The 72,089-nt window shown below is 39.3% G+C and overlaps 1 protein-coding gene and 1 pseudogene across 2 annotated transcripts; one reads left to right on the plus strand and one right to left on the minus strand.

Annotated features, from left to right (window-relative positions):
- Positions 1–2,282: 2,282 nt before the first annotated feature.
- TM4SF18 (transmembrane 4 L six family member 18) lies at positions 2,283–27,357 on the minus strand. 2 transcript variants are annotated; one of them, XM_047099781.1, is made up of 6 exons: positions 27,174–27,357; positions 26,881–27,074; positions 23,775–23,864; positions 7,953–8,095; positions 3,744–3,924; positions 2,283–2,981 (listed from the first exon to the last, which is right to left on the minus strand). In XM_047099781.1, exons 2-6 carry the CDS (start codon positions 27,055–27,057, stop codon positions 2,967–2,969), a joined length of 606 nt encoding a protein of 201 aa, XP_046955737.1. In that variant the 5' UTR covers positions 27,058–27,074; positions 27,174–27,357; the 3' UTR covers positions 2,283–2,966. The 2 variants fall into 2 exon arrangements, with proteins under 2 accessions (XP_046955737.1, XP_046955738.1); XM_047099782.1 differs by lacking the exon at positions 23,775–23,864.
- Positions 27,358–34,303: 6,946 nt separating this feature from the next.
- Positions 34,304–45,085, plus strand: LOC124527147 (SREBP regulating gene protein-like; annotated as a pseudogene).
- Positions 45,086–72,089: the final 27,004 nt, after the last annotated feature.

A 72,089-nucleotide genomic window follows, 5' to 3' on the forward strand; every position in this document is an offset into this window, starting at 1 on the left:
TTTTTTTTTTTCCAACATTTATTTCTTTTTGGGACAGAGAGAGACAGAGCATGAACGGGGGAGGGGCAGAGAGAGAGGGAGACACAGAATCGGAAACAGGCTCCAGGCTCTGAGCCATCAGCCCAGAGCCTGACGCTAGATGCTTATTTTAAGAAGAGAAAAAGAAAGATTGAAAATTGATAAGCTAGGTATTGAATTTAAGAAGTTAGAAAAATTACATTGAGATTGAAGCAAAGGAAATAAGAGAGAAATTGCAAATATAAAAGCATAAATGTATAAAGCAGAATTCATTCCTAATTAAAATTAGCTAGCAATAGTCAGTCTCTCAGAGAATTAGAAAATGAAAAGAGTAAAAAAAAAAAAAAAAAAGGCTATCACACACATGCCTTCATGTTTAGGGTTTCTCTATTCTCAGCTCCTTAAACAGATTTTACAGATAGGATGAGAGGATACTTTCTTTTCAAATGAGATTTTTTTTCTCATTATTTAAGAAATACATTTTCAAATGAAAATTTCAAATAAAAAAAAACATAAGTCATGATCCCATCATTAGGGGATAATTCTTAACTGTTAACATTTAGGTATTGTTCCTGTCTTTTTTGGTCTGTATCTGAAATTTTATACATGTCTGCATGTAATCAGATGGTTATTTAAAAATTTGAGCTCAAACTTCCCACATAGATTTGTATCCAGCTTTTGTCTTTGAAAGTACATCATTAGCAAATGCTCTTTAAAAACAAAATTGGGGGAGGCACCTGGGTGGCTCAGTTGGTTGAGCATCCGACTTTGTCTCAGGCCAAGATCTCACAGTTCGTGAGTTCAAGCCCCACATCGCCTCATTGCTGTCAGAGCAGAGCCTGCTTCAGATCCTCTGTCCCCCTCTCTCTGCCCCTCCCCTGCTTGTGCTCTCTCAAATATAAATAAAACATTAAAAAAATAAAAACAAAATTTTGAATGGTTGTGTTAATAATTTAATAATACATACACTGTACTGCATTTGGCTGTACCCCTGTTCTTAGACAATGTTTCCAGTTCTGTGGGGGAGTCGTTCAGCTGACGTCTGTCTGCTCATGGTCCACTCAAGGTATGATGCTGTATTGAATCTGAATAAGACTGAGACAGTCTGAACGTGTCTGACAAACTGGTGGGGTTGACCTTCCAGAAGTCTGTTTACAAGAGGACTGAGGAGTCATTGGGAGACCTAAGAAAAGAGCGTGCTGGATATGACAAGTTTATGGGCTTGGTGGAGTAATCAGATACTCTCAGTATTTTGGCATCCTTTCTCATCCTTTAATTATTTTCCTGAAAGCAGTGACTGGGTTGCTTCATTCTTGGCTTCCTAGTTGAGATTCTCAAGCAAGAATGACCACCAATCTCATTTGGATAGTGTTTCACTCGTGGCTCAGTCAAAGCTAGTACGGTAACAACAGGCTGCCCACGGCTTGGGTGCCCATCCCAATTCCTTCTGCTGGGTCCAGGGCATGGAGGTCATCTGATATACAACATGGCTTGCTTTCAGGAGGCTTACTTACATCAGCAAAGGCTGTGGACAGGGTGGCTGCCCTCAAAGGAGGATGTAGGCAGAGCAGGCACCAAAGAGAGAAGCATTTTCCCCTTTGCTCCAGGCTACTGCCCAGCTTTGGCACAGAGCAAGTGTTGACAGAGTATTGTTGACAGTGTTCATGGAGGAGAGCAATGGGCAAGTGGCAGAAGTGTTATGGCCTGGTGGGCCTATGTTGGAGACAGGTGTTCAGCAGAGCAACGATGAAGGGCAGAAGGGCCTGACATGAATATCCAACACTGAGTGTCTACTATGCCCACTTTATGCTATGTCCTATGGATGATGGGAAATATAAAACATGGCTGCTGTTCTCCAAGAAGTCATGGTAAGTATAGGTAGAAAGTTTCTAAATGTTTTACTTAATTTTTTTTCTATAAATGCAAGTAGTGGTAACTGCTCATAATATAGGTGTCAACTGATCAATGGTCACTTTCTTTAACCAATGAGCATATCCTCAACTGATCATTTATTTCAAGGCTACCTCTTGTAGCCCACCACACTCATCATCAGGAATGAGAAAATTAGGCTAATAGCTCAGTAAGATTATATAGGCTTATATAAAACTTTTTTTGTCTTTTCTACCTCACTACTTTCCTTACTGAACATTAAGTACTACTTTATGATATATTGTAGATACTCAAGGTAGGAAAACATGAAAAACGCAGTATCTTTAAACAGAAAAAAGCAAAAAATCTTAATAGTAAAAATATGAGTTTTAAAAATGTATTTTAATGATAAAACATAATAAAGAAAATTTGGAAAATATAGAAAAGTAGGAAGGGTCACCTATGATCCAAGTCAATGACAGCTGACATTTTTCTGAAAATCCTTCTAGATTTAGTTTTTATTGTAAATTTTGATTATTTGGTGTTTACTTTAGGTGGTTATACGTATATTATAAACATGAATTTATAATCTGTTTTGTAAATTAACATATTCATAATCTTAAAAATGTAATTTGTAATGATTGTGTGACATATTTTGTAATGACTTTATAATATTACAATGAATATACTACTCTTTATTTAATTCTTCCCCTAAAGTTAGACTGTTGGATATTTCTAATTTTCCAGAATATTAAATAATGTTGTATTATTTATATTTGCATAAAGTTTTATCTTCTATTCTTATTTATTTCCATAGTATGGATTATTGGAAATGGATTTGTTTGACCAAAGGGTATAAACATTTCTGAAGATCCTGACACATATTGCTTAGAAAAATATTCTAAATGGAAAGGTAGCATAGTTGGCACATTCAGTGAGGAATGTAAATTTCATAAGCAGGCACAACAAACACCAAATGGAGAAAACATCATCACTGGAATATTGCCCTTAAGTCTATACAGTAGATATGAGAAAAACAGATGGCATATCTTGATAATGGAAAACATTCTTGTCCTTATTCAAATAATTCCAGGCTATGAAAAAAGAAAAACAAAGTGAGTAAAGTAGTAAATTTGGCTTGATTAATGATCCATAATCCAGGTAGCAACTTAAAATTATAGTTCATATTCAAAACATGATGAATTTGGAAAATATCTATTTGAAACTACCAGGAAGGGTGTACGTTATTTTTAAATATGACGCAAGATTACTCACTCATGATTTCTGTTCACTTGGGACTTGCCGGGTAGTTTTAGTAGTTTCAACCAAACTAAATTAACATCAATATTTTAGTAGATGAAGCAGAAGCAGTTTTGAAGGGATAAAAACAGATTTCTCTCCTTTAAAATCAATTGCTAATGATTCAGTATAAAGAATAGTTATTAGGTTAATGTAGCAGCATTCAGAAGAGAAATTATTTCAATGGGATAATGTTATGAGCCTTCAGTTATCTTATGAACAGGGAAATTCTCAATAAACAGTAAGACTTCTCTGTGCTTTGGGTTATTTCTACACAGAACACTGAAATGTTGCTCATGCAAAACACTTCTGCTGTTTTCACCACTAAACACTGAGTGCAGATTTTATAACTATTCCATTGATTCATTTCATATAGGCAAGCCAAGAGACACATTGGAATATAAAAAAAAATGAAATATTAAAGTTTGAGTAAAGATGAGGGCAGTAGGAAGGGAAAGAAAATGATGGGAGTCTAAAAACCATTTAACAAGAGTCACTGAATCTTGGACAGTGGGGGTAAAATGGAAGACATATAGGTGCCACTAATGATCTATTACCTGGATGATGACTGAATAGTTTCCACACAGTATCTTGGATAACTGAGTGACTACTCTGATGAGGCAAACAATCACCTGAAGCCCACTGAGTGCTATGAGAATGGAAAATAAAATGATATTCCACTCCACTACATGTGCAGGTTCCAGGCACTGAATCCAGATGCTGGAATCTGTAAGGAAACTGACAGAGAGGAGGGATATGGTCAGCAAGATTGGTCCAAGCAAGAAGGCCACAGATGTTTGGTCTGTTTGGGAAATTAATATATATGATTGAAATACATAATATTATTAAATGTGAATTAATACATTTAAAAAATCATTCATATATATATATATATATATATATATATATTGAATATATAGTATGCATAGCATTGGGCTATGCTTATTTAAACATGATGCCTGCCTCAGAGACCATTTCAGTTCAGTTAGAAGGCAAGCACATATGGATAAGTTCACTAGTAACAAAAGGCAGCATGTGTCAATACCAAGAAAGTTGAAGATCGTTCATTTCCCTAAAAGTCCAGAAGTTAGCCTGGGCTGCCAGAGACAAAGCTGAGCTTGTGCTAGATACAAAAATCACACATGTGGCAAAATAGCAAAGGTAAATGCTGCTATAAATTCCTAGACTCTGTCCCAAAGACCTTTCAAACTGGTTTTCAAACTTGAGCATAGATCAGGATTATCTGGAGGGCTTCTGAAAATGCAGGTTACAGAGATACACCCCAGAATTTCTGATTCGGAAGGTCTGGATGGGGCTTAAGATTTTTCATTTCTTTTTCTTTTTTCTTTTTTCTTTTTTTAATTGGTTTTTATTTATTTTGAGAGAGAGCGTGCACGTGTGAAAGGCAGCGAGTGGGGGAGGGGCAATGAGAAGTAGAGAGTTCCACACTGTCCCAGCAGAGCCCAACAAAGCATTCGATCTCACAAACCATGAAATCATGCCCTGAGCCGAAATCAAGAGTCAGACACCTAACTGACTGAGCCATCCAGGCGCCCCAAGATTTTTCAAGTTCCCAGTGATACTACTGTTCCTGGTTTGGAGTCCACAGGGTGACTTTAGAACATTGCTGCTTGACTGCTGCTAAGATTTAGATTCTGAGGTGGGAATGCAAAAGATTGAAAGGTTCAATTAGTTTAGTTTTGCACTAGATTGTGAGAATTAAACCACTATGAAGATAATCTTAAAACCATGCTGAATCTACCCTGCTGACTTATGCTCACTTCCAGATATGCTATGGCTATCAGCACTTGTCCTAAGGGTGACACTGTTCAACTGAATCAAAGTGGAAAACTGGCCTCCTCAGAAAATTCCCCAAACAAAAATAATCGAACCTATTTATATGGCAGAGTTGTTTATAAATGTCTTGTCAACAGCAATATGCTTTTCCTTAAGACAGCAAGTAAGGCAACCTGGGTACTGGACAAGTGGCCTTGAGCATTAGCATCTATGGTAGAAAGAGATGAATTCTGCATTTTGAGGAACACTACCACCATGACTTCTCTCTTCTCTTAGTTTTTCCTTCTCCCCCCTCCATTTCTCTCCTATTTCTTTCGTTCTCTGTTTCCTCTCTTTATTTCCTACTCTCTATGCTCCAGGACACTCAGAAGCACTCTGAGAATTTCCTGATGTTGCTAATGGCCCTTAGGTCTCAAGTGGCAAAGAGTATTCAATATGGAACTCCTGAATCTGTAGGATCTTGAGCAAGAGACTTTACCTCTCTGACCTCTAGAGGCTTATTTGGACAATGGGCTTAATATATCTAACCCTAGGGTTATTATGAATATTTGTTGAAAAGTGTGTAAAAAATGCTTTGGAGCCTGTAAAGCATGGTACAGATGTAATTTTCTGTTACTATTACCCTAGACCCATTTCATACACCCTCATACTCTTAACTCAGTCTCAGCCACTAGGGAAGCTAATCCCTTCAAGATCCTTACTCTAGACTGTTCCCAGTATATGCTATGCACAGATCACCCAACACTTTTAAGCAAGGTGATTTGCAGGGCTTTGATTTTTCTCCCAGACTATGGTGCTATTTATTCTTTGTGTAAACCACAGGCTCGTAAGTGCATTAGCAGGGTCTGGAAGGAATAGAGACACTTTTTCTGATAGTCCTTTCCTCCACAACCTCCATATACGACTCTATCACAACTTTTACTTTATTATATTGTAATTTTATCTTATCTGTATCTATATCTATTCCCTCACTAACCTGTGTACTCTGAGAGCCTCATTGTGATTTATGCACCCCTGAATAGCCAGGTCTAAGACCTAAAGCAGTGCCTGGTACATGGCAAAGATCAACAAATACCTGTTGAATGAAACTGATTCAGGATCCTTACCAGTCACCATGTCAGTGGCTGTATCTACTGCCCCCCACCCCACCCCACCTGGGCAGGTGGAGGACCTCATGTAGCATAAAAGATTACACAGGGTAATGATGTTAGTAATAAAAGCTGGCATGTCTTAAGCATTTATGAAATCTAATTTGTGCTTTCCTTCCATTTAATTGTGAGTTCTATGAGATAGAAATGATCATGATCTCCCATTTACAGAGGCTTAGGGATATTTGTTTAAGTCATAGATTTTGTAAGTAGCATACAGAAGACTTGAACCCAGATGTATAAGCATTGAAGACCGTCTGCTACAAAAAAGCTCCCATCTTAGCATTCTATTCGGTAAGGTCTGTCTGAGCTCCTAGAGGGAAGTAAACCTATGTAATTTATCTTTGACTCTCTAGCACCTAATTCAAGACCTGAACATAGTAGGTGCTCAATAAATATTTGTTGCATAAATGTGCAAATCAATAACTGATTTGTAGAATTTCAACATTAACACTTGTTTCACCCAGAATTTGCCAAGCCTTGGAAATTTCTTTAGGAGACCAGAGACTTAACTTCCCTTCATGGCTGCCGATGTTTTACCTCCAAATATTTGTATATAGTTGGGATTGGATGAATATGACTATCAAGGGCAACTTTAAAGAGTAATGGAGAGGCATGTGAGAAGTCTGAGGTTCTTGCTTTGAAAGGGAAGTCTTCGTTGGTTTGGGTGTGGAGGAAAGTTCAGGGGATGATGGCACAAAAAATGATTTTTTGCACCCAGTGGGACTTTCTACATTAGGTCCCCTTTCCTAAGCCCCTTGTGTCCTACAAGAGTGCTCAGAGTTATTTTCTAGTTCCCCTGACCTGAAAGAGAGCTCTGCTCAAGCACGTGGCACTAGAAGCTTCAGAATGAATGAAGGCGACTATGGGCACAGAAGTAGCTTTGCAATGCAGGCCTAGGTGAGCATGTAAGCCTTCAAATGAATGTGGGCCTTGAACAATAGACCCAGTCATATGGTGTTGAGAAGAAACTGTAACTTCCCTATGGAGTGATACTGACACTCCCTCAATTTATACCATTAGAATTCTGAGCACAAGATGAGACAGGGAGAGATTCAATGAACCTCTCCTATATCTTCGACTGGGGCCTGCTTCCTCTGGAGCTGTTTCTACAGGTGCTGGCAGGTCAATAAACCAGGTGCTGGTAGGCTCAATGTCAGTGTGAGGTGTTCTTCGATCTAGGATTGGGTTCCTCAACACCTGACTGCACCACCAGCCCTCTAAGTAAGGCTACCGCCCTAGACTCTTCTTCAATACATGCTAGATAATCTCCTGGCTCCTCCATAAACCCCTACACCTGGTCGTGTCCCTGGATCTCATTGCACTTTGCTGCTCACCCTGCCCAGTTCTATCTCTGTGTTGTCCTTGATGGCATAGCATGGGTAACACCATCCATGGGTACTGTGATTCTTTCCCAGCCAAGCCCCTTCCCATCTGTAACAGACCACACATCCAAATTGGCCACAAAACAAGATTGAGTTGCTAGAACCACTCAAGTCCCAGGCTCCAACAGTTGCCAGACCACAATAACCACAAAGCTTTGTTCTGAAGTATAGGAAAAACACACCTTTCATTTGGATATCTCCACATCAGCCTCAAAATAGTGAATGCATAGGACATTAAAAGACTGGCAAAAAAACCCTCCATCTAACCAGAGATCTGTGTAGGAAGAAATTGGTCTGTGTGTTATTAAACTAATAGGAAAATTCTGCACTAATGTACCCACATGGAACCCCAAAGTTATCATGGAAAGTGAGCAGGAGCATGAAGCCAGGTGTTTCTGGTTTTCTGAGCCTCTTGATTTGGAGAATTATTCCTTACCGTCCAGCAGTGCCTTCAAAGGCGTACTCCCAGCCATCAAGAGTGCGGCAGTATGGACCCTGAACAAGGCCCAGAGCAGATATGACCAGGCAGTATCCAGAGAAAGCAATTCCAAGGGAAGAAAAAATCATTGACAGCAGTGTCTAAATTAAACATAGAAGAAGACGGTTAATGCTATAGGATGAGACAAGGAGATATTGTGGATAAATGATCAGATAGGTACCTTCCCCTACTCATCCATGCCTACTGCAGACTGTGTAGTACCAAATGTCCACATAAAAATGGAAACACTTAATTCAAAAGCACCTAATGTTTAAAATAAGTTTTTAAAATGACTTTTTGCTCAGCATTCCACAGAGGAAACTAGTTAATTTAGTAAATTTGTTCCTTTCTTATGGAATTTCGATATCAAAATAATGATCGTACATTAATGCAGTGAAGGTGTGTGATCAATCAACCTATATTTCTTTATTGAAGACGTTATTTTCTAGGTAGCGTGGGTTCTCTAAGAATCAAGCTATGACCATTGCTTTTCTCATGTGAGGATGATATGTGAATATCTTCACTTATATAAATATGAGGGGGAAACAGCAGGTGTCAGCCTAGGTGACCATATTTATGTTCAGGTGAGGATGGTATTGATGAGGAGGAGAACGTTTTCATTTGAGTAGAGAGAATGAGCAGTATTCATAGGCGGATGGGTACAAGCAGAGTTGTAAGCGTAAGTAGACTGGTCTGACCTAAGAGAGGGGTCCTATCAAGCATCAGAGGGGAGAAGTTTATGAAGACCAGATTGACATGGGGTGCTAATGCTGGGGAAATGAGGTTATTGGACATGACTCAGCCCTTGAGTTGCTTACAAAATGAGTGCAACTTGTTATATCCAGTGGCATTTCATTAATTTTTTTTAATCTACCAAAAGGCTGAATGCATAGTCAATATACCTCTGTATACTCTTTATCTAGACTCACCTTCTGTGAATATGTTACCATTTTTGCTTGCTCTCCCTTTTTCTGTATGTATATGCACATATACATGCACATATATTTATTTATTTACACATTTTTGTTGCTTTACCCCTTGAAAATAGGTTGTGGATATTGTGATATCTCACACCTAAACACATCAGTACATATCTCCCCAAAATAAAGATATTCTACTATTCTGCAACTGTTTTTTACTTTTTTGTACAGGACCCAATGAAAATTCACACACAGGTTACATCTCTTTAGTTTCCTTTAATCTACATTAGTCTTGCTGCCTTTTAGTTTTTTAGAATATTAAACTGTTTTTGAAGAATACCAGCAAGTTGCCTTATAGAATGTCCCACAACCTGGGGTTTTCTGATTGCTTCCTCACAACCAAACTTAGGTTCAACATTTTGTCAAGAACACCTAATGGGTGTGCATACATTATGGGCCTCTCACTACAATTGGTGATGCTTTTGATCTTTTGGTTAAGGTGATGTTTTTCAGATCTATAAACATATGCCACCTTGCAACTAGTAATTTGTGCAGTAATACTTTGAGACTGTGTCATATGCTATTCCCTAAGGACATTTCAACTAATGGATTTACCATCCACTGATGATCCTCATATCCACTGATTACCAGTTATCACAGTGATTGATTGCAGGGTGCTGCTTCTCTAATTCTATCGTTTCTTCTGCATTTTTAACTTCCTATTATTGTGGACTCATGGATTTTCTAATTCAATGTGTTTAATTCATAACTGTTATTATTCTTTTAGATGCTCATTTGGTCCAAGTATGGCAGTGGGAACATCTTATTAAGTCAATTCCTGTACCCTTTGAGATACCCCTATCATTCCTTGAGCACCTCCTTGCTTCCTGAAACAAAATGTACCAAGTTCATTTTGAATTGATAAAGACCCAGAATAGCTCTTTTTCCAACAAGCCATGTACTTGGTTTTTGAGCAAGGAAGTGATGTGAGCAAATACATAATTTTGAAAGATGGCTCTGGCAGTGACAGCATGCTAGCTGGAAGGGACAGAGCCCAAGATAAGGATTCCATGTGGAGACAACTTTAAATTGAGGTGACAAAGAGATGAGCTAAAGAAAAGACATTGGGATGGAAATAGGTAGCTGGAGATGGACTGAAAAAAAAAAATTCCAGAGTTTGGAACTTGAACAAAAAGGACAGAAATAGGGATGCCAAGAAGGGTAGTTTGGTTTGGGAGACAATTTAATCTAGTTTTAGAAATGTTGCTTTCAAGTGAGAGTAGAACAGCCAAGCTAGTTAACAATAAACTCAAAAACTGAAACCAGGAAAACTGAGCAAAACAACCCTGTGATTTTTTTTGGAACAAAAGTAATCTCAAATCATCTATATTTCAAGTAAGTTAGCATTACTTTACTGATTAATAACATTAATACATGCTCATTATGGAAAATCAGAAAAATATACTTTAAAAACATAAGAAAAGAACAATTCTGCTTTTTACCTATTTGGTATTATTTCACTGATGTCTTCACATATGATTAAAATATCTTTCAAATTATATTTTTCATATTGACTTTAATAGAATGTTGCCCCATCATGGGATGCGATAAACACACTTACCCTTTTTTTTAACAGTAGAGTAGTTTGTTACACTTTATAAAGAAAATTTACCTATTCACTGATGCAGTCTTCCAAAAAGGAAGAAGGATGTTTTCAAAAGATTGAGCTCCTTGTTTACCAAATGTGCTCTTAAGACATTCACTGGAAAGATCAGTGAAGAATTTTTTCATTTGGGGAAACTGGCAACCATAGAATAATACGTATGTGTGTGTACATATATAAGTTACAGTCTAATGAGTGCATACCATTACACAACCCAGATAAGCCTCAAAATAAATCCAGAATTAGAATCTCTCTGAGTTACAGTTTCATCTTCTATAAAATGTAAATGATATAGATGATTATAGTAACTCCGTAACAGGACTGTTTCAAAATTAAAGGACAGAGTGGATATAAAAATTATTTGAAAAGTGTAAATGTAATTAAAATATTATCTATTATTCCAAGTACCTTGATTTAGCTGACAGTTGCTTCCAGGGATAACAACCTACAGCATTTTGATAGAAAATGAGGCTCCACAGAAGAATGAAGAGCAAGCAATAAGTTAATAGGGCTCAGATCACCCCCAAAACATGGCACCTTAGCATAGTGAATACCTTAAACTGAAGGAGTTCAAGAAAATGGCGGAAGCAGGATGGTCACTCTGACCGCTCCCAACCTCTTTGCCCTTCTTCGCTGAAACAGGTCATAAAACTGCCATGTTTTATTACCCTCTCTGTACCAGGAGGAAGGAAGACATTCTTATCAGCAGAGACAGGGAATTTGGGGCCAAGAAACCTGTATAAACAAACCTTGATAAACTAACCCTTATCTTCCAAGTTACTTCTTCACCACTTACTACCCCTAGCCCAAACCCCCCACTCTTGCCAATTCTTTAAAAAAAAATTTTTTTTAAACATTTATTTATTTTTGAGAGACAGAGAGAGACAAAGAACGAGCAGGGGAGGAAGAGAGAGAGGGAGACACAGAATCTGAAGCAGGCTCCAGGCTCTGAGCTGTCAGCACAGAGCCCTACACGGGGCTCAAACCCACAAACCGTGAGATCATGACCTGAGCCGAAGTCAGTTGCCCAACCGACTGAGCCACCCAGGTGCCCCTACCAATTCTTCACAAATTCATTGCTGTTTCTTTATGTAAAAGGCATAGAAACTTGCTACTCTGACTTCTTCAGGTCTTCATTCTCTTGTGAAGGCTCCCATGTACACGTAAAATCTTAATAAAATGTGTATGCCTTTCTCTGGTTAATCTGTCAGTTTTAATTTTCAGACTGAGCCGGGAACCGTAAGAGAGCTGAGTAAAACTTTTCTCCCCCACAGTTTCTGGCACCCAACACAGGGCACACTGGCCAGGGACACCTTGCTCAATTCAGGAGCTACAGTTAGAGATCCTGGATCTCTGACAAAATCCACAGAATTCTTGCCATGTCAGTTGTTTGGATCTCTGCCTGTGGGGGACTGGTCGAGCAAAGGTGGTAGGAGTCTTTTCCTTTTCAGACTCAGATTGGCAGGAGAAAAACATAGTCAGAATTGGTTCTTTGGATTGTAACTCTGGTTAAAATCTGGTTTCAAGTCATCCATTAGTTATTGATCCTTCCCCTCCCAGGAACAGCTATCACTTTCCTGTTTGTCTCTTATTTGAGTTCTGAGAACTTGGCTTGGCTTTCTGCCTGTCAGGCAGGCAAGTGTCAGTTCTTGGAGATGACAAACTGTCAGATCGGGCCCCCAAGAATACGCCATACAGAAATTGGGTTGCACCCCCCTTGTGGCTAGCATTCTACCAACTGTCCACCAGCTCTCAGGAGGAGGTGTCTATGTCTTTGCTATTGCTGCCTTTGGGAGTGGTTCTGGATCTTGCGAGGACTGTATCTTTTGCATCCTCTTTGGGGACATCTTTTATATTCATGGTTAAGTATTGGTTTTGGTTTTGAGTCACTTGATAGACTTACTTTTGGTTTTGAGTTATGTGATGGACTTACTTTTGGTTTAAATATTTGAAACAATTTTTTTTAAGGGGCTCTATGGTCAGAAGTTGGCCAAACTGAAAATTCATATTCAGATCCTGATAGACACTTAAAATCAAGGCCGTCTCTCCTAAGCTGAAATGGGGCCCTCAGAGGGAAAGAAAGGATGCTGAAGGCTTTGTGAAATAATTTTGAAAATATTAGAAAGATACACCACTGTAAATCTAGAACACAGAAATTTTTTTACTTCCATCTTAGTTGAAATTCGTCTTCCTGTTATAAAGAAGCAAATTGAAGATAATGTAGTTGGATGGGTGGGCCAGTCCCTTGATAACATTCAGGCTGTGACCCAATTCCTTCAGTAATTAAAAACCAATTCTCCTTGCCCTACAAATCTAGTCTTTATGGAACTAGAAGCTAAAAGCAATTCAAAGTTCCACCTATCTATCCTTACCAATTCCCAAACCTATTCATCTCGAAATGCCTGTAGATGTTGTAAAAGATCAGGACATTGGAAACAGAATTGCCCCAAGCTTCAGTAAAAGAGGAAAAAATCTAAATAGTAATTATTCTAGACCTCTTAATAATAGACAAATATGCCCCCAAACTCCTTCTGAAAGGGAATCTATATTCTCTATCCCTGGGAGCTATAACTCTTACCATGTCTTTGAAATGTAAACATCCCAGGAGATAATTAAAACACTGCTCACAATTGCCTGGGACTGAAGGGGTGGGGGAGGGAGGGCCTGGAGGTAGGGGAGGAGTTTAAAAAAAAAACTGCTATAGAAATTCCTTCACCCCAAATCTAGTCCGCAGACTTCATAAAATGATTTGTCAAGGGCAGATAAAAATCTTAACAGTCTTCTCCACAAATGTTAGTAAAAAGCTACAGCTAACTGAGCTGGTAGCCATGATTTCTTCTACCAGAAACACAATATGGACTCTTTTATAAACTAGTGAGTTTTGTATCAAAACAAAGGCTGTACAATCTCTGTGTCTGTCTATATGTTTCTTTATGTCTATATGTGTAAGTTACAGATGTGTGATATTTTCCTACCTTCAGATGATATTACCAAAACAATTTATAAAATCTCTCAAAAGGGTTCTATTCTAATTGGAGTAGAGATAAATGAGTTCTCATATAACTTAAGTATTCTTAAAACTCTCAGAAACACAGAGACTAATCTAAAAAAAATTTAAGTTCACAAGATCTGGGATAATCCTTGGTAAATAAAGCTAGTTTAAAAATTGTTGGGGACAGGGGTGCCTGGGTGGCGCAGTCGGTTAAGCGTCCGACTTCAGCCAGGTCACGATCTCGCGGTCCGTGAGTTCGAGCCCCGCGTCGGGCTCTGGGCTGATGGCTCAGAGCCTGGAGCCTGTTTCCAATTCTGTGTCTCCCTCTCTCTCTGCCCCTCCCCGGTTCATGCTCTGTCTCTCTCTGTCCCAAAAATAAATAAACGTTGAAAAAAAAATTAAAAAAAAAATTGTTGGGGACAAAACCTAACAAGCATATCTTTAGAGTTGTCATCATTAAACATAACACAGTCATATAATTTTTTTCTATCTAGGATTACTAGTCAAAGAAACTTATGTTATCTCTACCGTGTGTTTAAGAATATAGAACCATAAATTCAACCTAAAACAAAAGCCTACAGTAAAAATAAATTGCTGAATGTATGTCAAGCACAGCAGTTGAGAGAAAGAGAGAAAATGCATGTTCAACTTTTTAGGTGTTTCATTTCTGTGGTGTTTGAAGCTTGCCTAATATACATATAATTCACAAAATTTGTCAACCAGAAAATAACTTAAAATGATAGCTAACTTTGTCTATTGTGTCAGGAAATCTTCATGAGTAATCTAAGTGACCTAAGTGTTCAGAGCAAGTTAAATACATATGTGATAAAAGTTTAATACTGAATTTTTCAATAATGATTAGGTTTTATAAAATACATCGGTTTTAAATTAGCTTCCAAAATCTTTTTGCTAACTTAAAACCTTAAAGTTACACTAAGTCAAGTTAAATGATGGTAATTCATTGAATAGGTACATCACTTGCAAACAAAATAAGTTACTGAAACATTGCTTACTGAACATAAGTTTACTTACTTTTCTCTTTCTATTAGGGAGGAACTAAAGATATTTGGGTCTGTTAGTAAATGTCTTGTGCCACACTGAAAAATCACACTATGAGGAAACATATGCTTTAGATATTATAAAATAGCAGAGGAGGAGCCAAGATGGGGGAACAGCATGGAAGTTTTTTTTTGCATCTTGCATCCATGAAATACAGATCAATACTAAACCACCCTGCACATCTAGAAAACTGATTTGAGGTTTAACACAACAACTGCACAACCCAAACCACAGAACTCAGCAGGTACACTGCATGGAGAGGTGAACTGGGGGAGATAGAAGCCGTGGAGGGCAGGGAGCTGTTTTTGCTTCCAGAGGGAGGGGGAGAGAGTATGGGAAAAGCACCACCCGTGAAAAGCAGCAGGAGAAAAAGTGGAAACAGCTGCAGGGACTGAACTAAAAAGGGAGAAAGGAGAAAGGAGAGGGTTTAAATTCCACTAAGACTCTATAAACAAGGGGAGCACAGAGTTTGAAACTCCGCAGTGGATGCCAGGTGGTGCTCTGGTGGGAAGGACGAATCCCCAGGAGCAGAGAGCAAGGTCCTCAGGCCACAGAAAAGAGGCGGTTCCCCTGCTAGGAGGACATATGGTGGAGGCTGTGTGCCCTCCCCCACAGCCTCACAGGCAAAGGTGTCCGGAGACCTTGGAGAGCAACTACATTCGCTGGTGCTGGCACAAGGTCGTTAACAGTGAAGCCTGGTGCCAGCCATGTGTTGAGATTTTCCATAATCCCTGAAACGCTGCTGCTACACGGTTGCATGAACATTTTCTAGGGTGGGCTGGCACCCAGCTGCAGTCTCTGGGCATTGGCAGAAGCATGGTCCATGAACATTCCTGGGTGGGGTCGTCACCTGGCCATTGCTCTGTGAACGCTCCCCCAGAAGGTCTGAACACGTCAAAGCCGCAGTCCCTCAGAAGTGAGGTGTCGAGAGACACAGCTGCATCTGAGATAAAATTCAGGAGGGAGGTGCCTCCTGGCAACCTGACCGCGCTTGGTTACGGACAGTGTAAAAGCGGGGAGTGAATGGAAGCTGGAGACAAAGGACAGGTGCGCGATTGCTGATCAGGGAGAACAGACTTCTCCCCAAAGTCTGGGTAGCTGGGTGATGACATTTTCACCTCTCCCATGCATAGGCATATACATCTACAAGCGCCACCACAACAATCCACCCCAGTAAGCTAAGCAGCGCCATCTAGTGGAGGATGGAGCCATTATACTAAGCCCCACACAACTGGGCAAACCTCGCTCTTCAGGAACACAAATCTCTCTGCCTGCTTAGTTCATGGACTATAAATTGCTTCATAGTTTGACTTCTAGGGGAAAACGATGCAATGTTAATCACATTTCAGTATGTTCACTGGTCCATCTATTTGATTTTTTTTCTCTTTTTCATTTCTTTTCTTTTTCTTGAATACAGAAAGAGAAAAAAATTTTTTATTTTTAATTTTCATTAAAGATATTTTTCTTTATTTTTTTTCTACTGTATTCTTTACTTTTTTGTGAATTTTTCAAATTCTATTTTACGTCCATCATTTCATTTTATTTCAGTGTATTCATTTTTTCAAATTTTCAAACGTTTTCCTCCCCCCCCTTTTTTCTCTAATCAATAAAACTCCTTTTAACAACCAGACCAAAACACACCTAGGATCTAATATTGTTTATTTGATTCTTTTGTGTGTGGGGGGGGGGAGGTGTTTTTAATTTTTTAATTTTATTTTTTTACCTTATTAATTCCTTTTCTTCCTTCAAAATGATGAAGTGAAGGAATTCACCCCAAAAGAAAGAGCAGGAAGAAATGGCAGCCAGGCACTTAACCAACACAGATACAAGCAAGATGTCTGAACCAGAATTTAGAATCACAACAATAAGAATACTAGCTGGGGTCAAAAATAGATTAAAATCCCTGTCTACAATGACAAAAGTAGTAAACTCTAGTCAGTATGAAATTAAAAAATGCTATAACTGAGCTGTAATCTCGAATGGATGCCACAGCAGCAGGATGCATGAGGCAGAACAGTGAAACAGTGATACAGAGGACAAACTTACGGAGAACAACGAAGTGGAAAAAAGAGGGAGACTAAGGCAAAAGAGCACGATCTGACAATTAGAGAAATCAGTGACTCATTAGAAAGGAACATCATCAGAATCACAGGGGTAACAGAAGATGAAGAGAAAAAGGGGTAGAAAGGTTGTGCAAGCAAATCATAGCAGAAAACTTTCCTAACCTGGGGAAAGACAGACATCAAAATCCAGGAAGCACAGAGGACTCCCATAAGATTCAACAAAAATAGACCATCAGCAAGGCATATCATAGTCAAATTTACAAAAGACTCGGGCAAGGAAAGAATCATGAAAGCAGCAAAGGGAAAAAAGTCCTTAATCTACAAGGGAAGACAGATCAGGTTTGCAGAAGACCTATCCACAGAAACTTGGCAAGCCAGAAAGGAGTGGCAGGATATATTCAATGTGCTGAATCGGAAAAATATGCAGCCAAGAATTCTTTCTCCAGCAAGGATATCATTCCAAATAGAAGGAGAGATTAAAAGTTTCCCAGACAAATGAAAATTAAAGGAGTTCATGGCCACTAAACCAGCCCTGAAAGAAAATTTAAGGGTGAATCTCTGAGGGGAGAGAAGACAGGAAAGAAAGAAAGAAAGAAAGAAAGTAAGAAAGAAAGAAAGAAAGAAAGAAAGAAAGAAAGAAAGAAAGAAAAAGAAAGAAAAGGAAAGAAAGAAAAGAAAAGAAAAGAAAAGAAAAGAAAAGAAAAGAAAAGAAAGGATAGGAAAAGAAAAAAAGACCAAAGCAACAAAGACTAGAAAGGACCAGAGAACACCACCAGAAACTCCAACTCTACAAGCATCATAATGGCAATAAATTCATATCTTTCAGTACTCACTCTAAACATCAATGGACTAAATGCTCCAGTTAAAAGACATAGGGTAACAGAATGGATAAGAAAACAAGATCCAGTTATATGCTGTTTACAAGAGACCCAGTTGAGACTTAAAGACACCTTCAGATTGAAAGTAAGGGGATGGAGAACCATCTATAGTACTAATGGTCGACAAAAGAAAGCCGGAGTACCATACTTATATCAGACAATCTAGACTTTAAAATAAAGAGTGTAACAAAAGATGAAGAAGGATATTATATCATAGTTAAGGGGTCTAGCCACCAAGAAAACCTAAAAATTGTAAACATTTATGCTCCAAATGTGGCACACCCAAATATATACATCAATTAATCACAAACATGAAGAAACTCATTGATAATAATACAATAATAGTAGGGGACTTCAACACCCCACTTATAGCAATGGGCAGATCATCTAAACAGGAAATCAACAAGGAAACAATGGCTTTGAATGACACACTGGACCAGATGGACTGAACAGAAATATTCAGAACATTTCATCCTAAAGCAGTGGAATATACATTTTTCTCCAGTGCACATGGAACGTTCTCTGGAATAGATCACATACTGGACACAAATCATCCCTCAACAAGTACAAAAAGAACGAGATTGTGCCATGCATATTTTCAGACCACAATGCTGTGAAACTTGAAATCAACTACAAGAAAAAATTTGGAAAGATAACAAATACTTGGAGACTAAAGAACATCCTATTAAAGAAAGAATGGGCTAAACAAGAAATTAAAGAGGAAATTGAAAAGTACATGGAAACCAATGGAAATGATAACACCACATCCCAAAACCTATGCGACACAAAAAAGGCAGTCATAAGAGGGAAGTATATAGCAATCCAGGTCTTCCTAAAGAAGGAAGAAAGGTCTCACATACACAACGTAACCTTACACCATTAGGAGATGAGAAAAGAACAGCATATAAAACCCAAAACCAGCAGAAGTCAGGAAATAATAAAGATTACAGCAGAAATCAATGCTATCAAAACAAAAACAAACAAACAAACAAACAAACCCAGAAGAGATCAATGAAACCAGGAGCTTGTTCTTTGAAAGAATTAACAAAACTGATAAACCACTAGCCAGTTTGATCAAAAAGAGAAAGAAAAGGACCCAAACAAATAAAATCAAGAATGAAAGAGGAAAGATCACAATCAACACAGCAGAAATAAAAACAATAAGAAGAGAATACTATGAGCAGTTATATGCCAATAAGTAGGCAATCTGGAAGAAATGGACAAATTCCTAGAAACATATACACTACCAAAAATGAAACAGGATGAAATAGAAAATTTGACCAGACCCATAACCAGTAAAGAAATCGATTAGTAATCAAAAATCTCCCATAAAACAAGAGTCCAGGGCCAGCTGGCTTTCCAGGGGAATTTTACCAAATATTTAAGGATGACTTAACACCTATTCTCTTGAAGCTGTTCCAAAAATAGAAATGGAAGGAAAATTTCCAAACTCTTTCTATGAAGCCAGCATTACCTTGATTCCAAAACCAGACACAGACCCCACTAAAAAGGAGAACTACAGACCAATTTCCCTTATGAACATGGATGCAAAAATCCTCAATAAGATATTAGCCAACTGGCTCCAACAATACATTAAAAAAATCCCACAACCAAGTGGAATTTATACCTGGGATGCAGGGCTGGTTCAATATCTGCAAAACAATCAATGTGATTCATCACATCAATAAAAGAAAGGACAAGAAACACATGATCCTCTCAAAAGATGCAGAGAAAGCATTTAACAAAATACAGCATCTTTCTTGATAAAAAACTTTTAAGAAAGAAGGGGTAGAAGGATCATACCTCAAAATCATAAAAGCCATGCATGAAAGACCCAATGCTAATATCATCCTCAATGGGGAAAAACTGAGAGTTTCCCCCTAATGTCAGGAACAAGACAGGGATATTCGCTCTCACCATTGTTATTCAACATAGTATTGGAAGTCTTACCTCAGCAATCAGAAAACACAAAGAGATAAAAGGCATCTAAATCAGCCAGGAGGAGGTCAAACTTTCACCCTTCCCAGATGACATGATACTCTAATATAGAAAATCCAAAAAATACCACCAAAAAACTACTAGACCTGATCCTTGAATTCAGCAAAGTTTTCAGGATATAAAATCAATGTACAGAAATTGGTTGCATTCTTATGCACCAATAATGAAGCTACAGAAAGAGAAATCAAGGAATCGATCCCATTTACAGTTGCACCAAAAACCATAAAATACCTAGGAATAAATCTAACCAAAGAGGTGGAAAATCTATACACTGAATAACTATAGAAAGCTTATGAAAGAAATTGAAGAAGACACAAAAAAATGGAAAAAGATTCCATGCTCCTGAGGGAAAAACAAATATTGTTAAAATGTCAATACTACCCAAAGCAATCTACATATTCAATGCAATCCCTATCAAAATAACACCAGCATTCTTCACAGAGCTAGAACAAACAATCCTAAAATTTGTATGGAACCAGAAAAGACCCAAATAGCCAAAGCAATCTTGAAAAAGAAAACCAAAGCAGGAGGCATCACAGTCCCGGACTTCAAGATGTATTACAAAGCTGTAATCATCAAGACAGTATGGTATAGGCACAAAAACAGACACTCATATCAATGGAACAGAATAGAGAACCCAGAAACAGACCCACAAATGTATGGCCAACTAATCTTTGACAAAGCAGGAAAGAATATCCAATGGAATAAAGACAGTCTCTTCAGCAAGTGGGACTGGGAAAACTGGACAGCGACATGCAGAAGAATGAACCTGGACCACTTTCTTACACCATACACAAAAGTAAACTCAAAATTGGTGAAAGACCTAAATGTAAGACAGGAAGCCATCAGAACCCTCAAGGAGAAAGCAGGCAAAAACCTCTTTTTGGCTGTAGGAACTTCTTACTCAACACATCTCCAGAGGCAAGGGAAACAAAAGCAAAAGTGAACTATTGGGACCTCATCAAAATAAAAACCTTCTGCACAGCGAAGGAAACGATCAGCATAACTAGAAGGCAACCGACGGAATGAGAGAAGATATTTGCAAACAACATATCAGATAAAGGGTTAGTATCTGAAATCTATAAAGAACTTCTTGAACTCAACACCCAAAAATCAAATAATCCAGTGAGGAAATGGGCAAAAGACATAAATAGACACTTCTCCAAAGAAGACATCCAGATGGCCAACTGACACATGAAAAAATGCTCCACATCATTCATCATCAGGGAAATACAAATCAACACCACAATGAGATACCACCTCACACCTGTCAGAATGGCTAACATTAACAACCCAGGCAACCACAGATGTTGGCAAGGATGCGGAGAAAGAGGATTTCTTTTGCTCTGTTGGTGGGAATGCAAATTGGTCCAGCCACTCTGGAAAATAGTATGGAGTTTCCTCAAAAAATTAAAAATAGAACAACCCTATGACCCAGCAATTGCACTACTAGGTATTTATCCAAAGGATACAGGTGTGCTGTTTTGAAGGGACACATGCACCCCCATGTTTATAGCAGCACTATCAACAATAGCCAAAGTATGGAAAGAGCCCAAATGTCCATCGAATGGATGAATGGATGAAGAAGAGGTAGTATATATACACAATGGAGTATTTCTTGGCAATCAAAAAGAATACAATCTTGCCATTTGCAACTATGCTGTTGGAACTAGGGGGTATTATGCTAAGTGAAATTAGTCAGAGAAAGACAAGTATCATATGACTTCACTTATACAAGGACTTTAAGATACATAACAGATGAACATAAGGGAAAAGAAGCAAAAATAATATAAAGACAGGGAGGGGGACAAAACAGAAGAGACTCTTAAATATGGAGAACAAACAGAGGGTTACTGGAGGGGTTGTGGGAGGGGGGATGGGTTAAACGGGTAAGGGGCATTAAGGAATCTACCCTGAAATCTTTATTGCACTATATGCTAACTAACTTCGATATAAATTTTAAAAAATTAATTAAATTTAAAAAAATAATGCTAATCAAATCACGACCACAAGTTTATCCCAGCCCTTTGCCAAAGATAGAATAAAATAAAAATCAAAGCATATGTTTTATTAATGGCAAACTAAAGGAATTATGAAATAGCATATTCATGAATTTGCCAATCAACTGAATGTTGATATACAACACTTCACAATTGCTTACTTCCTGGTTTTCCCTTGCAATTAAGGTTTCTAAGAGTTAAGAATTCTAGTGAATATATGTAATTAAAACCACACACAAAAAAAAACTACTATAAGTAGTAGTATACAATTCTGTATACAAAAAAGGATGTGTTTTATTTTGTTTTTAAAAAAAGGCATGTGTTTTGGTTAATAAATAAAGAGTAATGGAGGTAGGTTTTTGTTAAGGAGGAACGAAACTTGAGGAAAACTTTTTCTCCACTGTAAAGTGAATCAATTTCCATCACAGAACTTCAGCAGTTGCAAACTGGTGCAGACTCACATTTAGCCTGCAAGATGTGCTTTATTTAATTTAAATGACAATTAATTACCAACATAACTGAGAAGTTTTACATAAAACTCTGTATTTCTACTTTCTATTGACAAGGGAGAAACGTTGCCCAGTGTTGTCGTGATAACTTTGGCTGGACTTCAGTAGCAGCTTCCTCTCTTCCTTAAATAGAAATCTTGCTCTAATGGCTACCAGGCTAACTTCTCTCTTTTCCATCAGGTATTGACTCCCGGGGGCATATAAACTGGGACCCTATTCGAGAGCCTACCTTGAAAGAGCCAAGCAGAGAATCCAGGGAATGCTTCCTCCCTTCCCCCTGCTCTTCCCTTTGAGATGCCAGTCATCTCATTCAATTTCATTTTAAGACCTTGTCCAGACTCCACACTGTTTATAGCATCCATTTGTGCCGGAGATGCTAAAAGTGAGTCAAGGCAAAATGGACACATTTATTTTTATTACAAACTTAATGGCACATGGTTTGTTTTCTAGAGATTCCCTGAGTATCATAGGTTAATGTTTACCTGAATCTACTGCTTCACCTAAGCCATTTTGCAAGCGTTTCCATAAGCATAATACCAGCAGCTACAGGGGGATGCCGAGTCAGTTGGTTAAGAAAACACATACACACAGCGCATATGTGCATGCACATGCACAGAGTGCATTTCAAGTTTTCAGTTCTTCTCCACCAGGAGCACCGTTCTAAATTTAGCAGCTACTTTAGTCATCCAAAGGCATCTGTCAAAGAAAGCTGGCCATGCCATCTTGGCTGCACATTAAAATCTGATTGTACCTTGGACCAACTAGGTCAGTGTGTCTGGAGGTGGGATTCCAACTCCAAGCCCTCAGATGATTGCAATGTTCAGCCAAGGTGGGCAACTGCCATTGCAAGATATGCCTGCCAGGCCTCTAGTAAGTTCTTTTTAGTTAATACATCACATGTTCCCTTTGAGCCACAGATAACTCATAGAAAGTATGGATAACAATCATCTAATTCACTGGATAAGTGTGAAAAAACTATAAAGTGCTGTGCAAATAAGATTCAAAGCTAACCTTGAGGAGGAGAAGGACAATGATGGAAATGTAGGAGCCTAGCACCTGCCTGTTGAACACAGGCTTAGAAAATTTGGTTGTATTATTCTCTCTTGATTTTATTTAAATTATTTTTAAAGACCCAGTTCAAAAAACATACATCACATATACCTAACACGTGGATAAATCTAATCATTATGCTGAAAGAAGCCAGATACAAGAGACAGATACTGCATGATTCTATTTACATTGAGTGCAAGCTAATTATGATATAAAGCAGATCAAAGGTGAGTCTCTTGGGGCTGATGCGAAGTGTTCTGTGTCTTGATGGTGATGGTGGTTTCATGAGTGTATTTGGCTGTCAAAACTCATAGTAATGTACAATTTTAATGGATGCTATTTATTTTATGCAAATTTGTCCTCAATGAAGTAGAAAAGGGAAAAAAAATAAACTCACAGAAACCCAGTTAGGAAAAGGTAGTATTATTTTCTAATTTTGTGTATCTTTAAATCATGAACTTCTGGAAGAACATCAGCAGGGCAAAGGTGGAGGAAAGACTGTAAACAAAATGAAAGATAATTTTTTTGAGGAAACTCTTGGGCTCTGAATTGAAAGGAGCATGGAGAGGGTATAATAGTGTCAATATTTTCATGTGTCTGAGTGAGCCTGGGCTCCCTCAACCATCCTCAAAGTACTATTGCTCTTACCATGTATTTTTTGCTGCAGTTTTCACTCTGGCAACATTTACAGTTATTATCATTCTCCAGTACAAGAAGAACTGCTGCTACTATAAGCATCTGTAGTAGGAAAGAGAGGAGATATCAGAAATGGAATACTAGTCATAATCAGAGCACAGTGATTTAGAGTAGGGACTCTGGGGCCAAGGGGACCCAGGTTTGAATCCCAGGTCTGCCATTTTCTAGCGGTGCAAATTTGAGAGTCCTTCCCTATAAAATGGTTTTGGAGACTCACTTCTTTGGGTTGTTATGAGGTAATGTATGTAAAATTTTGAACATAGTGCTTGATTTATAGTAAGTGATTGATAAATGATAGCTATTATTATCCTGATTATCAGTCATCAAAAGTTAATGATTAAGCAGTAAATGGTATGGACATAGGAATACCACCCTGGGCAGCAAACCCACATTTCTCACTGACTCGGTTGTGGAGGTCAAAGGAAAATCATTCACCAGACTTTGCTGTTTGCCAGACTCTCTCCATTTACTGCCCTCTGGGAATGCAGGTAAGAAGCATAGTTAATCTGAAACTACAGGTCTTGGGATGCCTGGGTGATCTGTTAAGCGTCAGACTTCTGCTCAGGTCATGATCTCACTCACAGTTTGTAAGTTTAAGCCCCACATTGGGCTCTGTGCTGACAGCTCAGAGCCTGGAGCCTGCTTTGGATTCTGTCTCCCTCTCTGTTTCTGCCCCTCCCCCTGCTCATGCTCTCTGTCTCTCCCTCTCTCTCTCTCTCTCAAAAATAAACAAACATGAAAAAAATTTAAAAAAAAAAGAAAATAAATTGAAACTACATGTCTTAGTTCAAAGTAAAGTCGGTTTAATTTCCCTAAGCATTCAAACCATCTAAGGTTCAAATTTTCGAGTGTGCTTTGTCTTTAGTCTGGGAGAGTTCAATGTATTCTACTTCCCTTTCTTGGTATCTTAGGCAAAGGGCTCAAGTTCTGGAAAGAACATAGATTTCTTTATTGTTACAGTTCCTGATTTGGGCAGGTATGGACCGTGAATTGCTTCTGGAAAATTCTCTACCTATCCTTCACTCTCAATGTTCAGGACTGAATCTTGAAGCTGAGTTCATTGTTATTTTACTATGTGTACTCAACATTTCCAGTTTCCAAATTCCTTCAGCTTTCATTTGTCTGTTTATTTATTTATCTATATTCCTCTTCTTTCTCCAAAAAGGATTCAATGCAGGAAGAATAATGTTTTTCAAGAATTCCTTGACCATGGAAAATAGAGAACAAGTTCTTTTTCCAAGTTTTAAATTTTATACGGAATATAAACAAAAGAGTCCTATATTCTCCTCCTTTCAACACCATTAGGTATCACAGATATTAGCAGATTCTGGTTTAATCTTAGTGATGCCATACAACTGGTCCATTTATTACAATTACATATCGAGGGAAACAATGGTGAGAGAAGGCACGGTTCATCAGGTTTGGTAACAGGCTTCATTCCAATATTATTAGAAATCATTAGACCTGGACCCAGGAACCCTGTGTCAAAAGAGAAACACAGGCATTGCCCGTGTTGAAAGAGAAACTCCTTTCTTTTTTTCATTGTAAAAAAACTGAATAACTAAATAACTGAAACACAGGGCTCAAGCATACTAAAGGAAAATTACCCCAAATCCCACCACCCTCACATGTCTTTTATGTATTTACTCCCAGTGTTTTACCACATGTATATATTTTACTTAGATGCAATCGTAATCTATTCACATTTTTTGTATCTTTTTTTGCCTAACACCAAATAATATGTACTCTCCATGTTATTACATTTTCACAATTATAATTTTCATCACCATATGAAGTGAATGTACCACAGTTTACTTGGCCAACTCTATGCTAGGGTGCTCCTACTAATTATTTGCTGCCAGAAATATCTGTGCATCAATTTCCTTATTATGGATTATTTCCTCAGAATGAATTTTCAGACATTTTCATGTATCTTAATATAGCATATCAAGATCTTCTCCAAACGGTTTGCATCTATTTATAGTCTGATCACCAAACACTCACTATGTACCTATCACATAGCAACTTTAATAGCATTGGGTGTTAATACTTTAAAGTTGACTACCTTGCTATTCAAAATAGTAACCAAACGAAAACTGCCTTTCATCATAGCTATCTAAATACCATAATAAACACCCACAAAGATGTAGAGATAAATTATAATGCATTTTCTTTTTATGTTATTGGAAGTATGACAAGCTTACAGTGCACAATGTGCTGTTTTTAGATATGACATGTTCAGGAAAAGTGTTTTTTCCTCTAAGTTGCCAACATGATTTACTGTCAGTTTGTTTTTAAAGAGTACAAAGTCATCAGGAAAACACTCATGGATGCTTACTGTAAATAACTCAATTTAGTTTTCAAAAACATGCTCCATTATTAGGGGCAAAATATAAGATTATTTAATGGTAATGTGGCCCATCATCGAGTATTTATAATCACAATATTCACTGACTCCCTACTACATATCAGCCTCCATCCTGGGCCCTTCATTCATGAGATTTTATTGAATCCCCACAATTACCCTAAAAAGTAAATGCCATTACTCCCATTTTCCAAATAGGATACTGAGGCTCAAAGACATTGAGTAACTTGCTCAAGATCTCATGACACAAATGGCAGAACTTATATCTGAATGCAAATTTGTCTGAATCTCCAAATCTCTATTTCCACATGGTCTTCATACCTCTCCAATCTAGAGAAATTGTGAGGGCAGATAGAAACTATTCTGGAAAAGAGCAATGCCACTGGAAATTAAACAGCTTACACACAGGGTTCATGAGGACATAATATTTCTAAAGCCAGCGTCCCACAAACTTTCATTAGGACTAATTTCCTACATTGCATGAGTGACATAAATGGGCAGCTTACCGAAAACAAAGCTGCCCTCCCAAGTCCTCACGGACTACCAGCCTCTCTACCCCCACCCATCTTCCAAATCCCAAACCCAGGATTAGTAGAATGATTTTTCCATTATTCATCATTTCTGCTAGGAACAAGACAATTCTTAGTAAAAACATCCCCCTTTGCAATCCCAAGTCTCCAAAGTCACACTTACCATGACACCTGAGAAACAGATTCCTTCAAAATACCACACGTAGTTGGTGAGTTTATTGCTGGATGCATAGGAAGTTTGCCCATTTGGGAAATACAGTAATATATTCACAATTATACTCCAAAGTGCAAGCGGAATCAGCAGACCACTTAGGCAGCCTCCACATTTCCGAGACCCCATTTTACCCTGCTCAGAACCTGCAGGAGATTTCAAGAGTGTAGAATTACATAAAACCTAATTTTCTTCCTACCTGTCCTTTTTTTTTTTTTTTCTTTTTTCTCTTTGAGATTACCTACCACTTTCTGGGTCAGAGCCCTTTACTTCATATTCATGAGAAGCCCACGACTCAGCCAGAACTGCCGCTCACAGTCTCTTGGTGTGAAATAGTGGTTTACTGTTTGGAGAACAATAGACAATGATCAACGGCTGAAGAGCTGAGCTGGTCTTCATCCTGTGCCAAAGGAATGCGGTGTTTTTACTGCATTTTAAAATAAGTCATTTTCCTCCGGATTAGAAAACTGAAGACTTAACCCTGAGCATAATTTTAAGAAGGAAGTTGGGGTTGTGGAGGTTGGAACTGAATCTGGCAAATTTCATCCAACAGTGAACAAGAGAGTTTATATCATAGCATAGTATGTGGTGCGCTTGCTCAAATATCCTGACTTTATATACCAGCCTTTTATTCAATGTTCTTTATTTTGTGCTCACTATCACCAAACTTTGTTCAAACTGTAGGGACCACAAAAAGAACAAAGAAAGAGACAGGCTGGTGAGTGAGAAAAACAAGATAACACTGTTGGTGAGTTTACTGTTGTAATACCAGTAAAGCTTTCCTTCTAAGAGTTCATACCTGTTATTACTATCTCTCTGAAAAATAATAACAGAATTAAATTCATATCTTTCTTACTGTTTAGGAAAATGGGTAAAAGAATTTGGGTAATTTAAGACTTTATGAGCAATAAGTTTGAAACAAGGATTTAAGAATTCTCCATTCCAAATGATTGTCTTAAATTGAAAGAGTCACAGATCTCCTCCAATTTGGATGGCATGAGGAAAGGATTAAGGGAAGGAATTCTGACACTAATATGTTAAAAATGATGTAGACAATGGTGGTAAGGAACTCAAGGATTGCCCGGCCTCGTTGCCGCTCCTTTATTGGTAATGTCAGAACCGTGCTCAACTTAACTTTCTTAATCTCAACTTCCTCATCTATGAAATGGGAATTAAAAAAAAAAAAAGTTACCTTCCTCAGAAGAATAATGTGGAGATTAAACAAGATTATGTGTGCAAACCACAGTGTCAGGTGATATGGAAGGAATAGGCAATAAGTAGGAGCCACCAGTAATAATAAAAAGAAATGGGGCACCTGTGTGGCTCAGTTCATTGAGCATCCAACTTCAGCTCAGGTCATGATCTTATGGTTCAGGAATTTGAGCCACCATGGGGCTTGCTACTGTCAGCTCAGAGCCCACTTGGGATCCTCTCTCCCCGATTCTTTGCCCCTCCCCTACTTGTGCACACACATGCACGTGCTCTCTCTCTCTCAAAAATAAATAAACATTAAAAGAAGAAGAAGAAGAAGAAGAAGAAGAAGAAGAAGAAGAAGAAGAAGAAGAAGAAGGAGGGAAGTTAGAGGGACTTAATTGTCAAAATAGTACAGAGATCAGAAGTAAAGTCTGTTTATTTATCTTCTCTTGGTACCCAAATAATATCTGTATCATGAGCTCTTAAAATCTTGATCCCAGAGTGTTTACAGTAATTTTCTGGTGTCCTCCAGAGAGTATTAATATTCTAGCAATATATATACTTTTAACTCAAGAGAATAAAAACTTATTTTTATATAAATAAGTTTAAATTATATTATATTTAAACAGTGCTTATTTTCAAAAACTGAGATATTTGAACCACTTTTGGATTCAAATAAAACAAACCTAGAAACTAACAGTCTTATTCTATGATGGGTTCCAAAGAGATTACTTGGTACCCCCTGGTAAATGTGATTTTGTTTTGTTTTGTTTTGTTGTATTCTGTTTTGTACAGTGTTTTCCAGCAAAGTGTATCACAAAGTCTGGTCATTAAATCTTTTTTTTTCCCCAGGGACATAGAAGCAAACTAAAGTCATATTAACTCGAACTCTTAAGATGATGGGGAAAGCAACAGTTCTGGCTGAATATTTATTGAGCACCTCCTATGTGCTAGGCACTGTTCTAAGAGGTGGGGAGAGATGGATCCGTGAGCACAACAGTCCAAAATCCTTGTCCTTGTAGAGCTTATGTTCTACTGTGGGAAGACTAACAATAAAAAAAAAAAAAAAATACAGCTTGTCAGGTAATGATAAGTGTGGCTAAAATAAATCAAGAAAAGGACAAGTAGGAGTGCCAGAGAATGGGGTTGGGGATATCATTTCAAACAGAGTGGTCAGGAAAGACTTTACTGGGAAGGTGACATCTGAGTAAAGATTTGAAGGAAGCAGAGAGTGTGAGACATACAGGGAAATTGGGGGAAAGCATTCTAGGCAGAGAGAATGGCAAGTGTGCAAAAACCCCGAGGTAGAAGTTAATTCTGGCAAAGAGATCACTGTGGCTGGAGCCAAGTGCAAGAGGGGAAAAGTAGTAACATCTGAGATTAGTTTTGAGTAGGAAAATGACTTGCTATATTAAAAGGCTCACCAGGGCTGCTGTGTTGTGAATAGGTTGTAAAGGATCCAGCTGAAAGAAAGGAGATGAGTTCTGAAGTCATGTCAATAATCCAGGTAAGAGACAATAGTGGCTTAGACCATGACAGAAGTAGCAGAGATGGTAAGAAAAGGTTGGATTCTGTATGTATTTTTTTAAGGATTTTATTTTAAGTAACCTCTACACCCAATGTGGAGTTCAAACTCATTACCCTGAGATCAAGAGTCGCATGCTCTACTGACTGAGCCAGCCAGGTGCCCCTGCATGTTTTTAAGACAGAATCAACAGTATTTGGTGACAGACTGGATTGAGTATAAGAGAAAAAGAGGCATCAAAGATGACTATATGGGGGGGGGTGCCTGGGTGGCTCATTCAGTTAAGCATCTGACTTCAACTCAGGTCATGACCTGGTGGTTCACAAGTTCAAGCCCTGCGTTGGGCTCTGTGCTGACAACTCAGAACCTGGAGCCTGCTTTGGATTATGTGTCTTCCTCTCTCTCTCTGCCCCTCCCCCACTCGCTCGCTCTCTCTCTCTCTCTCTCAAAAATAAATAAAAAACATTTTAAAAAATTAAAAAAAAAAAAAGAGGACTACGTGGTTCAAGGCCCAAGCAACTGGAAAAATGAAATTGTCATTAACTGAAATGAACAAAACAACAGGTTGAGCAGGTTTGGGAGGGGGAAGATGAGGTGGTAAGTTTCAGACATTCCAAGTGCTGAGATACCTATTAAAATCCAAGTGGAGATGTCAATTAGGCAGTAAATATACAAATATGAAGTTTAGGGGAGAGATGTGGGATGGAGTATATGACAGTTGTCAGCATTTGAATGGTATTTAAAGCCATAAAACAGTACAAGAATAAGTGTAGACAGAAAAGAGGCCCAAGGACTGAGTCCTGGGTAGTCCAGTGACTTCAGTTTGAGGGAATGACAGGGAGCCAGCAAAGGAGACTGGGAAGTGGCCAGTGAGTTAGAAGAAAAACCAGAAGCTTATCCTAGAAGTTGAGTTTCTAGCTTAGGAAACAGTAATCAAGTGAGTCAAATGCTGCCTATAGAGCAAGTAATATGGGAGGACTGAGAGTTGGCTATTGGATTTAACAACGTGGAGGTCACCAATGACCTTGATAAGAGAAACTCTGGTGGTACAATAGACATGGGAGTGTAACTGGAATGGGTTCATGAGAGAATGGAAAGAGAGGAATTGGAAAGAGAGGCAAAGGGAGCTCTTTTGGAGTTTTACTCCAAGGAGAGCAGAAAAATGAGGCAATAGCTGGAGGTAAAGTGGAAGTCAAGGGAAAATTTTAATGGGAAAAATTATAGCATGTCCGTACGTTGATGGGCATGTTCTTGTTGAGAGTGGGGGAGGGGAGGTAGGGTTTGATGATGCAAGAGAGAAAGGAGAGAATTGTTGGAACGTGTCCTCGAGTAAATGAGAAGGAAGGGGTGGGAGCATACACATGGATAGAGGAGCTGGTCTTAACAGCCTGGACACTTCAGTCCTACTCACAGAAGGGAAGACTGAACAGATGGGATTGAAAGCAGTGGGAATTTCTGATTGCTTTTGTTTTCTCAGTGAAACAGGAAGCAGGTTTATCAGCCAAGAATGAGAGTGGGAGAGAGTATTAAAGGTTTGGAGAGAGAGAAAAAGGTATGAAACAGTTGCCTAGGATGGTGAATAGTCTACAGCAATGTGGCAGGATCACCAGCAGGCAGGGAGGGCCCAATGAGGTCATGAATTTATGGTGAGACTAGGCAACATAACTGAGTGTTTTTTCTAGTGAAGTTTTTAGCTCCAGAGGTGCGGGGAGAGTAGAAAGAAAGCTGGAATCACCAGGATTGGTACTCTGATAGACAAGTACCATGAGGAGAGAGGGGCAAAGGACTCAAGAATGTATGTAAGAGAGTGATTACATTGATGGACTGTGGAACTTAGTGCAAGAAAGAAGGCAAGTAAGGACATAAGAGAATGTGAAGAACAGTTCAAATAAAAAAGGTTGGATTTGGAGATTGTGTCCCAGTGTGGCTGAAGAATTACTGGTTTGGGGTAGCAGAAAGAGAAAGTGGTAGAAAGATAGAATTTAGTGATTGAGAAGTGGGATACTGGAATTTGAGATTAAGATGTTTCCAAAATTGATGAAGATAAAGTCTAACAGTGTATTATAGACTGAATTGTGTCCCCTCAAAATTCATATGTTGAAGCACTAAATCTTATAACCTCAGATTGTGACTATATTTGGGAGATAGGGCCTTTAAAGTGGTAATTAAGTTAAAACAAGGTTGGTAGGATGGGCCCTAATCCAATCTGACGTGTGTCCTTATAAAAGGAGGAAATTTGAACACACAAAGAGATACCCAGGTGCACAGAGAAAAGACCTTCATCGGACAAAAGAAGGCAGCCATCTGTAAGCCAAGGAGAGAGGTCTCAGGAGAAAGCAAACCTATCAACATCTTGATTTGGGACTTCTGTCTTCCATTACTGTGAGAAAATAAATTTCTGTCGCTTAAACCCACTAGTCTGTGGTATTTTGTTATAACAGCCCCAGCAGATTAACACAAGGTGTGGCCATGGGAGTGAGTGGTGAGGCAGGGTGGGAGGCAAGAGGATTGGAAAAAAGAAGGTTTAGTTGAGATTTTGTAAAGGTTTTTATTGTTCATATTTTTCACTTTGAAGAGGAGTAACTAGGAATACCTTTTTTTTTAAGTTTACAGAGGATAGAAATCGTTGACCAATTTCTATCTTGTTTCAATGCTATTGCTTCCAGTAAATTTTAGTGTCTGAGCTGAATGGTCACCCCTAAACAGGGTGTCCCTCAAAATAATGATGAATTGGTATCTAATGAATATCTCTTTTTTGAGCTAGAAACGGTGTTAGAAGCTCTGACATACATTAAAACAAAAAATGAGCTCAATGGCACTAAGGCAAAGGCATTATTAGTCTCATTTTGCATGTGAAAAAAAATGGATCTAAGAAAAAAAATTTAAACTTGCTCAACTATTAGACGTTAAGTCCAAGACTTTTATATTCTTTGGACTCTTCACCTACCCTTGCCTGATACACTTCTGTGCATCAATCCCCTCTTCATTGCAAATGGGTTTTGAATTTGGATATTCTGATTCATTGGTAGTGGCTGCCTACAATATTATTTTAAAGACACGCTGGTTTCAGTTAGAGAGATACACAGGCCAGATAGGTTAGTTAGATCTATTATTGATGTCTGCTGTGGAGACAGGGTCATGGAAGGGCAACACTAACATGGAAGGGCATGACTAATAGTCCCCAGTCTTAGTCAAGCCCAGAAAGATGTCTCCAGTGATGTTTTTATGTCACAGGTAGTTATGAAGACTTGAGGAAGTACAGGGCTAATTGTCATCTGGAAGATTGTTCAGTAAAAGTGACAGAAGTGAATGAAGAGAATATGACAGGCTGGAAAACTTGATAAAATTATTTAAAAGGGAGGGGCGCCCGGGTGGCTCTGTCAGTTAAGTGACCATGTAGGGCTCTGTGTTGACAGTGCGGAGCCTGCTTGGGATTCTCTCTCTCCCTGTCTCTCTGCCCCTCCCCCACTCCCGCACACGCTCTGCTCTCTCAAAGTAAATAAATAAACATTTTAAAAATTGTCAAAGGGGGAGTTGAGTAATGTCCTTATTTTGGTTATCCCATTAATACAAACATCTAATGAAGTCTCCCTGGACAACTAAAAAAAAAAAAAATGTACTTAAGTTCATTTCTAAGAACACTCTTTTATAACCTGCCTCCTGAAAAAAATGTGTACTCATAAAAAAAAAAAAAATATTCCTGAAGCCATTTGTCTCCAGTAAACTCCCAATTTTCTTGCCAAGGAATTCTTACTAAATCAGGATTTTCTTGCTGGTCCTCCAGGAACCAGGAAGAGTCTCTGGCTGCTGTGCTTATTGGCTGCTTCTGGCGTTGGCTTCCTGTTCTCCACGCAGAGCTGAGGAAATCCGCAGGATGCTTGCTACCAGGGGACAAGGTGACTCAGGAGGAAACACTCCACCTAAAATAGTCTTGGTGTGCAGCTTCTGAGTCACTTTGGAATCAAAGTTAACGTGGGATCCTGAAAGTAATCCTACAGATGATGGGAAGTGGAGAAGAAGGAAATATCTCAAACAAGTTGACTGAAAAAAGTTTGCCACAAAGATGAAAATTTAACTGCTGAAAAGGCTAATATTCAGGGAGAAACTTCATCCCTAAAGTTCAAAGTGGATGAATTGTGATTTTCTTCAGTGACCAGGGGCATAAAGTGTTAGTCATGGCCCAATCTAGGGACCCACTGGGAGTGGATGTTTCCTTAAAAATACATTAAAAGCAGCAGAACAGCTGTGTAAACAGAAATGGACCACTGGCTTGCAGTAGCCTTGATTTTTGTGTTTATAATTCTTTCTCGAGAATTATCTGGCCAAAAGTATTTATGGGACTGGTAGACTCTATGTTTATCTCTAGTTAAAGGTAAACACCTAGCGTTTCACCTACTGAGAGAGGGGAAGAAGTATACAATTCATATTCAAAGCTCTCCAAGCAGTATTCTATATTTGGAATGACCTCTAAAACCTTTATCTTACCTGCCCTTTTCCCTCTTCTTCCTGGCCCCAGGCCTCAGTGTCCATTTATTTATTGCAGCTCTTCACAGGGAGGGATTAAAGAACTGTATTCCATCGTTTAGTCTTTAAATGTGTATTGAGCAATTGTCATCTAGCAGGAAGGCAAAGAACACCCATTTTTTTGCCCTCAACATGCACTCTGCTCAGAGTCTGACTGGGGAAATAGAAAAGTTCAACAAAAGGTTTGTGATACAAAATGTCAAATCTCCAGTAGATTTAAGCATAGGCTTCATGCAAGTACAGCAAGGCAAAGGGAACTTGAATGGAACTGGGGGTTCATGGGAGATTTCTTAAAAGGGCAGGGAAAGAATTGAGTCACCAAGGTTAAGAAACGGGTAGTTGGGCAAAATGAGACTCAATCAAAGTTAAACATTCACTGGTAGATAAATGCATTGTATGATGCTTGATTGGAGCTTGGCTTGGAAAATGAGGTGAAATATATCTTGAGGATAATTACAAAACTCTGAATACAGAGAGTATTAGACAGTATTAGAAGGGGTTTTAAATTTATTTTGGGTAAAGTAATGGTGTAGTTACAAATGAGGTTGCTCTAATTTTTAGGAGATACATACCCTTGAAGTGTATTTTGCTAATGGTTTAGCAAACATCTGAAACCTGAAACGGTTTAGCAAAAGTAGGAAGAGGAGGAAAAGGAGAAAGAGGAGGAGGAGAAGCAGAAGCAGAAGCAGAAGCAGAAGCAGAAGCAGAAGAAGAAGAAGAAGAAGGAGGGAGGGGGAGGAGGGGAGCGGGGAGGGGAGGGGGAGGGAAATCAGAAGGGGAGGAGAGAGGAGGGCAGGGGGAGGAAAAATGAATGCATGGTAGATAGATAAAGGGATCAAACATAACAGAATGTGAACAACTGTTGAACTGAATCTGGATGTTCATTGTACTAGTTTTTCAACTTTCTCGAGTTTTTGAAAATTTTCATAAAAAATAGTTGGAAAAAAAAAGTACCTGGTAGACACACTCAGTTGGATAAATTTACCCAAAATTCATGGAGTGTATTCATGCTGGGAATTCAAAATAGCAAATAAATGCTCTGCCCAAACAGCTGCATTAGGCTACCCAGAAGCACCGAGTTAGGAAAGAGGAGCCAACTCTGCAACTTGGAGCCAGTGTCCAGCTGCCTGAGTGGAAATGAATGTGGCAGGGAGGGTGGGTGAGGAAGGACCTCAGCGCTTGAAGACCCTTGTGTGTGTCAGGCTGAAAAGTTTGGACTTTATCTCCAGGAAGTCAGGCCACTTAAGAGTGGAGAGCATTTTAGAGGCTCATTTGAGGGACGGATCAGAGTTTGGAAGGCATAGAACTAAGAGATCATTGCAGAGACAAGTGCAGTAATTCCATCAGAAATAAAAAAGGCCAAATGTTGGGGAGGATGCCAAGCAAGCCACTTTGGAAAAGGGTTTGGCGATTTCTTACAAAATTAAATATATACTTATGATTCAACCCAGTCATTTTCCTACTAGGTATTTACTCAAGAAAACTAAAACAGGAGTCCACACAAATGCTCTGACAGGAATGTTTAGAGCAACATTAGTCATAATCACCAAACTTGGGAGTATTGACTAGTAAACTGGTAAAGTGTACATTCATAAACAAAACACCGTGCAATAAAAAGGAATAAACCGATACTACAACACGGATGAATTTCAAAAGCCTTATGCTAAGTGAAAGAAGTCAAACTACACACTGTATGATTCATGGATAGGACATTCTGGTAAAGTCAAAGCCATTGATACAGAAATCAGACCAATAGTTTCCAGGTGCTAGGGTATGGGAAGGAGTTGCCTACAAAGGGGCACATGGAACTTTCTGGGTATGGGAAAATATTTTATATAGTATTTTTATCATGGTGGTGGTTACAGAGCTACATATATTTATCAAAACTGTGCACCTAATAGTGTGAATTTCACTGGATAGAAATTATATCTCAGTATACCTCAATTCAAAAAAAGGAAAATAATGGGGCACCTGGGTGACTCAGTTAAGTGTCCAACTTCGGCCCAGGTCATGGTCTCATGATTTGTGAGTTTGAGTCCCAAATTGGGCTGTCTGCTATAAGTACAGAGCCCACCTCAGATCCTCTGTCCCTCTCTCTCTCTCTCTCTATGCCCCTCCCCTGCTCAGTTTCTCTCTCTCTCAAAAATAAATATTTTTTAAAAAGGTAAATAAAAAAGAAAAATAGGACATGAAGATTGAATGGATAAAGAATAGGAAAAGGAAAAGTGAAAGATATTTTGGTGATCAAGAAAACAGATACACTAATACAAGAAGTGTAAATGTCAGAGACAGCACCTAATACAGCCAGTTAACTGCTACAAGAATAAAATGATCAATCAAGTTATATATAGGTGGAATTCAGAATGTACTAAAATATTTTCATCTGTTTTATGTTATTATTTTAGCAGTCAGTTTGATGCAAGTATGAGGAAAATGTTATTAACTTTAGAAAGTGCATAATGGATTCTCAAGAAGAAACTTAAATTCTGGGAAAAAGTGTGTGTGTGTGTGTGTGTGTGTGTGTAGGCATTCCTGTCTCAAATATCTGATGATAATTTTCCCTGGATTATGTTTTTCATGGATTTTACATGCAAAATGCTTTCTTAATTCTAATTAATAAAAAACACTAAATATATATATTATTATTTTTTTTAATGAAAAATACCTGTGATATGGTGGAAGAAGTCAGCATGGAGATAGTTTGGAGAGAATTTAAGAAGGTAGAATCTTTTCCAGGAAATGATTTTCCAGATAAGATATGCTTGCACGTGGGCATATGGACCTCGCAAATAAGAATACTACTGGGGGTGGGGGGAGGAGCCAAGAGAGCAGAACAGCATGGAAGTTTTTTTTGCCTCTCACATCCATGAAATATAGCCAGACCAACACTAAACCATCCTGCACACCTAGAAAACTGATCCGAAGATTAACACAACAATCTGCACAACCTGAACCACAGAACTCAGCAGGAACGCAGCACGGAAAGGTGAACTGGGGCAGAGAGAAGCTGCGGAGGGCAGAAAGTGGTTTTTGCTTGCAGAGAGAGGACGGAGACCGGGGTGGGAGGGAGAGTACGGGAAAAGCACCCCCCCCCCAAAAGCAGCTGGAGAGAAAGTGGAAAATTGGAAACAGCCACAGAGACTAAACTAAAAAGGGAGAAAGGAGAAAGGAGAGGGTTTAAATTCCATTAAGACTCTAAAAACAGGGGAGCGCAGAGTCTGAAACTCTGCAGCTCAATACCTGGTGGTGCTCTGGTGAGAAGGGCAAATCCCCGGGAGCAGAGTGAAGTCCAGGGTCTTCAGGCCACATGGGGAGAGGCGGTTCCCCTGCTGGGAGGACATCTGGTAGAGGCTGTGTAGACCGCCACAGGCAAAGGTCCCAGTGGACCCGGGAGAACAACCACATTTGCTGGTGCTGGGACAAGGTCGTTGGGGGCGAAGCCTGCTGCCAGATGTGTGTTGTGATTTGCCATAATCCCTGAAATGTGGCTGCCACACAATCGCGTGAACTTTTTCTGAGGTGGGCTGGCACCCAGACACAGTCTCTGGTCACCGGCAAGCAGCATGGTCCTGTGAACGTTCCTGGGTGCGGCCGGCACCCGGCCATTGCTCGGTGAGACCCTCCGCAGAGGGGCGGAACAGGTCAAAGCCACAGTCCCTCAGAAGTAAGAGGCCGGGGAAAACAGCCGCATCTGAGACAAAACTCGGGATAGAGGTACTACCTGGGGCTTGGTCACGGAAAGTGTAAAAGCGAGGAGTGGAGGAAAGCTGAAACAAAGGACGGGTGCGCAATTGCTGATCCAAGAGAACAGAATTCTGATACTAGAGGCTGGGTGACGCCATATTTACCACTCCTGTGCATGCGCACACACACCTACAAGCGCCACCGCAACAATCCACCTCAGTAAGCTAAGCAGAGCCATCTAGTGGAGAGTAGAGCTGTTACACTAAGCCCCGCCCAACTGGGCCGACCTCGCTCTTCAGGAACACAAATCCTTCCAGCTGCTTAGTCTCCGGACTATAAATGGCTTCATAGTTTGACTTCTAGGGGAAAACAAAGTAATTTCAATAGTATTTCAGTCTGTTCGCTGATCCATCCTTTCAATTTCCTTTTTTATTCTTAAATACAGAAACAGAAAAAATTTATTATTATTTTCAAATTTTATTAAATATTTTTCTTTAAATTTTTTCCTACTATATTTTTACTTTTGTGTAAATTTGTTCAACCTCTATTTTACTTCCATCATTTCATTTTATTCTATTCCAGTGTATGTATTTTTTCAAATTTTCAAGTGATTTCCTTTTTTTTCTTTCCCCTTTTTTCTTTAATCTATCAAGCCCCTTTCAACACCCAGACTAAAACATACCTAGGATCTAGCATCATTTATTTCACTTGTGTGTGTGTGTGTTGTTTCTAATATTTTAATTTTAATTTTTTTTACCTTATCAATTCCTTTTCTCCCTTCAAGAAGACAACACGAAGGAATTCACCCCAAAAGATAGAGCAGGAAGAAAGGAAAGCCAGGGACTTAACCAACACAGTTACAAGCAAGATGTCTGAACCAGAATTTAGAATTGTGATAATATGAATACTAGCTGGAGTCAAAAATTGATTAAAACTCTTTTCTGCATATATAAAAGAGGTAAAATCTAGTCAGGATGAAACAAAAAACGCTATAACCAAGCTTCAATCTAGAAAGGATGCCACGGTGACAAAGATGTATGAGGCAGAGCAGAGAATCAGCTATGTGGAGAACAATGGAGAATGATGAAGCAGAAAAAAAGAGGGAGACTAAGGCAAATGGCCATGATTTAAGAATTAGAGAAATCAATGACTGACTAAAAAGGAACAACATCAGAATCATAAGGGTCCCAAAAAGATGAAAAGAGAGAAAAAGGAGTAGAAGGGTTATGTGAGCAAATCATAGCAGAAAACTTTCCTAACCTGGGGACAGACATAGACATCAAAATCCAGGAAGCACAGAGGACTCCCATAAGATTCAACAAAAATAGACCATCAGCAAGGCATATCATAGTCAAATTTACAAAAGACTCAGACAAGGAAAGAATCATGAAAGCAGCAAAGGGAAAAAAGTCCTTAATCTACATGGGAAGACAGATCAGGTTTGCAGAAGACCTATCCACAGAAACTTGGCAGGTCAAAAAGGAGTGGCAGGATATATTCAATGGGCTGAATTGGAAAAATATGCAGCCAAGAATTCTTTCTCCAGCAAGGATGTCATTCCAAATAGAAGGAGAGATTAGAAGTTTCCCAGCAAACAAAAATTAAAGGAGTTCATGACCACTAAACCAGCCCTGCAAGAAATATTAAGGGGGACTCTCTGAGGGGAGAAAAAACTAAACAAATAAATTAAATACATACATAAATAAATAACAAAAGCAACAAAGACTAGAAAGGACCAGAGAACACCACCAGAAACTCCAACTCTACAAGAAACATAATGGCAATAAACTCATATCTTCAGTACTCACTCTAAATGTCAATGATCTAAATGCTCCAGTCAAAAGACATAGGGTAACAGAATGGATAAGAAAACAAGATCCATCTATATGCTGTTTACAAGAGACCCAGTTGAGACTTAAAGACACCTTCAGATTGAAAGTAACGGGATGGAGAACCATCTATCATGCTAATGGTCGACAAAAGAAAGCTGGAGTAGCCATACTTTTATCAGACAATCTAGACTTTAAAATAAAGACTGTAACAAGAGATGAGGAAGGGCATTATATCATAGTTAAGGGGTCTATCCACCAAGAAGACCTAACAGTTGTAAACATTTATGCTCCAAATGTGGCACACCCAAATATATACATCAATTAATCACAAACATGAAGAAACTCATTAATAATAATACCATAATAGTAGGGGACTTCAACATCTCATGTACAACATCGAACAGACCATCTAAACAGAAAATCAACAAGGAAACAATGGCTTTGAATGACACACTGGACCAGATGGACTGAACAGATATATTCAGAACATTTCGTCCTAAAGCAGCGGAATATACATTCTCCTCCAGTGCACATGGAACATTCTCCAGAATAGATCACATGCTGGGATGTGATCAGTCCTCAGAAAGTATGAAAAGATCAAGATCATACCATGCATATTTTCAGACCACAACACTATGAAACTCAAAATCAACCACAGGAAAAAAATTGAAAAAATAACAAATACTTGGAGACTAAAGAACATCCTACTAAAGAATGAATGGGCTAACCAAGAAGTTAAAGAGGAAATTGAAAGTGCATGGAAACCAATGAAAATGATAACACCACAGCCCAAAACCTATAGGACACAAAAAAGGCAGCCATAAGAGGGAAGTATATAGCAATCCAGGCCTTCCTAACCAAGGAAGAAAGGTCTCACATACACAAGGTAACTTTACACCATAAAAAGCTGAGAAAGGAACAGCAAATAAAACCCAAAAACAGCAGAAGTCAGGAAATAATAAAGATTAGAACAGAAATCAATGCTATTGAAGCCAAAAAAACCAGTAGAACAGATCAATGAAACCAGAAGCTGGTACTTTGAAGGAATTAACAAAATTGATAAACCCCTACCCAGTTTGATCAAAAAGAAAAAGGAAAGGACCCAAATAAATAAAATCAAGAATGAAAGAGGAGAAATCACAACCAACACAGCAGAAATAAAAACAATAAGAAGAGAATATTATGAGCAATTATACACCAATAAAATGGGCAATCTGGAAGAAATGGAAAAATTCATAGAAACATATGCACTACCAAAACTGAAACAGGAAGAAATAGAAAATTTGAATAGACCCATAACCAGGAAAGAAATTGAATTAGTAATCAAAAAACAGAGTCCAGGGCCAGATGGCTTTCCAGGGGAATTCTACCAAACATTTAAGGAAGAGTTAACACCTATTCTCTTAAAGCTGTTCCAAAAAATAGAAATGAAAGGAAAATTTCCAAACTCTTTCTATGAAGCCAGCATTACTTTGATTCCAAAACCAGACAAAGACCCCACTAAAACAGACAACTATAGACCAATTTCCCTTATGAACATGGATGCAAAAATCCTCAAAAAGATATTGGCCAACCGGCTCCAACAATACATTAAAAAAATTAATCACCACGACTAAGTGGGATTTATACCTGGGATGCAGGGCTGGTTCAATATCCACAAAAACAATCAATGTGATTCATCACATCAATAAAAGACAAGACAAGAACCAGATGATCCTCTCAATAGATGCAGAGAAAGCATTTAACGAAATACAACATCCTTTCTTGATAAAAATCCTCAAGATAGTAGGGATAGAAGGATCATACCTCGAGATCATAAAAGCCATATATGAAAGACCCAATGCTAATATCATCCTGAATGGAGAAAAACTGAGCACTTTCCCCCTAAGGTCAGGAGCAACACAGGGATGTCCGCTCTCACCACTGTTATTCAACACATATAGGAAGTCTTAACATCTGCAGTCAGACAACACAAAGAAATAAAAGGCATCCAAATCGGCCAGGAGGAGGTCAGCCTTCACTCTTCTCAGATGACATGATACTCTATAGGGAAAACCCAAAAGATTCAACCAAAAAACTGCTAGAATCGATTCATGAATTCAGCAAAGTTGCAGTATATAAAATCAATGCACAGAAATCGGTTGCATTCCTATACACCAGTAATGAAGCAACAGAAAGAGAAATCAAGGAATCAATCCCATTTACAGTTGCACAAAAGACCATAAAATACCTAGGAATAAATCTAACCAAAGAGGTGGAAAATCTATACACTGAATAACTATAGAAAGCTTATGAAAGAAATTGAAGAAGACACAAAAAAATGGAAAAAGATTCCATGCTCCTGAATAGGAAGAACAAATATTGTTAAAATGTCAATACTACCCAAAGCAATCTACATATTCAATGCAATCCCTATCAAAATAACACCAGCATTCTTCACAGAGCTAGAACAAACAATCCTAAAATTTGTATGGAACCAGAAAAGACCCAAATAGCCAAAGCAATCTTGAAAAAGAAAACCAAAGCAGGAGTCATCATAGTCCCGGACTTCAAGCTATACTACAAAGCTATAATCATCAAGACAGTATGGTACTGGCACAAGAACAGACACTCAAATCAATGGAACAGAATAGAGAACCCAGACATGGACCCACAAACGTATGGCCAACTAGCCTTTGACAAAGCAGGAAAGAATATCCAATGGAATAAAGACAGTCTCTTCAGCAAGTGGGACTGGGAAAACTGGACAGCGACATGCAGAAGAATGAACCTGGACCACTTTCTTGCACCATATACAAAAATAAACTCAAAATGGGTGAAAGACCTAAATGTAAGACAGGAACCCATCAAAATGCTTGAGGAGAAAGAAGGCAAAAATCTCTTTGATCTTGGCCACAGCAACTTCTTACTTAACATGTCTCCAGAGGCAAGAGAAACAAAAGCAAAAATGAACTGTTAGGACCTCATCAAAATAAAAAGCTTCTGCACAGTGAAGGAAACAATCAGCAAAACTAAAAGGCAACCGACAGAATGGGAGAAGATATTTGCAAACCACATATCAGATAAAGGGGTAGTATCCAAAATCTATAAAGAATTTATAAAACTCAACAGCCAAAAATCAAATAATCCAGTGAAGAAATGGGCAAAAGACATGAATAGACACTTCTCCAAAGGAGACATCCAGGTGGCCAACTGACAAATGAAAAAATGCTCCACATCACTCATCATCAGGGAAATACAAATCAACACCACAATGAGATACCACCTCACACCTGTCAGAATGGCTAACATTAACAACACAGGGAAAAACAGATGTTGGCGAGGATGCAGAGAAAGAGGATCTCTTTTGCCCTGCTGGTGGGAATGCAAACTGGTGCAGCCACTCTGGAAAACAGTATGGAGGTTCCTCAAAAAACTAAAAATAGAGTGACCCTACGATCCAGCAATTGCATGACTAGGTGTTTATCCACAGGATACAGGTGTGCTGTTTTGAAGGGGCACATGCACCCCAATGTTTATAGCAGCACTATCAGCAATAGCCAAAGTATGGAAAGAGCTGAAATGTCCATTGATGGATGAATGGATAATGAAGAAGTGGTATATATATATATATATATATATATATATATATATATATATACAATGGAGTATTACTCTGTAATCAAAAAGAATTAAACCTTGTCATTCACAACTACGTGGATGGAACTAGAGGGTATTATGCTAAGTGAAATTAGTCAGTCAGAGAAATACAAATTCACATGACTTCACTCATATGAGGTCTTTAAGACACAGAACAGATGAACACAAGGGAAACGAAGCAAAAATAATATAAAAACAGTGAGGGGGAAAAAACATAAGAGACTCTTAAATATGGAGAACAAACAGAGTACTGGAGGGCTTGTGGGGGGGGGGGGAATGGGATAAATGTGTAAGGGGCATTAAGGAATCTACTCCTGAAATCATTGTTGCACTATGTGCTAACTTGGATGTAAATTAAAAAAATAAAATATAAATTAAAAAAAAAACCTATCATCCAAAAAAAAAGAATACTACTGTGGGGGTGCCTGGGTGGCTCAGTTGTTAAACATCTGACTTCCACTCAGGTTATGATATCCTGGTTTGTGAGCATGAGCCCCCTATTGGGTGAGCTCAGGCCTGGGTTCTGGAGAACATGAGTCCCGCTTCAGGTGAGCCCCCTCTCTCTCTGCCCTTGCTTACTTTCACCCTCTCTCTTAATAAAAAAAAATACTACTGTAGTATTTGTAAGGAGAAAAGAGTGGAAATAATCTAATTTTCCAATAGGAAAATGGTTAAGCAAATGATGACATATCTGTACAACAGAATACTATGTAGTTGTTAAACATGAGACAAATATATGTGTGCCTATATGCAATGATGGCAAGTTATAAAAAAAGAAAGAAAGAAAAGAAAACTGGGGCACCGGGTGGCTCAGACGGTTAAGCTTAGGACTTAGGTTTTCATCATGATCTCACAGTAGGTGAGTTCGAGTCCAGCGTCACGCTCTGTACTGACAGCTCAGAGCCTAGAAACTGCTTCAGATTCTGTGTCTCCCTCTGTCTTCCCCTCCCCCACTCTCTCTCTCTTTTTTTTTCTCTCTCTCTCTCAAAAATAAACATTAAAAGAAATTTAAAAAGAAAAAGAAAACACTGTACAGAATATTGCTAATTATGCAACAAAAGAAATGTCACACACACATACACACAGACACACACAGACAGACAGACACACACAGACAGACACACACACACACACACACACACACACACACACACAGCACAGCCATAGAATATCTCTGGAAGACTATGACCAGAAGCTGTTTTATCTGTCAGGGTCCATTCAGGAGACAGTAATGACCTAATAATTTGAATAGTCAGCCGGTGTGGCACTGGCTCCTCTGGAAGAGGTAGGTTCTGACCCTGGTCTTCTGGCGCTGTCTCTCCACTTCCTCACCAGCACCTTCAGGCAGGAGGAGAGGGCAGTGAGAGATTGGAATCTCCTCCAGGTTCAAGACCATGACCACCCATTCTGTAGAAAGTTCGTTTTCACTTGGGTAGCAGCAGTCTTCCTGGTGCCGGGACTCCATCCAAGGGAAGCACCTCATCACAGATGAGCTAGAATACATTTGTGAAAGAAAGGCATGGCTGCTGTAACATCAACTTGCCTGGCACAAAGCAGTACCGCTGGGACGGCTGCTTGCCCAACGGCTCCTGTGGTGCTTTCGGGTACTGCGTGTTCCTGCACGCAACCCTGCGGGCAACTTCTGGAGCGCTTCCTCCACCGGGCAGCTATGGCGTTCCAGAACCTCTTCATGGCCCTGGAAGATCACTTTGAATCGTGTTCGGCTGAATGCAGGGCTTCATCCCAGGTTCCCAAGTAGTTGATGCTGGCTGCTGATTTGATATCTTCATCATGACAAGGGTAAAAGAAAAAAAATTAAATCACAGGTATATCCAGTCCTTCCCCACTCACTACCCACAAGAGGAAGGACCCTGGGTCATTTCACAGCAGGTTGAATTCTTGAAATGAGATCATCTTGTATCATCTGGGTGGGCCTTAAACTCAATGACAAAACTCCCGTGGACACGCAGAGGAGATACACACAGGAGAAAGCCATGTGGAGACAGAGGCAGCTGTTGGAGTGATGCAGCTACAAACCGGGGGATGCTGAAAGCCCATGAGAGCTTGAAGAAGCAAAGAACAGAGTCTCCCCTAGAGCTCTGGAGAGGAACAGCCCTACCAACATCTTGACTTTGGACTTCTGGCCTCCAGAGATGCAAGAGAATAAATTCCTGTTGTTTTAAGCCACCACGTTTGTGGCGATTTGTTTGGGAAGCCCTGGAAAACTAATAGACATTTCTTTTGTATTAATGGAAAAAGAGGCCAAGTTAAAAAAAAAAAAAAAGAAGGAAAGAAAAGATATTGGAGAAGCCAGTAGGATTTAAATAACCAGTTGCATTTATTGAGCACTTACCACATGCCAAGCACCGGTTCCAGTTAAATGGTGACAGAAATTTGAAACCATCAAGGTAAGCCCCAGAGCTTGCGTTTTTAAGCAGCTACTCTGTACTTCTAGGAAAGAGTGGAAGCTGTGTTTGGAAAGGGACTTGGGAAGGGAATGAGGAAAGTTAAGAAAATGGGGGGTAATTTGAGAGAGATTTGGGGCCAGCTGCCATGGAGGTGAGATATAAGTTCATAAGTTTGTTTTACATTATAAACAGAGTTTTTTGGTATTCCTTGAGAAACTTGGCAAAGATGTATAGGGCTCTCCAGTTGGGGTGCCTGGGTGACTCAGTCAGTTAAGCATCTGACTCTTGGTTTTGGCTCAGGTCATGATCTCACGGTTTCATGGATTCAAGCCCTGCAACAGGCTCTGCTCTGGCAGCACAGAGCCTGCTTGGGATTTTCCCTCCCTCCCCCTCTCTCTGCCCCTTCCCCACTCATGCTGTCTCTTTCTCTCTCAATATAAACAAACTTAAAAAAATAATAAAGGGCTCTTCAGTTAATTTTTTGTTTTTTTACTTTGACATGAGACTGTACCAAGACTTGCACATATGGTGCCTGTGTTTTCTATGGGTTACATTTTCACTCAGTTGCCATTCATTCATGAGCTCCATTTGGCTTATGTGCCATTAACTGTGCTCAGTGCTGGGCATACCTGCAGGTGAGTGAGAACCAGACCCTGCTTGGGGGACTGAGCTCGTCCTGGTCCAGCAGACAAAGATTCTTGAAACTGGACATCATTCTGTGGGCAATGGAAGTTTGTATGCAGTGGGGAAGAAGCTGAGAGAAAGAACTGATTCGGTGTTCCCCAAGATGCTGAGCCTTCCGGATCTGTGAATCCCCAACCCCCAATCTTTAGCGGGCTGTTGGCTAAGGGAATAAACTGATCGTTGCTAGTCTACTGAGGATTAAAGAGTTATCTCATTCAGGTAGCACAATCAGATTAAAAATGTTTTCTCTAGGGCTTTTTCTTTTCATTTTTTTTTTTTTACAGGGGGGCAAGTGTCAAGGGAATGAGAAAAGGGGTATAGCATGGTTAAGATTGACTTGCCTTTAATCTTACCTCCATGGTGGCCCCTACTGAACCCAGTCATAGGGTTAGTCCTGGCTTCCAGAAAATATTTGCCTTGACAATATGGACCAAACCTGATTCTGGTCAGCTTTGAGGCTCCAGGGCAGTCCTATCTGATGTGGTAGGGCAGCTCTATAGTTCGTGGAACTCTGGAGAGGAACACACATTTCTATGGTCAGAAATGACCTGCGAAAACCCTTGAGAGACATTAAATTGGAGACTGTTGTGTTTTTTCCATTAGTCCAGAGCAGCCAGGTTTTCTATGGTGTTGGAGAAGGTTATTGTTTGTTCAGTTGAACACCAGATGAAGAAGCTGGCCAGCTTTTAGAAGATATATTATATGAAAACAGTAGATATTTAAGCACTGGACTCATGCTTGGGGCACAGAAGCACTCAGAGGCAGAGGCTTACAGAATGGCCTCCAGGTCCACCCTGGGAGAAGAATGGCAGGTAAAAGCTTGCCTGGCACTTTCATTCATTTACCCAGTATTTTCTCTTATTATCATGTTATTATTGTTTTTACTATTCTGCTGGATGCCTATTGTTGAATTTGCATGGCATAATTGCATATATTATAGAACGTCCCTATAGTGGAATTTTTTTCTTGAAACGATTTGCTTTTCAATACAAGAGTTACACCCTCCTGGCTACTGAAACAAGGTGTTAGGGAAATCAGAGTATTTTCATCTCTGATCCTTTCTGAGAATAAAATTTGGCCATCTGAGCTGTCCGTGTGGTTCTGCCAAGGACTGTGTCTTCCAGCCAAGTTGGGTCTTGTCCACAGTGATCTGGAAGCCAGTCTTCTGAATAAATCACAAGATTGTTCTTGGAGAAAAAGTGGTTATTTACAGGTAGTTTACTAAATGATAATAAGGGAACTCTTAGAGCTGAGAAAGAGTTCCCAAGAAAGGAAGGAACTTGGAAGATGAAGTCTCAAGGCTGGACCCAGAGACCTCCTTGGAGAAAAGAAAAGAAGCCCCTTCCCTGCCATGGTGCAGTATTTTGCTGGATTGTCTTGAGTCAGAGCTGGTTGACAATCCAGGGCTGACAAGCTGGAAATACCTCCAGTGAGGAACCAGTCGTCTGCGGCTGGTAGGAAAGAAATCACTTGCTGGGGGTTACTGATGGAATTCTCTGGGAAACTGCCACGGAGAGTGCTGTTGAACTTGATGAGAAGCTGGCTGGGCCACTAGCTGGCCGTGGTGGAAACCTGCCAGGAAATAAACAGCTTACAGGAGCGTTGCTGAGCTGGCCCTGGGGAAGGCAGCTGGGGCCCCCACCATCACTGGGTCTCCCACACACCTTCCCAGCCACAGGTGCAAGAACAGAAAACCCACCAGAACCAGGAAGAGAAGCCCATCTTTCCTCCAGAGTCCCACCAGTGTCCTCTACTGGCAAAGCTTAACATTCCGTCAGGGGGCAAGGAAAGATGCTTCATTTATCAGAAGCAGAGAGATGATGGGGAGATGGGAGCTGGAAGGCAATAAATTCCAGCCAATAAATGCCACAGCTGGTAACAATCATATCTGGGGAGAAAAACTGATTGATGAGGCTCAGATGTGAGAGAGTAACTCACTTTTCACTGTAAATCTTTGCACTGTTTGCTTTGGAGGAGGGACATTGCGAAATTTCTTTAATGCATTATCTTGAGTTTCATACTATAAAATAATAATGTTGATGATAGTTATATGTCAGCTATTGTTCTAAATGCTTTAACTATGTTAACTTACCTAATCTTTCCTCAGTTACTTATTAGGCCCAATTTTTACACCTGAAGAAAATGAGGCACAAAGAGATTAAGTAACTTGCCCAAGATTAGCTAGCAAGTGATTGAGCTAGTAACTGGTAATCTGGCTGCAGAACCTGTGTTCTTAATCTCTACACTGTATTAATTTCTCACATCTATCAATGTTTACTGTGGCATGAAACATAGTGAACGAGCGAGGTGATAATCATTTATACTGCTCATCAGATATTTCCCAATGTCTCACTCCCTATAGGGGTGAGTTAGGTCATGTGATTAATGAGTTGTGTGTGCCATTTCTAGTCAAGCAATTCATTATCTGTGGGAGACCTTCCACAGTTCTCTTTCTCCTCTTGCACAGACTGGGTGATGGGTAGATGGCATGAACAAGAAATAAACCTTTGATTTTCTAAGCCCTTGATATTTTACTGCTGATTCTTTAAATTTTTTTAAATGTTTATATTTATTTTTGAGACAGAGAGAGACAGAGCATGAGTGGGGGGAGGGGCAGAGAGACAGGGAGACACAGAATCCAAAGCAGGCTCCAGGCTCTGAGCTGTCAGCACAGAGCCTGATGCAAGGCTTGAACTCGTCATATGCGAGATCATGACCTGAGCCGAAGTAGGATGCTCAGTGGACTGAGCCACCCAGGCACCCCTGCTGATTCTTAATGGAGCAAAAATCTAGCTTACTTTTATTGCTATAAATGATGTATTTCTGATTAGAGTTAATAGCAAAACGTGTTTTATAAAATGCCAATGAGATATATTGCTTGTTCTAAAATTTTTATTGCAATTTTGAACTTAGAAAAATTGAAAAAATTAGAATTATCCAAAGATCACTATTCTTCAGCTAGATTCATCAATTGCTCATATTTTGCTCTCTTTGCTCTATGTTTCTCACATGTTTTTTATTTCTGAATCATTTAAAAGAAAGTTGTAGACATCATGAACTTCACTGGAAAAACTTCAGTAGGCATCTTCTAAGACCAAGAATGAAACTTGGTCATGACCACTCTGAAAATCTTGGCTCCTAATTGCAATCACATATTTACCTTTTTGCTGTATTCTACAATATTGTATATACAAAATAGCTTGAGAATCTCAATTCTAATGTTAATACCATCTTAAATCTATGAAGTAGAGTTTAGATGTTTTGTAATCTCCTTTTTTCTTTACAATTAAGGACACCAAGGACGGGCAATCATGGTACTGTGTAAAGTACAGAACAGGGTAATTCAAGCAACTTTGAACACAGTCCTCTGTACGTCTTTACTAAGATAGATGAGAACAAAAGGGAGTGCAAAGAAATCTTGATAGTAATTTGATAGAGATTCATGTGTTTCTTTTTATATTTGATTTTAGGTTTTGATTTAAAAAAATCTTTTTATTACATTTTATTGAATTGTTTTATGGACCACTTTTACTTGGTTCAAAAATCAGAACAATATAAAAAGGAAAGAAATGCCACCCTCATCCATTTTCTTCACTCTGTTCCTACCATCCCCAGAAGTAGATATTTTCATTAGTCTTGGTTTTATCCTTCTTGTGTTCCCTTTTTTTTTTGCAAAAAATAAGCAAAAACATATATATGTGTACATACATAAATAAATATATATATATTTATATGTATGTATATATATAAACATATATATTTATATTATGTTTCCTTGTTTTTTACACCTCATTTTTTTCACTTAATAATATCATACTGGAAACCACTCCATATCAGGTTATAGAAATATTTCATATTTTTAAAATTATGACTGCATAGTACTCCTGTAGCTATACCACAGTTTAATTTATTGGTGGTCATGTGGATTGTTTCCACTATCTTACTATTACAAGTCATATTGTAATGAGGAATATTGTACACACATTCTTTCATATTTATGAAAGTTCCCTTTCAAGGTAATTTCCTAGAAGTGGTTTTCCTGAGTAAATACATAATTATTATTAAGAATTGTCCAATTCCCTTCACCCTGGACTGTATCATTTTGCAGTCCCATGGGCATTGTATGGCAGTGTTTATTTCCCCACAGCCTCACCAACAGAGTATATTACCAAGTTTTTGAATTGTTGTCAATCTGGTAGGTGAGAAATTATATCTCTGTATAATTTTAATTTGCTTTTATTCTGAGTAAATGTCAACATCTTTTTACATATTTAAGAGTCAACTATGGGGCGGCTGGGTTGTTTAGTCGGTTAAGTGTGGCACTTTGACTCAGGTCATAATCTCACAGTTCATGGGTTCGAGCCCCGCAGAGAGCTCTGTGCTGACAGCTTGAAGCCTGGAACCTGCTTTGGATTCTGTGTCTCCCTCTCTCTCTGCCCCTCCCCCTCTCGTACTCTGTCTCTCTCTCTCTCTCTCTCTCTCTCAAAAATAACCATTAAAAAAAAAGGGTCAACTGTATATCCCTTTCTCATATTGTCTGTTTATGATTTTGTCCATTTTTGTGTCAGGTCTTACATTCCATTCTTTTTTACTTTTAAGCACTCTTTATATATTAAAAAAATTAGTCCCAATGTAAGTGGCAAGTATTTTCCACCAATTTGTCATTTGCCTTTTGGCTTTCTTTGTGATGTTGTATGCCTTGCCAAAAAAAAAAAAATATATATATATATATATATATATATATATATATGTAGTTGAATTTATCAAGATTTTCTATTGTTGCTTTGGGATCTTGTTTTATAGCTTTAAGAAGTTCTTTCCAAACCCGGTTATGTTTTCTTTCATGCTTTTTTTTTTTTTTTTTTTGCATTTAGATTACTGATTCATTTGGAATTTATTCTGGTCCATGGTATGAGATAAAGATTTAGTTTTTACAGCATCCTTTTTTGGTAAAAACCCTTAAGAAAGTAGGGATAGAAGCATCATACCTCGAGATCATAAAAGCCATATATGAATGACCCAACGCTAATATCATCCTCAATGGGGAAAAACTGAGAGCTTTCCCCCAAAGGTCAGGAACAAGACAGGGATGTCCACTGTCACTACTGTTATTCAACATAGTATTAGAAGTCTTAGCCTCTGCAGTCAGACAACACAAAGAAATAAAAGGCATCCAAATTGGCCAGGAGGAGGTCAAACTTTCACTCTTCGCAGATGACATGATACTCTACATGGAAAACCCAAAAGATTCCACCAACAATGAAGTGACAGAAAGAGAAATCAAGGAATTGATCACATTTACAGTTGCACAAAAAAAAACCCATAAAATACCTCAGAATAAATCTAACCAAAGAGATGGAAAATCTATACACTGAATAACTATAGAAAGCTTATGAAAGAAATTGAAGAAGACACAAAAAAATGGAAAAAGATTCCATGCTCCTGAGTAGGAAGAACAAATATTGTTAAAATGTCAATACTACCCAAAGCAATCTACATATTCAATGCAATCCCTATCAAAATAACACCAGCATTCTTCACAGAGCTAGAACAAACAATCCTTAAATTTGTATGGAATGAGAAAAGACCCTGAATAGCCAAAGCAGTCTTTAAAAAGAAAACCAAAGCAGGAGGCATCACAATCCCAGACTTCAAGCTATACTACAAAGTTGTAATCATCAAGACAGTATGGTACTGGCACAAGAACAGACACTCAGATCAATGGAACAGAATAGAGAACCCAGAAATGGACCTACAAACGTATGGCCAATTAATCTTTGACAAAGCAGGAAAGAGTATCCAATGGAATAAAGACAGTCTCTTCAGCAAGTGGGACTGGGAAAACTGGACAGTGACATGCAGAAGAATGAACCTGGACCACTTTCTTGAAAGAAAATAATAACTCAAAAAGAAACTCAAAATGGATGAAAGACCTATATGTAAGACAGGAACCCATCAAAATCCTTGAGGAGAAAGCAAGCAAAAACCTCTTTGATCTTAGCCACAGCAACTTCTTACTCAACACGTCTCCAGAGGCAAGGGAAACAAAAGCAAAAATGAACTATTAGGACCTCATCAAAATAAAAAGCTTCTGCACAGTGAAGGAAACAATCAGCATAACTAGAAGACAACCGACAGAATGGGAGAAGATATTTGCAAATGACATATCAGATAAAGGATTAGTATCCAAAATCTATAAAGAACTTCTCAAACTCAACAGCCAAAAAACAAATAATCCAGTGAAGAAATGGACAAAAGACATGAATAGACACTTCTCCAAGGAAGACATCCAGATGGCCAACTGACACATGAAAAAATGCTCCACGTCACTCATCATCAGGGAAATACAAATCAACACCACAATGAGATACCACCTCACACCTGTCAGAATGGCTAACATTAACAATGCAGGGGACAACAGATGTTGGCGAGGATGCAGAGAAAGAGGATCTCTTTTGCCCTCCTGGTGGGAATGCAAACTGGTGCAGCCACTCTGGAAAACAGTATGGAGTTTCCTCAAAAAATTAAAAATAGAACTACCCTATGACCCAGCAATTGCATGACCGGGCATTTATCCATGGGATACAGGTGTACTGTTTCGAAGGGGCACATGCACCCCCATGTTTATAGCAGCACTATCAACAATAGCCAAAATATGGAAAGAGCCGAAATGTCCATTGATGGATGAATGGATAACGAAGAAGTGGTATATATATACAATGGAGTATTACTCGGCAATCAAAAAGAATGAAATCTTGTCATTTGCAACTACGTGGATGGAACTGGAGGGTATTATGCTAAGTAAAATTAGTCAGAGAAAGACAAATATCATATGACTTTACTCATATGAGGACTTTAAGAGACAAAACAGATGAATATAAGGGAAGGGAAACAAAAATAATATAAAAACAGGGAGGGGGACAAAAGAGACTCATAAATATGGAGCACAAACTGAGGGTTGTTGGAGGGGTTGTGGGAGGGGGGATGGCTAAATGGGTAAGGGGCATTAAGGAATCTACTCCTAAAATCATTGTTTCACTATATGCTAACTAATTTGGATGTAAGTTTTAAAAAATAAAAAATAAAATTTAAAAAAATACAAAAGATTTAATTTTATCTTTTTTTGAAATGGCTATCCAGTTGTCCCTACACCATTAAAAATTTTTTTTTTAATATTTATTTTTGAGATAGAGGGAGAGACAGAGCACGAGTGGGGAGGAGCAGAGAGAGAGGGAGACAAGAATCCGAAGCAGGCTCCAGGCTCTAAGCTGTCAGCACAGATCCCTCTGTGGGGCTTGAACCCACAAAGCATGAGTTTATGACCTGAGCCAAAGTCAGACATTTAACTGACTGAGCCACCCAGGTGCCCCCCCCTACACCAGTTTTTTAAGTAAATATTTTTTTCTAGTGACTATCTTTATCTTTAATAAATTTCTATATGTGTTTGGATCTATTTTGGAATGTCTAGTCTGTTCCATTGGTCTGTGTATTTATCTATTCATGTTATATCTTTTAAAATCACATGCAAGTATTACCCACCCATTCTTCTTGAAAAATAATTTTTAAAAAGAGTGCAGTATTCATGGGACTTGGTGACTAACTGAATGTGGAAGCTGAAATAGAGGAACCCTATTGGCTAACTCCCAGACTTCTTTCCTGTTTGCCTTGGGTGGAGAGTAAGGCTGTTTGCCAATAGGTGCCAAGGACAGGATGTAAGGAGTATCAACAAGGATAGAAGCCTTGGATCACACCAAGGGTATGAACGGGAAGGAGAAACCAGGAAAAGGACTGAGAATGTACAGTCAAAGAGATGTATGTTAGTTTCCTAGGGCTGCCATAACAAATTACCACAAACCAGGTGGTTTAAAACAACAGAAACTTACTGTCTCACAGTTTGGGAAACTAGAGGTCTGAATTCAGGTGCCAGCAGGTTTGGTTCCTTGGAGGTTCTGAGGGAGACTGTTCCATGCCTATATGCCAGCAGTGGTGGTGGTGGCAATTCTTGGCGGTCCTTGGCTTGTGCTGCATCACTCCAATCTTGGCTCTGTAATAACGTGGCCTTCATCTCTCTATGCGTCTTCACATGGGCCTCTTATAAGAACACCTATCCTTGGATTTAGGGCCCACTCTAATCCATGTAATCCATGTAATCCATGTAATCATTTGCCTAATTACATCAGCAAAGACCCTATTTCTAAATAAGGTCATATTCTGAGTAGATATGAATTTGGGGAACACTATTCAACCTTGTATAAGAAGGGAGAAAATCAAGTGGTAGAGGCAACGTGGAAATCAAGGGGGATACAATTTCAAGGTTCAATAGGTCCAGTGCTTTGGGAAGATCAAGCAAAACACTCCCAGAGAGTCATCTGCTGCTTGCTATCCTCTTGCCCCCCACTATCCGACCACCCAAGTTGCCTTTCGTTTGCCCAAACCTGCTGAGTATCCTGCCCTCAGGTCCTGTCCTTGCTGTTCCCACTGCCTGGAACTCTATCCCCACCTGCCTTGGCTGGTGGGCACCACCTCATCCTTTAGGTCTCATCTTGAAGCCCCAAAGGGCAGGCTTCACGTCCATCTTAGACCAATGTGTATCTCACGCCTCTCACTGTACTTGGAATGTAGTGGATTCTTAATAAATATATGTTGAGTGAATAAATGTACTTGACAGTACATTTGAATAAATGTAAATGACAGTGTATGAAACATATTATTCAACAAATTTCTTTTTTGCTGTTACCATCATTTATTATTTTTTTCTTTTTTTTAAATGTTTATTTTTGAGAGAGAGAGAGCACAAGCGAGCATGAACAGGGAAGGAGCAGAGAGAGAGGGAGACACAGAATACGAAGCAGGCTCCAGGCTCTGAGCTGTCAGCACAGAGCTGGACGCAGGGCTGAAATCAGGAACCACAAGATCCTGGCCTGAGCCAAAGTTGGACGCTTAACCAACTGAGCCACCCAGGCACCCCGCTATTTTTTTCTTTTTAACACTAAATCAAATCACTTACCTTCTGATATAGATTTGTCTGGCAATATTCAAAGCTCTGCTCTAACCATCCTCAGAAAGTAGATTCTCAAATTGGGCATTTCATTGTTAATTTTTCACCACGAAGATGTAGAATAAAGTTTATTTATACTCCTATAGTTTGTCTATACCAATATGCCTTAGAGTAAATTACAGATGCTGTAACACTGGGTTAAAAGTGTATTTTACTTAACACTTATATGATGTTTTTTATGTCCCAGCTACTGTTTTAATCATTTTACCTTTATTAACTCATTTAATCTTCATAACAACCTAATGATGTAGTTACTACTATTACCTCCATCTAATAGAAGATGAAACTGAGGCACAGAGAGGTTAAAGTACTTGCCCGAAGTCACACACTTGGTAAAAATTGAAGCTGGGATTCAAAGGGGGCAATGTGACTCTGGATGGAATCTGTACTTTAGGCTGCCTCTCAACATACTTTTAACTTTTCCATAGAAAAGTTGTCTTTTTCATATAACCTTGTCCTGCAGCATGAGATTAAGAGATCAGCCTACAGATTTCTCCAGTGGTCCCTACCTACCAGCTCCACATCGGCATCTAGCTGCTCACAGCACAGCACACACAGCTCTGGAAGAACATACAACAATGCGTATTTGCTAGGCGGTCCAAATCAGATTTAGGAAGGTGGTAACGTGACCAGTTTGGGCTCAAGGTGGAGTCACTCACATTCAGTCTGATGTCAGCAAACCAAAACTTTTAACTAAGTTTCTACGTTCAGCCCTCCCAAGAAAGAAAGGCCCAGGTCAACCAATCAGTGCTTGTCTGCTCAGCGCAGCTAACCTGACCCAGCTCCAACATGTCCCTTAGCTGTAAGGAAGGTAACCTTGCAATAACCAATCTGCTTTTGCCCAGTGTAACTTTCTGTTCCTGCTCACTTTGGTCTATCAGCCCTCTTGAATTGTACAACTACTCGGGGCTCCTTTTAATTTGGTAGCTTGGGTGCTGCCAGGTTCATGAATCTCTGAATAAAGTTAGTAAGATCTTTAAAATTTACTTAGTTGAATTGTGTTTTTTAAGAAAAATAAATGTTTTCTAATGTCTCCATAACCTGAAAGGAAATAATTCTACTAAAAAAAAAAAATCCCAAAAACCAAACCAAAACAAAACAAAAAAAAAACCCTCACTAATTTATGTTGCTAATTTACATTACTAATTAGAACCCTTAATTTGAATTCTGGTTACTTTTTATCCTCAATAAAATTGCATGGCCCCAAGTGCTTTATATTTGCATATGTTAACTTTAAAAAAAAAAGACAGTTATTTTACCAGCAAAAAATGGGTTTATTTGGGAATAGCAGAGAATTTCAACTCAGGACAGGCAAGCTATGCCAAAACCATACTCCAAGTTCAGAGAACAAAGGAGAGGAATGCTCTTCTATAGAGGAAAGTTGGGGGAGTTGGGAGAGGCTGTTATAAACAAAAAAGTCCATCTGAATAAACTGGGAGTTCAAAGGGTAGTGGCTTCTCATTGGCTGAATTGCAACAGTCTCTCATTGGCTTGGCTGTTGCTACGTAAGGTGAAAATCTTTCTTCCTGCTGGGGTTGTAAAGTATAAGTTTCTTCCTGTTGGGAATACAAGGGCTGCAGCCAGTGGTTTGGTTTGAGAGCTCTACCTTCAGCTCTCTGACTCCATTTGAATTAGATTTCCTTTACGGAGCCTCACACATAATAAAAACTCATTACAGTAATTACTTTTCCATAAAAAAAAGAAGTCATTTTACCCTGTAGGCCCACACCTTAGATGGTGTTTTGCAAAAGGTTTATCACGATAAATTATTGATTAGAATAGAAAATAGAATTCACTGCTGTTTTGTTTTTGTGAAACCTAGGACATAGAATTGCTAAAGAAAATGGTCTCAATCATCACAGCTTTGTATAAGGTATTTAAAAACTTAGCTCTGGACAGCAGAAACTATACAAAATAGCAGTTTTTAGTTTCAAAAAGTGCAATGTCTAATCTCTACTGGGTATTTTATTTCATTCATACAGTATTTTATGACTTGCAAAGTGCTTTACCAGCATAACTCATGGACCTAAGAACAGGTCTATGGGCATGTGGAAAGAATATTCTCGTCTCTATAAACAGACACAGATAACAAAACCGAGATGGAACAAGAAGAATGATTTGTCAATAGTCTCTTGCCTGGGCTATAGCAAAGCTGTCCCTGGAATCCACCTTTCTAACTGCATCTGTTCCAGGCATCCCATAGCTGCTGGCTGAGGAACACGTCCTGGTACAGTTAGGACTAACAAATGCCTCATGGGGTTAGAAGTACAGGTGCCTCTGTCAATTTTTAGCACCAGTTGGTGGAGGTGACTCCCTCTCCCACTGGTTGTTTCCAATACAACTTCTAGCTCAGAATGCAGGTATATAAGGGGAAAGTCATCAGTAACTGCCTTGGTTGCCTGTGACCCAAGGACAGATCTGCTCACTTTCCATATTCAGCTAGACCTGGGCTGCATGATTAAAAACCCTGAAGCCCAAAGCATACTCCAGACTGAATGCATCAGACTCTGGGGTTGAAGTCCAGGCATCAGCTTTAAGATTCTTCAGGTGACTCTGATATGCAGCCAAGGTCAATATCGAGAGCATTAGAGAAATATGGTAAATCTCATCTGGTCTAAACCAGCAAGTCTTTATTAAATGGGTCAATCCTGATTTAAATATAACAAAAATTCACTGATGATCTGATTGGTCTACAAATTTTTGATTTATTATTATTATTAAAATAAAGCTCAATTTATACAGCAATGCTGCTCAACATTACACTTTACCAATATTCTCTAATTTAAACTTCTCCTGAGGTAGGTATTCTCTCCAATTCACAGGTAAGGAACTAGGGGTACTTGGGGCTTTAGTGACATACCCAAAATTATATAGCTGCTAAGTGGTGGAATTGGGATTCAAACCCAAGTAGTCTTGATTCCAACATTCAACTACAACTTCTGAGCAGCCCCGCCTACATGTAAATTATTGATTCCATGGGCTGGTTCTATGCTTGGTTGTTGGCATTCATCTATCTGTGCCTTTATGCCCCTCAAAATCAGTGCTGGCAACTGAGACTGGCTCAGATCTTCCTCCTCTCTGCTCTTAGAGCATCTTGTGATTCTCTCTAGCCAGGGAGACTCCTTGAGGGAGGTGCCATGTTCTGTTCTATACCATTCTATCTTCCATGACCAGAACAATGCCTGACACACAGTGGGACTCACACATTACCTATTTGTTTGAATGAATGACACTCTAAACCACATGGACTATACCCATTTGACTAGTTAACACAGTCTTATTCCTAATACATTTACAAATAAATGCTTTGAGAAACCAATACTGTGCTATTCAGCTGGAAGCGAAATGAAACATTTGATCAACTAGAAGTCCACAGTGAGTAGCATGAATAACTTTTCCAGGAGATTCTTAAAACATTAAAAAGTTCCATATACAACTATAGACATTTGAGCTGAAAGGTACCTTAGAGAAAAATGTAATGACCCCGATGTAATCTCATTTGAAATTCAAAAATTGAGTCCTCCATTCTCCCTCTTCCTTTTCAAAAAACAGGTTGGACACCGTGCAGTGAAAGAGGAAACCAAACAATGCTTGTGTTCAGTAGTCTGCAGTGTGATGCTCAGAGGCTCCAGCAAAACCTGCAAAAGTCAAACATTGTAGTTACAGATTCCCGAAATGTAATCATTTCTGGAGTTACATTTCCAGAAATGTAAAATCTATTTTTAACATTTATCATAGAATGTATTTAACTAGTATGAACTGCTCCCAAAACTCAAAGTACCAATACCAAACAAAATCACTGTAGTCCTTACCTAGTCTAGTAATAAAAAGGTCAGTCTTCCTCCTGACCTACGTACACCCACTCACTGTTTCTTTGGGTGCAGGCTGACCCTGGATCTTTCAAGTCCAGTGCTGTCTTTACTTCTCTCAGCCACATGGTGTCGCTGTTGAAGACCAGTTGGTTCACCTTAAAATGATTCCTCTGCTGTGAGGAGCCCATAGCATGCTCTGTTCTGAAGGGGCCATAAGGGCTCTTCAGGGACAGTGCCCTGCAGCACCCGGCTCTGTCAGAGGCCCTCATATGGCCACCCTTTCAACCCAGCTCTTTTAGTCTCTGTACACGCAGAGCTGGCCCCTAAATCTCTGAGTCGGAATGGATTCCACTGTCTACAGAATTCTCTCAGTCCTTTCACTCCAGTGATCCCCAAGAGGTGGAGTGGCGGCATTAGTTCCACCACCTATTCCCTACCCCCCAACTCTCCAAACATAAAGGGCCTCTCTATTTCATCTTTCCCTGGATGTTCAGGGCTCCTCACCCTTTACTTACCTGTCTTCTACAGTGTAAATTGATATGTATCCTCCTAAGGGAAAACTCCCCTGGGGAAGTCCACGTAGCCATTTTCTACCCTGGCACTAGGAAAAGTAACTTCCACTTCTCTCACTAAAGAAACAAAGAGATACAAGAAAGATTAACTCCTGTTACAAAGCTACGATAAAATAATACCAAATACATTTTCATTCTATCATCTTTATTTTTCAATGAAGTTATAGATCTGTAATATAATATCTGCATGATGGGAAATACATCCAATGCCCTTAGAGGTATTTTATCCTTCCAATTCCAATTCCAGCCCTGTGCGTGTTTTTACTATAATCTGCTTATATATGGTCTGGTCTAATGTCACGGGGATTGAGAAGGGAGTGAACTTACTCAAGTCAGGGGGCAAACCTGGGATGAAAGCCCTGACCCCTAGTCTAGTGCTCTTTCTGCAACACTACCCTGCATCTCCATTTCTGAAGATACTACCAGGCTAGGAGGGCCAAGGGATTAAGTAGCAGCTGGATGGGAGATAGAAATAAGTCAAAGCGAATGGTTAAGGTGGACTCCTCAATATCTGCTTCCACACTGAACACACATCTTTCTCCAACGATTGCTGAGTTCAAACTGCTGCTGGTCTTTGGAGTCACCTCACTCTGCTCTACACTTTCCCTGTCCCTCTCTCCATCTTGGGTGCAAAGTAACCCAATAAGGGGTTCCCACCAAATCTATGTATAGTGAAGCCAGCATCCATCTTATCAGGTCATATCATCCCCAGGCATGGCTGTCCCAGCCAGGAGATACATAGATCACACAGTCTTATGGGACTGAGCTCTTAAATCTGTGGAATCTGACACTAACTCCAGGTAATTAGAATCAGAATTAAATTAGAGAAAAATGTCAGGCAACTGTTGATGTTCAGAGTATTGGAAAATTGATTGCTGGTGTGGGAAAACCACTATATTTTACTGGGTTTCATTTGTTTGAGACTCTACTTTTATGACAAGAATAGCACTGCTACTCTGTGCTGGAACTAGGGGTGTGAATGTGTCCATCCCCAGCCATCATATTTGCATTGTCTCTACCTTCCTAAAGCACATGCTGGACACATAGTGGGTGATCCCACACTCCTTCAAATGGGTAACATTCCTATCCCAGAAGCCCTCCATGTGCGCCTTCCTACACAACCCATATCTCCCTCCCTTTTCTCCAAAAGTAACCACTCTCCTGATTTTACAGTAATCATTTCCTTACTTTTCTTCATAATTGTATTACCCAAGTGCATCCCCAAACACTGTAATTTAGTTTTTGCTTTGTGTGTGTGTGTGGAGGGCAGATGGAGGGACAGTTGGGATATATCTTACATCAAAGGAAAGGATTTTACAATGAGCAGTGGTTCCCAAACTTGAGTAAGCATCAGAATCACCTGCTTATTAAAACACAGAAGCCTCACTGGGCTCCACTCCCATGTGGGCTGATTCAGCAGATCTGAAGTGAGGACTGAGAATTTGCATTTTAAACCAGTTCCCAAGTGACGCTGATGATGCTGGGCCAGAACCACACTTCCAGAACCATAGACTTAGGGTACATGGGACAGTATCCAGGCCTGCTCTAAAATCATTTGTGAATAACCAGGCTTCTTATTTCCAATAATACTTGGAAATCAGGATTTGATGGCTCCAGAATTTTACAATCATCTGTTTATTTTTTTCACTACACTGGCAAATGATGATTTGCTTAGCCAGTTTCCTTACGTCCTAACAAAAGATTCTAGGTCTGAGATCCTGTGAGCTCTTGTATTTAGGCCATCATGTGGTGCCAAACCATCCCTCTATGAAGGTGAGAAGCCCTAAGGTGGCTGAGTTCTCTGGGATGATTAGCCTCTAAATTTGGATGCATTTTTTTTTATAAAGAGAGATCAGTAAAACCCTAAGATTCTCCATTTTGAACACAAGCCAGAAGGGAAGGTCTCCATCCCCAGCCACACCAAGTTGTCAAACACAGAAACTTCTCTTTGACATCTTTTCACTTTCATTACATTTGCCACTCCAGCTAGATAGCTGTGCAAACTGAAAGTATGAGTTGGATGGTGGTATTAACCCAAATGAAGACCCAATCTCTTCCAACAGAATTTATATGAGGTAAAAAGGAGAGTACTACACAGGGAGAAAAACTAATATTTATTTCCGACTTTCTTTTCATCCTTCAGTGTGTTAGGTACTATGATAGTCAGTCTCCAAGATGGCACCCAGTGTTCCTCACCCTCCTATCTTGTGCCAGTGTTGGTCTGTGTAACCAACAGAATGTGGCAGAAGAGACAGTATGTAACTTCCAAGACTAGGTATAAACACCTGCAGCTTCAATCTTTTCATCTTGGGCCTTTCTCTCTCTGTCTCTGTGTCTCTCTTTCACACATACACACACACACACCCCACTGACTCTAGGATCAGTCAGATGCCTTGTCATAAGCAGCTCAATGGAGAAGGCTACATTGCAGAGACTAAAGCCTCCAGCTGACAGCTTCATGAATGATCTTGGAAGTGGATCCTCCATGCCCAGTCAAACCTCAGATGACAGTAGACCCAGTTCCCTTTGCAGCCTCATAAGCAACCCTGACCTAGAACCTGAGTTAAACTGCTCCTGGATTCCTGGCCACCGAAACCATGAGGAAAAAAAAAAAGTTTATTGCTTTAAGCTGCTAAATTTTGGGGTTATCTGCTATGAAGCAGTAGATCATAAATACAGGTGCTTTTCCAATTTACTCCCTTTAACCCGCAAATAGTCCTGAGAGATAGCTATTGCTGTATTTCACTGAATCTGATGTCATCATTTGCAAGATGCTCCATTTATTCTGTGATGCATTAATAAAAGAAGGAAGTGCTGTTATTTAAACTGTGATAGGTCTAAGATGCACTCCAATTTCAGGTATGTTACAGTGTGATGAAAATGTGCATCTTAGAATTAATGAAATGTGTTATCTGTATTTTGCAGCAGGGATTTCTTCTCACACATTGGGAAAATGACAGCTTTGTTTTTCATCCCCATTATTTAGCTTGGCGTGGAGTAACCACTTAGTATGTTTTGAATAGAGAGGTCAGCTGTCTGAATGGATACAACCTGACTTCTAGAGCCATGCTGGGCTCATCATGGCTCTTGTTTTTAATTAAAGATCAATAAGGGGAATTTCTAAAAGAGTTGAGCACTCCTAATTCTCGTGTTAGTCAGAGAAAGGCTCTTTTCTGGATTTTTAATCATCACCATCCTCTACATTTCCTCTTACTAAAGTGCAAATATACTGCTTGTGTGGCTCTATAAAATCAGCCCAAGCTGGCCCAACTCCTTAGAAGAGCTGACATCAAGTGTCTATTCTCACATACATTATCTGAACCAGACGTTATCATTCCCATTGGACATAGGAGGGAAAATAAGCTAAGAGACATTAAGAAACTTGCTTAAGATAATAAAACTAGAAAGTGATAGATGCAGGAGTGCTACCAAGCTGTTCTCACCGCTACCCCTCCCACATCACCGAGCCTTCTCTAAAGAACAGTAGTGAGGCCTTGTCTCCTGGCCTTAAACGATATTCACAGCAAAGCAAAAAAGGCAGCAACCCCTGTGAGAATTTTCAGTAGCCTCTAAAAATGCCTTTTATATGAATAGCCTGCTGTCTTTCATCTTGGGAACACAGAGTGTTTCATCAGCATTATCTCATTAGTCCTCATAGCCCCAGACTTTTCAAATAAATGAGTTAATGTTTGCAGAAAGTCCTTGAGAGCTAAAGACTAAGCACAGTGTGAAGGTATAGCTTTGTCCTAGAGCCTGAGCAGCCGTCACAGAGTCTGTTCAGCCTCTGTTGGAGAGCTTTCCTGTGAAAACACCAAACTTTTCAAGTCATGGAGAAGGAGGCAGGACTAGGGGGAAGAAGATCCAGCAAAGCCGACCCTGGTTTGGAGATGGGGTGAATCTATAAAGCAGAGATGACAAAGGGGATTCCACTGGCAAACTCTGATCAATTATTGATGCCCACCTGATGGGCTGAGAAGGATCCTAAGGCCATGTCTGGGCTCACTGGGAAAGAGTTTGGGAAAGGTCAGTGACGTCTACCATGGGTGACAGGACAAGTGAGTTTGCAGCATATATTCCAGAAATCTGCCCTTCTTGCTACAGATCAGTGAGCGACTTTCTAAAATCATTTATTAGTTCTAGGAGTTTTTTTGTTGATTCTTTTGGATTTCCTACAGAGACAATCATGTCGGCTGTAAACAAAACCAGCTTATTTCTTCTTTCCCAATCTGTATGCCTTTTATATCATTTTTGTTTTGTTTTGTTATATTAGCTAAGACTTCCAGTATGATGTTGAAAAGGAGTGATGAGAGGGGACATACTTGCTTTGCTCTTGATCTTAGCAGAAAACACTCTAGTTATTCACTTAAGTAAGATGTTAGCTGTGGATTTTTGTAGATATTCTTTATGAAGTTGAGGAAATTCCCTCTATTCCTAGTTTGACAAGAGTTGTTTTGTTTTGTTTTGTTTTGTTATCATGAATGGGTGTTGGATTTTGTCCATATATTGGTATGAGATGTAATTTTTCTTCTTTTTTAGTCTGTTCATGTGGCAGATTACATTAATTGATTTTCAAATGTTGAACCAGACTTGCATTCATGAGCTAAATCCCACTTAGCTGTGATAGATAATTCTTTTTATACATTGTTAAGATTTGATTTGCTACTAGATTGTTGAGAATTCTTACCTCTATGTTCATGAGAGATATTGGTGCCTAGTTGCTGGGTGATTTTAACATACAGAGTTGAGCTCCTGTTCTAAATTTCAAAGCAAGAAGAAGTTATATGCAAAGTCTTCACATGTTGGGTGGCTCCTGAATCCCAGAGTTCATGACTTGGGTGAGGAAGATGATGATGAGGCAAGAATTAATGAGAGTGATAATAGAATGGAACTACTATTCTAATCCTTTTATTCATGGACAAAATAACAATAATATGACACAAAATTTTATAAATTACAATGATCTCATATAGGATCTAGTTTGACCATCCTAATCCTGATAGGCAGTTAGAGATTACATTATTATCTCCACTTTGCAAATTAGGAAATTGAGGCTCAGAGAGAAAAAAATGACTTCTCCAAGATCACCAGTCATAACCCAAATCCCAGGTTCCTGAGTGAAAACCAGCACCCGTTCTGCATGGTCCTTTGGCTGATCAAATTTCTGTGGACCTTTAGTTATTCAAATGTGCTTGTTACTTGGTAAAAGTCAAAGTCAGAGTCCAGTTGTCATTTAATTCCCTAAGGCATTAAAGGGGGAGTGAGGGGCATCTCGGTGACTCAGTTGGTTAAGTGGCTGACTCAATTTCAGCTCAGGTCAGATCTCACGGTTCATGAGTTCAAGCCCCACACTGGGCTCCAAGTTGACAACATGGAGCCTGATTGGGATTCTTTCTCTCTCCCTCTCTCTATCCCACCCCGCTCAAACTCATGTTCTCTCTCTCAAAATAAACAAACGAACTTAAAAAAAATTGTTTTTAATAAAAGGGGGGATGAATTTCAAAGAAAAAAAGAACTTCAGAAAGGAAAATAGAACCACCCCCTTGTGGTCTATGGAAACCATTTCATTTAGTTTGCTTTACCCTCAGAAGCAGAGGTGATGGGAGAGTAAAAGGTGTGGAGCCAAGAAAAGTGCGGTGCTCAGGGAAGGTCACGGGAGCCTCTGCAGCCCTCCTCATACTTTCTCTGTATCTGGGTGCAGTTCTCCCACCTAGCACATCTACAATCTTCCAAACCCTGATGTTCTCATCTGCATAGGGAGTCCTGAAGATGTGAATATGAATACTTCTCTCATTATTCAAGATGAGACTCACCATTGCCTCTAGTGTGACGCTTCCCTGGGCCAAAGAAACGCCTAATTGCTCACAGATTACCTGACTCACAGGACACCCTAACCCTCTAGCCAGAGGTGCTAAAGACTGAATCATCCAACTTGCCTTTGCAGAAACTGGTTACTAATATGTCATTTCATTTCTGTCTCTTTCTAAGCTCAAGCTTTGCCTGCCTCACATCTATGGCATGTCCTTGCTCCCCATACCTCTACACCCATGCACAAGAGGATGCATAGGTAAATGCAGAGGGAAGTTTCTTCTCAGTCTTTGCAAGGGTTTGTAGGTTACATATACCAGTGCCCACATTCACATACAAGCACACCCCACGATAAACACATTGGGACTTGGAAATGGAGTTGGTAGAAGATCTGGCTTTGACCCTAAACTATGGAGGGATGAAATGACTTATAATTAAGTTACTTATATCTCTGAAATTCTATTGTCTGTCCCACTCAGAGACATCTCCCGCTTGGAGGCCAAGACAGTTACAGTAGAAACTTTCGTTTCCAAAATTGTGACATTGGAAATCGGCACTCCTTACAAACCTAGGGAGCTGGGGTCCTTGAAGGACACATAATATTCTCCTAGGGAAGTGGAGCAAGATCCAGAAGGGTGGTAACCCTGCATAGCTATTCAAGAACAGCAGATGTAGATAAAGCACATCAGAGTTTCTGTACATTGAACAGGCAGCAGCTAATTATATTGAGAATTTTTTTTTCTTTCATCCTAAGTTCCTGGTCATCATTAAAAATTTCCTCTGACCTCTATCATCTATTGTCCCTTTACAAGTTTATCATGTTTCCAAATCCGTGATTCTCTTCTTATCTGCTATTTACTTTCTTTCCAAAGCTGCAGCCCTAGGGTCTGTGAGTTAAATAATTTGGGAAGTTTTGAGTTAAACAGGTTTTACAAGAAGACTTCTCAGAGTTTATGGAATGTTAATGGGTGTGGTGAATCTTCAGGAAGATTTGTCTTGTGTGTACTATTTCCCAGACTTTTTCCAAAGAGGTCTCATAGGACATCTGTTTAGTTTAGAAGATGCTAATGAAGTCCCAGAGACAGCTAGTATTTCCTCTGTTGTGGGCTGAATTGTGTCCCCTCAAGAAAGATATGTTGAAGTCCTAATACCTAGTACCTCAGAATGTGACTGTATTTGGAAATACAGTTTTTACAGAGGTAATCAAATTAATCAAGAGGTTATTAGGGTGGACCCTAATGCAATTCAACTAGTGTCCTTCTAAGAATGGGAAATTTGGACACAGATATAGATATGCACAGAGACAAGTCTACATGAAGAGACACAGGGAAAGGATGTCCTTTTACAAGTGGAGGGAATGCCTGAGACTTTCAGAAGTTAGGGGAGAGTCCTGAAACAAATCCTTCCCTAGCAACTTCAGTGGGAGCATGGCTTTGCTGACACATTGATGTTGGACTTCTGGCCTCCAGAACTGGGGGAAAATAAACTTCTGTTGCTCTGAGCTACCCAGTTTGTGGTACTTTGTTATGGCATCCCTAGGAAACTAATATATTCCTTAGTATCCATTCTTCTAGCTGGTTGGCCGGTAAACCAATTTCATGTTTTTCTCTCTCTACTTATTAAAATGTTTTTTAAATTTCTATAATAAGCTTAAAAATAACAAAAATACCCATTCTTCTCCTGTTGTAATGGAAGTGTCAATTTTCAGTGAGACAAATGGCCAGCTAGACTAGACGTCAGCAAACTCTTTCAGTAAAGATTTAGATAGTAAATATTTCAGGTCTTGTGGGAACATAAGTTAACTTTCACAATTATCCATTCTGCCACTGCAGCAGGAAGGAAACCATAGACACTATGTAAACAAATGAGCATGGCTGTCTTTCCACAAAACATTATTTACGAAAACAGGCAGCAGACCAGATTTGCTGACCCACTGATCATTGAGTACCTGCTACCTGCCGGGCATTATTCTAGGAGCCATGAATACCATGGTGAGCCACATGGTCAAGGACTCTGCCTACTAGAGCTTGTAAAATATTGTTTACAGCTGGGTCGTCAGCACCTTGTACAGGACAGGGCACGCAGTGGTCAGTTCAGATATACTGAACTCGTGACTGATTGAAAATCCCTTGGATGAAGAGATGAGCCAAACCTTCGGGGTGCTGGGCCAGGGAGAAACTCTGGGCTCCCTAGGATGCTAACTAGAGCACAACAAAAGAACCTCTATTGGCAGTATGAGTCCTTACCAAGGCAAAAGCAAACAAACCAACACTTGTACTATATGCACCAAAAAAACACGTACAAGAATGATCATAAGAACATATTTCCAAAGACACAAAAGCTGGAAACACCCCAAATATCCATTAATAGAATCAGAGTAAATAAACTGTATTATTTTCAAATAATGGAACACTATACAGCAAAGGACAAGAACAAACTCCTGCTACATAAGACAACACAGATGAATACCAAAATTATTACAAATTGAAACCACCTACCTTCCAACCCCCACTTGGACACTGAGGACTAAAACCATAAACTGCTCCACAGCTTACTGTCTATATTACCATGATTTTATTACTCAATAGTCTTCATTAACATAGCTTTACTATTCCAGGATACTCTTGCCCAGGCAAATAACTTTAGTTTTCATTATAGAACTTCCCAAAAGACCCCATCATCTCTTCAATAGAAAACATCAAGAGTTCATATCTCAGGAGTCTTTGAACCTTTCACCTCTAAATCCTTGCCATGCTTTCCCACAGTCCTAAATGATAGAATTCCTACAAATCCTGTTCAAGTCTTCACACTGAAAGACTCACCTGAACCAGAATCAAAATCTCAAATTCAGCCTTTTCCTTCTCCCTCCAATGAAAGTTCTTTCAAGGTGGTATTCTCCCTGATGGCCATAAGCAATACATTCAGCGTTGTCTCATGAACAGATCGTTCTGCTGATATTTCAGGAGTCAACATTCAACAACATAACGTTCAGTGAGAAAAACCAGACACAAGGAAAGCATGCTTTATTATTCAATTTCTATAAAGTTCAAGCACAGACAGAACTAATCTATGGTGATAGAAATCAGAACTGTAGTTACTCTGAGTGTGTGTGGTGATGGTAGGTACCTACTGTCTCGGAGAGGACACGAGAGAGTTGTCTGAGTGCTGGGAGTCCTACATCTTGATCTAGATGGTGGTTACATGTGTATAAACATATGTAAAAATTCACTGAGGTAGGGGCACCTGGGTGGCTCAGTCTGCTAAGCATCTGGCTTCGGCTCAAGTCATGATCTTGGGGTTCATGAGTTCGAGCCCCACGTTGGGCTCTGTGCTGATAGCTCAGAGCCTGGAGCCTACTTTGGATTCTGTGTCTCCCTCTCTCTCTGCACCCCCCCTCATGCTCTCTCTGTCTCTCTCAAAAATGAATTGAAATTTAAAAAAATTCACTGAGCTACACATTTTTGTGTGCATTTTACTACATGTAAAAATTTACATTTCAATAAAAGTTTAAAAGTTAAAAACTTAACCTAGGTGTCAGAGATTATTGACAGAACTGAGTGTAGTTTTAGAACATCTACTTTAGCCAAGGGATTGCCTTAAACAATAGGGAGTTAAGTATTCTGTGAGATCCCAACCTGGCTCACTTTTTTAAAAAGTATCTAAATTGACAAAGATGAACAAACACAAAAATTATTTTGTGTTAAAAGGGGAGGAAGGACCATTTTTACTAGCCTGGGGTGGGTGACAATTTCTCTACATGATGTGCTGTGAATCATCTCCACAAACCAGGCTGGACCATGTCCTATAACCCCATTGTTGACCATCCCTCTCATCTCAGAAGAGGAAAATGAGGAAAATTCAAGCCGTGCTACAAAAAGCCCTGATAAAAGGCCAATTCTCAAAGTAAAAGCATTTCATTGCTTTCATTTTTAAGAATGGAAAAACAGATATGTAGCTGATATTTATAAAAATCTTATTTGGTAGCTAGACTAAGTAGACACCACGTACTTACATTTCCCAAACACAGAGTGGGAATTATGGCCTCCCCACAATATTTTTAGCCTGTGGTTACTGCCTGTCTCACCTGGCCCAGCCCTTCAGCTAATTTCCTGCACAATTATTCTCCAGAGTTCACTGAAGAATGACTCCTCTGTCCACCGAAAGGAACAATGGTTTTCTCATACACTTGGGGATTTTCCTTCAAAGACTGTGGACGACTCCCTGAATGATTTCAGGAATGAATATTTGTTTTCTCATTTTTGCTTTCTTTCCAAATGTAATATGTGTTTATTGTAAAACTTTAGTAGGTATAGATAGGCAAAATAAATCAAGACAAAAATCACCCAGAATCTAACCAAAATTACTTTTTAGTGCATATATATAATAAATATAAATATAAATATAAATATAAATATAAATATAAATATAAATATAAATAAAATTTTATTGTGCTGACATTTTACCAAACCAGTTCCTTGTTGGACATTTAGGCTCTTGTTATTTTTCTTGGTATAAATACTACTCCCAAAATTATCCCTGGAACTGAACATCTTTTTGTTTATTTGTTTAGGTTTTATTTCATAATCATAAATTTAACTTTGCAATCAAGCTACACTTGGAGGGGAATAAGGAAAATATGGAACCCATAGAACTGCAGTGAAAGCACAAAGATTATAGGATATTTCTAGTCGATGGGGGTGAAGGGATGCCCTCCTGAGCTACAGAAGGAATGGGCTGGTGGTTAAGATAAAACACAAGCCAGATTAGATTTGTCCACAATCAGCACTGGTGGTCTTCTTGCTATGTTGCCATTACTGGACCCAAAGCAGTCTATACTTCCAAGTATTCATGCTCTCTTTCACTTTGCCAAAAACCACATGCCGACCATCCAACCACTCAGGTGTGGCAGTGCAGATGAAAAATTGAGAACTGTTTGTGTTGGGTCCAGCATTTGTCATGGACAAGATACCAAGACCTGTGCGATCCAGAATGAAATTCTCATCATCACATTTCTCCCCACAGATGGACTTGCCATTATGGATTATGAAGTCAAGTCACCTGGCACATAAATCCTGGAATAATCCTGTGACAGCAGGAAAATTTATAACCAAATCCTTTCTCCCCAGTGCTCAGAGCATGAAAGTTTTCTACTATCTTGGGAACTTTGTCTGCAAACAGCTCGATGGAGATTTGACCCAAGAGCTCGCCATCCATAGCAATGTTGAAGAACTAGATGGAGTTGACTGTGGCTGGGAGGCTCAGGGGGCTCCGGGTGGTGGCATCTGCAAGGCTAAAATCAAATATCCTTAATGATTTTCCTAAAATAAATTACTAGAAGTTATAGATATATAGATAGATGATAGATAGATAGGGAAGTAGACAGTAGGTAGACAGATGATAGATAGGTAGATAGATAGAATAGACAGATAGACACATACACACATACACTGGGTTAAAAAGGATATGCAGACCTTACAGATTGTTGCTTTTCTGAAAAGTTGCACCAAATCCCATACCTGTTCCCATGGTGGGTAAGCATCAGAGGAAACATAGTCAAAAGGGTCTCACATACATACAAGAAACAAATTGTGGTGAAGGTAATGCTCCATCAATTTCCTCAGACTTTACTTCAAGAGATTCCCTATATCTAGCAAGTTATTTATGAATTTGGCAACTATGGTAAATTTATACTCAGAGGGAACTATCTAACCTTTGGGCCATGTGTGCTATTCAGGTGACTCAGATTCTACAGTAATTGTATTGCTTTTATGTTGCCAGGTGATATAATAAGCTGTTTTGATACAATCCCTGAGGGAATTTCCAGTCAAATTGAAGGGTTTGGAATATTATAGACCCACCATGTGAGCTATAAATATAAATAAACTAGGGTAGAAGGTGATTTATTTTGCTATTTCCTCTGGAAAATGGCAATGTCTACTATTAAAGAATTTACAAACTAGGGAAAACTTTGAGTCACTCAAACTTCAGCTCTGGGGTGGGATGACTGAGGGTCACAGGGACCTGTCAAAGCCCCCCTTGGGTGAGTGGAGAGGCTGAGTCAGTGTTGGAGGAGACAAGACCCCAGCACCTGGGCAGGAGTAACAGAGGAGGAAGAGGGGGCCAAGGACAGAAACCAGCAAAGCATGGGTTTTCATGTTAGAGTGATCTGAAGTCATATCATAATATGCCTTGGGCATATTACTTAACTTCTCTGAGCTTTGACTCTGTACAGTGGAGACAAGCAACACTTCCTAGGAATGCTGAGAGATTTCAGTGAAATAATATGTGTAGAAACTAAGTATAGTAACTGACCCATCGAAGGAACTCAATAAATGGTTGCTATTGTTACTATCATGATTAATCATTATTATTGTTGTTGCCTTGAGGATAGACTTAAGAAAAAGAGGTGCTTATACCTGATCAT

This window comes from Lynx rufus, unplaced genomic scaffold (genome assembly GCF_022079265.1).
Source record: "Lynx rufus isolate CCGP_SWC_20201006 ecotype Redwood Valley unplaced genomic scaffold, mLynRuf1.p SCAF_5, whole genome shotgun sequence".
Taxonomy (NCBI): Eukaryota; Metazoa; Chordata; class Mammalia; order Carnivora; family Felidae; genus Lynx; species Lynx rufus.

Excerpts from the sequence above, each read along its gene's own strand:
- TM4SF18 (XM_047099781.1), bottom strand. The coding sequence starts at position 27,057 with ATGGGGTCTCGGAAATGTGGAGGCTGCCTAAGTGGTCTGCTGATTCCG. Across the intron at positions 23,865-26,880 it reads TCTGTTTCTCAGGTGTCATG|ATGCTTATAGTAGCAGCAGT; the intron begins GTAAGTGTGACT and ends TTCCTACTACAG. Across the intron at positions 3,925-7,952 it reads TTTGAAGGCACTGCTGGACG|TTTCCTTACAGATTCCAGCA; the intron begins GTAAGGAATAAT and ends CCTCTCTGTCAG.